This window comes from Solanum stenotomum, chromosome 11 (genome assembly GCF_019186545.1).
Source record: "Solanum stenotomum isolate F172 chromosome 11, ASM1918654v1, whole genome shotgun sequence".
In the NCBI taxonomy this organism is placed as follows: domain Eukaryota; kingdom Viridiplantae; phylum Streptophyta; class Magnoliopsida; order Solanales; family Solanaceae; genus Solanum; species Solanum stenotomum.
The window spans coordinates 4,909,692-4,981,780 of NC_064292.1; the positions used below are offsets into that span (position 1 = coordinate 4,909,692).

Sequence of the window (72,089 nt, forward strand, 5' to 3'; positions counted from 1 at the left end):
TATATACACCAAACTTCTTAAATCCTACTTATGAAATTATATGTCTAAGAATGACAATAAGATCTAGAGTACGAGGATACAAAAATGAAGTAGATGTTTACCTATGAATTTTGTATTTTTTTTAAAAAAATTTTATGAAGTTGAAGTTGAAGATAGAATTATGTTAGTTATACTTTTTGCAAAGGAAGGAGGAGAACACGTTATTTGAAAATAATGAAGATGGAATTGAAAAATAAAATTCGGAATTTAATCCAATTCCAAATTAAATTTGAAAACTTTATAACCAAACATTAATTTTGAATTTAAGTGAAAAATTATTATTCTTTAAGATAGAAATATATATATATATATATATATATATATCAAAATTGTTCATAAGCACATGGATTGGGTCTTGCCCTAGTATGGACTTATTTTTCTTGGCCATTGGGCCTTATGACCCTTACACTAATCCCTTCTTCTTTTCATTTTTCATTTTTCATTTTTCATTTTTTACATGTTAAATGTTAAAAAATCATGGGGTGTCCTATTTGGACAGAGTATTTGGTATTTAATATGAATTTAGCTTTTTTAAAATTTGAAGTTCATGCAATTTTGTTGTTATCTTGATTCTTCTCTCCTAAATTCTTCGTGATTCAAAAACTGAGACAACATATTTCTCGAACTTAAAATGATGTGAACCTCGTTCTAATGTATCTAAGAATCGAGTGTTGAGTACCTTCACCGACTGCAAAATGCTTTCTCCAATAATGCTATGAATGTCCTAAGAAAAGTTATGTAAATTTATAGTGGTAGGAAATATATGTCGTTCAAGTGTAAATGAATTCTCTTGCTTAATTCTGATTAATACATGTAAGTCATCAAGTTTATAACATATAATAAGGTTGCTTGCGATTAGTCAAGCTTTGTCATTTGAATACATAACGACTTTTGATTGGTTCTTGTTTTGATTAGGTGTTGCCACATCATTTGCACACATGTCACTCAACACCATATTTATTTCTTCCATGTTTCATTTTTCTAATTTTTTCACCTTATGATGTTTGTGGCACTTAACTGAGCAAAAAGTTAAGGATTAGGTAATCATAATTCATAATCTTTGACTAATATGCCAAGTGATAATTGTAATTATTTAACACACTCATCATCATTAAGATAATACTTATGATTGAGTTTAAGTTAGCAACAACATTGATCATATTTGTTTTTAGTTGAATATTCTTCACTTTTTACAACCCCCCCCCCCCTCTCCTCCCCGCCCACCACCACATCTACCTTTTTTTTTTACAAATAATTTTTTAAAAGTTATGCAAAGTCCAATCATCATAAATCATGCCTAGTGTCCAATTGTTATTGTTCCTTTTTTAACTCTTTTGCATATAGCCTTGCGGCACACCAAAACTTATGCAGAATTTTCAAGTATATATTTGAGTACCCCATGACCATTTTAGTCAAATTATCATCACAAATAGATTTGATCGAGTTATATTTGCATGAGTTAAATTTAATTACTGTATAATAACTAATCTCTTCCCGATTAATTCCGTCCCCTACATACACAAATAATGCATATAGTTCTTCCTTTGTCTCAATTTATGTAATAGTTTTCGAATTTCGAGAGCTAAATAAATAATTCTTTGGGCGTGCTTTTCAAACATGTAAATAATTTTGTCCAAATTTTCGATCAAATTAAAAAAAATAAAATTTCATAAACAAAAAATGTCAAATAAATTGAGACTAAGTATATATATATAAGTCTAGCCTAGTGCTGGTCCTCTTAGAAACAAATCTAAATCTAAATCCACACAATCAAACAATATCTAGAATCTAGATTATGTTATATATATTATAGAAACATCGTCAACAAGCATATACAAAATAGGGCGACCTTAATCAGAAATTTCGAGTTTGAATTGAGAATGAAAATAGTTATATTTAGAGTATCGCCTTTTAAAAATGAATCCTGCAATACGTGAATTCAAATTTAATCAAGTCTTGATACGAATACAAAATCTCAAGTAAAAAATCAATAAAAAATAAAAAAGAATATTGAACTATATAGTATACGAAAATTGTTATGGTGTTTGAGACACAACCAAGAAGAGTTGTATGAGGGCACCATTTTCTTTTGACAAGTGTCTTTGTGGGTCCCTTTACTTGTTATGACACTTTCTGTCACACACTTTCATTTTCTCAAAGCTTTTTTTTTTCTACCAACGTTTTTATAGCTCTTATTTTTGTAGTCCTACTTCTCATTACAAAAAAAAATATAGTCATACTACTATTGTCGGCACGTGCTTTCACATATTCATTTGATTATTTTTTTTTCAATAATTCTCGTAACTCACAAGAAAAAAAATTGATCTATAAAAAGTTTCATTTCACATTTTAAGACACCAAATATAAAAAAAATCTTGAACGAGAAACATAAAATTAATATTGAAAATAATTATTGGATAAATGCCACAAAAGTAGAGAATTTAACAAATATGGAAAAAAAATAACTAAGTGCTTAATATCATTAATATATTATTATTATTCTTATTATTAATATTAAGCATTCAAATACATTAAGTGGTTATAGAATAAACAAAAAACATATTTGATAATTAAGAATTATAAAAATTGAAATCCCAAAAACTAAATTAATGACTACTCTCTTCGTCCCCTTTTAGTTGTCATGGTTTTCTTTTTTAATTCAAAAGATAAAATTTTTTACTAATATTTTACGATATATTTTTTATCATATTCATAGCGAAAATTTGCAATTTATAGTACTTTTCGTATAGCTTTTGAATATTTAAAATTTTAATTTAAAATATCAAATTAATATAATTTAATTTAACTTTGATATAAAAATAAAAAATATATATTAAGTACTGTAGTTGAGTTCCAAAGTTTCTTTATAATATTAAAACAAAATAAGGCTAAGAGTTAGCAAGCTGAGAAAAATGCAAGTAAGAAAGAAAAGATTAAAATTGGAAGAGTAAAAGTAACGAAATAAAATAATTAATAAGTATAATATGGCAGCCAAAAGTGCCTCACACAACTGACAATATGTGTGCCTCAAACAGAATAAAATTTATGGTACACAAACAAAAGGATCAAAGATTATACATGTTTGTATTATTGGTTTGAGTCAGAGTTCCATAAGGACAAAAAAAAAAAAAAGGAGCCTTTGTTTTCCATTAATTTTGAGGTTTTGTGCAAATCTATCATGATTTCAATATTACATCATATAAGCATCTACTTTATCACTAAATAAATTAGCTCCAATTCTGATAAACTAACTAATTTTTTTTTGCTACAAATACAAATAAAACAATTGAATTTAATTCTCTACTTGACTTTGATCGATTCAAAAGGAAAAAAAGGCGTGAAACTTAAATTACTCACTCAAAATGGGTTTTAAAAATTTATGTAGAACAATATAACTCGAATAAACCCTTCTGAATTCAAAATAAAATAAAGAGTCTATGGTTAGTGTAGACAATGTACCATCATATCAGAATCATAGACGAATTTAAAATTTAAATTATGAGATAAATCTTTTAAATTGTTAATATTTAACTAATTGCATTTTTAAAGTTTTGAATTCGTAATTTTAATTGTTACGGAAAATTAAATACGTGTTCACTATTTATTTATATTATATGTCAAAAATACTACATTCTGTTAAACTTATAATATGAAAAGAATCTTGGTTTCCTTTATTTTCTTGTCTTGCCAATTTGAAACATTAGTGCTTGTCTTTCTAGTCACTAGTCACTGATCTTTCTTATATATTTTTGCTCTTTTGTCTTATTTATCGTAAAGCTACTAATCTTGAAAGTATTCTTTGAAGCAAAAATTTCGATAAATCAATGAAATTGGGATTGGACTCACGCACATGAAAAATGGACTGACTAACAAAACTAGTGATTTTCCATTTGTTCACTATTTATTTATATTATATGTCGAAAATACTAAATTCTGTTAAACTTATAATATGAAAAGAATCTTGGTTTCATTTATTTTCTTGTCTTGCCAATTTGAAACATGAGTGCTTGCCTTTCTAGTCACTAGTCACTAATCTTACTTATATATTCTTGCTCTTTTGTTTATTTATCGTAAAGCTACTAATCTTGAAAGTATTCTTTAAAGCAAAAATTTCGATAAATCAACGAAATTGGGATTGGACTTGCGCACATGAAAAATGGACTGACTAACAAAACTAGTGATTTTNCCCCCCCCCCCCCCCCCCTCCGATATAGCTTTGTTGGTTTTGAGCTTATGAGTTCTAGATTCAAGAAAATGCAACCTACTAATTACTTGATAAATATTTATACGGATTTAAAATATAAATACAAAATTTGAGTCAAAACTATTGAATTCTGTTGAATCCGTAGACAAATAATAGAAATGGAGAAGTACTAACACAATTTGCATAAATAAAAGAGAATTGACACTATCCCTATTCCATGATCAATGTCAATTGAAAATCCTCAAACAGAGAAATAATATTGTTTGAGCACTTGTTTCTGCAGTCTAAATTACTATATATTATAAACTGCTGATTTTAATTTCTCCTCCTAAACTTTGATCTTCTTTTAACATTTATGTTAAACTAGCTTGATGGCATCTTCCATTTGGTGGAGGAATATACTCTTCTATCTCCTCTTTTTCCCAATTAAGTTTTGATGCAACATTTTCTTCACTAGGAAAGTAGTCCTGCAAAATAATACGAGCTCGTTTGGATTAGCTGATTAAAAGTCATTGATAAAGATAAAGTATTGAAACTGCTTTTATAAGTAAGAAGTTACGTGTTTTGATAAAAGTACTTAAACTGATTTTTGAGTAATAAGTATCACGGGTGAGAAAATGTGTTGATAAATGATAACCACTTTTTTTGTTGAAATGACCAAAATGTCCTTATAGTGATATAACTATAAAAAAGTTTGGTTAAACTGAAAGTGCTTGTAAGGTTATAAGCATTTCGAGCACACTTACAAACACGTAGATACGTTAAAAAGTGTTTATAAGCTAATTTACCTCAAGTTTATTCATAAGTTCCTTAGCAGTAGGCGCGGATACAAAGATTTGGCGCGCGTTAGGGCAGATGAAACCTTCCTCCACTGCTTTGTCTATGAAGGCTAAAAGGGAATTATAGTAACCATCAACATTCAATAGTCCTACTGGTTTGTCATGAATTCCAAGTTGAGACCAAGCAATGACTTCAAGAAGCTCTTCTAGAGTTCCATATCCACCTATGAACATTATGACACGTTGAATCGTGTGATCATCTAATCTAACAATTTTAAGTTGTTTATATATTCAAAAAATGGATAAATAGTTATGTTTTTTAACCTACAAATAAAACAAGAAATTTTACTTTTTATCTATTTGAGTTTTTAGTTAAGAAACCACAAGTGGATAAATCTAGTAGTTTTGGTTCAAATTGTGTATACGTGTTAAAATATTTACTAAAATATGTATAAATTTAGAAACCAGATAAGGAGTCTTGGAGCAATGGTAAAGTTGTTTGTACCTGACAAATACATCACATGTTTGAGACGTGGAAGCAACTACTAATGTTTACATTAGGATAGGTTGTCTACAGAACCTGTATGAACGTTAGATACTTTGTGCACCAGACTGTGCTTCTTTTTAAAGTACAAACTCAATAACCAATTACTAAAACTTGAGGTAGTTGTTCGAGAATTTAGAACCCATAAAGTTCAAATTCTTGTCCTTCTCGACTCTCGGCTCCTTAACATATACATAGTAGATTTCTTTTTGAAACTCTAGTATTAGAGCAGAACAACAACATACTCAGTATAATCCGACAAGTAGGGTCCGTAGAGATGGCCAAGAATCTTGGAAAGGATAATGAAAACAAACCAGGTAAAGCTATAAAAGCATCAGAATGTTTGGCCATCTCTGCTTTCCTCTGGTGCATATCTGCAACTGCTTTTACCTCTCCTACTGTTTCACCAGTTATCTGCAAATGGACACACCACATACCAAGTCAATCCAAAAGGATTGGTGAGGGTCTTTTTGTATAATTGTGGTGTCTAATCAACTTATTATGCATATCACAATTAATTTTACGAGATATCTGTTAGTTCCCACTAAAGCAAGGCATAGTCATTACCAAATGGTAACTTTATAATTTTTATAATCATGAGTGTCTAAGCGGACTTTTATTTAATTATTCTACGAGTGGTACTATTTTTTTATTTCATTTGTTTTGTATCTTGATATTCCATTGTTATATTTTTCCTGCACTCCTGCTTCGATAACATTCCTTTTGAGCTATCGAAAACAACATCTCTATCTCACGAGGGAAAGGTCTGCGTATATCCTGTTGTTCCCAGGCTCAACTTGTGAGATTACACTAGATATGTTGTAATGTGTTTGAGCTAACTTGAGTTATATATCTCAACTAATTTCATGAGACATCTATTACCTCCCACTGACACAGATACCGATAGTTTTGTCCACCAAAACTTGAACAATATGAAAACAATCACCTAATAATTCTCAACTTTACTTATTGGCAACAAGGCTAATATCTTTAGGTGTTTTTAAGAAATTGTATATATGTGACAAGAATAGGACAAAATTGGAAGAATATGAATGTGAAGTACATGACAAAGGGAAGGAGAACAAAAAAAGAGATTATCATATAAATTCTAGAGTAGCCTCCTCACTCAAGTCTCATCATGTGAGAGCAAGGCAATAAGTGTAACTGTCTATCATTATAGTGTTTAATTTGAATATCCATTTGATTAGAAGACTTAATAAATGGACCATGATTAGCTAAATCAACAAATTAGGTGGGGGATTAGTGGAGGACTCAACATTTCATGTGATTTTGGTCATGCTGTGTAGAACTAGTGAAATTTCAATGATCATTTTGTTTGCTTCTTGTGACTTTTAAGTACAATTTAAGTATTTCGTGTTAAAGTAGGGTTCTAGAAAGGCTTGCACTCAAAAGGACGTTGTACTATCATGATGCAAACATCACTGGCTAAGTACACAATTCGAACATGTGACCTATAGGTTACCCCAAGACTCCTTTTCATATACAAGAACATAGTAAAGAGAAGCATGGTGCACAAAACATCCTATGTTCACACAGGATTAGAAGAAGGGTCACACCTACCCTGACACAAACATTTGTGATTGATCCCACGACTCACACCCTTTATAACCTATAAGTCACACAGAAACAACTTTATGTTGCACCCCTTCATGTACAAGAACATAGTAAAAGACAGTCTAGTGCACAAAATATCCTGCGTTCACAGAAGATCAATAGAAGTGACACACCTAATAAAGTGTGAAATAGACAACCTACCTCACAACTCGAACCCATACCCTATAGGTTCCAAGATTCTCCTTCTTTTTTTATGTCTAAAGTTGCAAAGAGGACCCATCTACTTACAATAAGGGGGACCAGGAGAAATGAAAAGGAAAGGAAGGGGACAAGGAAAAGGATGGATTTTAAAGAAGAAAAGATGGAAAACAAATTAAACACAAACAACCAAACTAAATACTAATAAAAAATATGTTTTTTTCACTTTAGGGTATGTCCCATACCGACAAGTGCAAGAACCATGTCCAAAGATAATAAAGATGAGGTTGAAATTCCACTAATAGACTACCACAAGATCAACAAAGAATAAGAACCAAAAAAATATTCTAAATATCTTATGTTTCTCCTTTCCTCTCCACACCTACGTTGTTCGAAATCTTTAAAAATATCATCAAAGAAATAAAGAAGACTTTTGAATCATATAGTCTTAAATTAAAGATATATAGAGTGTATCAAAATATACTTTAATCTAGTAGTTTCAAACATGCCACGAGAAAAGTTAAAATTAAAGAGTCGCAAAAAAAAAAGAAAAAATATTCTTCTTAAAACAGACTAAAAAGGAGAAACGGAGAAAGTATATTTTTGAGAATCTGACATGAATGCAACAATATTTTAAAGAATCCGAACAGAAAAAAAAAAAAAAAAAACTTCAAAATGCTACTAGTAATGTTAAAAGGAAAAAAAAAGCATACCTCTCTAGGCATGAGTGTCCTTGGAATCACTCTGAATACAAGAACATGATAAAAATTTAAGTCAGGGGTGTGTGTGATCATAGCAAATAATTTATCTTATTTTTCATATTACAAGTTTGACTTTTTATAAAATATTACTATACGTATTAATGATCTTTTAAGTGATCTGATAATGTAGACGTAGAAACTCACCCAAGGACATGACGACCACCACTGTAAACTGCTTGAGAGACCAATCCCATCAAGCCAATACTTCCTCCTCCATAAACTAAGTCTATATTTCTTGATACCTTGTGTACAATCAAGAATAGTAATGTCATAAAACTGAAGTAGACGATGATATAATAACAATATATTTAATGTAATCCTTCGACTTTTATCCTACCTCGTAAAGATAGACGACTTGTTTATGATATACCATCAACTTTAAACAAATAGTGGACAATCATAGTTCTTTAGAAACTTAACCAAGAAACTAGGGGTGGGGTAGAGTGGGGTAGAGTGAAAAGAATATTATAAAATTGGCCCCTTATGTTTGTAAAACAACTTAATGACACATTTGTTACAAAACATCAATTAGAAAAGTTTCAAGAATGTTCTTTCAAAGTATAGAGCCTTGAGACATAAATTTATAACATGGTGAACCAAAACTCAAATTACTTATTTTTTTATAACCATGGTGATCGAACAAATTTATATATAATTTCACCCGATAGGATGAATCAAGATTTACGAGTCACAACACTTTTTTTAATAGTCATGGTGTTTAGACCTATGTTGTTTAGACTTTTTAAAAATGTCAATATGTTCGTGTTGAATTATCCAAAAGTAATATTTTTTGGAGAATCCAACTCCAACACGGACACAATATTAAAAGTGAAGGGTCTGCACAACTTATATTCAGACCAATCTACACATAATTTCACGGGGTACCAATTGCTTCCTACCAGCATAAGTATCAAATAACTCTGTCCACCAAAACTAAGATAAATGCGAAGAAATCATCTAATGTTATGTCCTAGGTTCTCCTAGTTATAATTATAGGAAACAAAATCATTTGTGCAACAATTAGTCTATTCTTGTAAAGTATTGAAAGCAGATTTTTTTTAAAAAAAAAAACAGAGAATTTTTACTCACAAGTTCTTTCCCAAGCTCAACTGCAGCCTCTTTATAGCCACTCTTCTTGCCAGGACTACTCCCACAAAACACACAAATTTTCTTAAACTTTGATTGCTTCATTTCTTTCTCCAACTTCTCCATCTCCATTTTTCTAATGTGTGTTGAGTAGTTGCTTAACTTCTACAATTTGCTTGTGTATATATTGATGTTATTGATAGTGGCCTTTTTGTAGTAAACCTCCCAACACTACACCCCACACACTTGGAGGTGGGGATAAGGGGGGGTGGGGTAGGACCCAAGGTTGTAGTATGCAAATATCCATTAAGACAAATACATTTCATACGCTCAGAACTGGACATCTGAAGCATGAACAATATACTATGATGATCGAATAAAAATCGAAATGAATCATGCTCTAGTATCATGTAAAAGAATCAATCTCCAGATTGTTCAAGCCATATAAAAAAATTATACATCGCTTCTTCAACTTTTTAGTAAAAGGTTTCTTGAAATTCTTTTTTATTAATTGTCACGTGCTTATACAAATTTCATTCCATATTGAATGTTGAATAAATCAAGCTTGACACGCTTATATCCACATCCACTCACATTGCTATCAGGTATCATATTCCTCCTCTACCCTTCTTAAGTGCATTACTCAATTTGCCCCTTCACTTGTTGTTTGTTGTTCAGCCGAGGATCTATCAAAAACAATTTTTCTATCCAGTAAAATCTGCATACACCACTAAAAGGTTGTTTGGTACATGGGATGGGATAAGCATATATCCCATTATTTTGTCTCACCTTTTGATACCAGGCTGCATGCACTTTGACCGGATACCAGTCATTTCTCCCCAGCAATATCACTACATCAAAAAAGATCATTAACGGTAATTAAAATTAATTGTTATTAAATATGTATTTTTAGTGGCAATTAACACTCTTTGTATATGTCCCTAAAATCTTTAGCGACATTGGTTCTAATGACACTTAACAAATGCCGGTAAAGACTTTAGCACTCTTTATTAATGTCAATATTTATTGCTGCTAAAAGTTATTTTTATTGTAGTGCATGTACTAGGTACGTAATTCTGAACATTAAGGCTAGAACAAATGGGAAGAAATCAGCTAGTGTTTTGTCTTAATTAGGTTCGACGTNAATTAAAATTAATTGTTATTAAATATGTATTTTTAGTGGCAATTAACACTCTTTGTATATGTCCCTAAAATCTTTAGCGACATTGGTTCTAATGACACTTAACAAATGCCGGTAAAGACTTTAGCACTCTTTATTAATGTCAATATTTATTGCCGCTAAAAGTTATTTTTATTGTAGTGCATGTATTAGGTACGTAATTCTGAACATTAAGGCTAGAACAGATGGGAAGAAATCAGCTAGTGTTTTATCTTAATTAGGTTCGACGTTCTGTACTATGGGATAGTAATTCCACCATTTTAGTATAAATGGTGTGATAAAATGATCGTGGGATCAACTAATAGCTCAAACTAAAACATGGATGTATAAAGTTAATCTCAAATTATATTTCGAACGTATCAAACGACTCTTACTTATGGGATTACACCAAAAATAATGGTGTTGTTGTTGTTGATTCTCTCTTTCGTGCAAATACAAGTGAACATCCGTACGGAGTGGGAGTAAGGAACACTACATGTGGGGTTTCACAAGGGTGCATTTCAATTTGGAAAAAAGTCCAAGACGGAATCAGAATATTAACTTTATGCTAACATGAATATAATTAGAATAATGATTTCGTAAGTAAAATTTGAGAGAGTAGAATGTACATAAATTTTAATACATTTTAGGAAAATCTGATAAGGATATAATATATACAAATTTAAATATTATTTTCGGAGATAGAAACGTTATTTTTGTTACTTATGAAACATGAAATGGTAAAATAAGTTAAGATGAAATTATCGAAGAAAAGAGTATTGGCAACAAAAATAGTAACAAAAATTATAAAATATTGATAACAGAAATAATAAAGATAATCAAACTAAAAGAAATAATAGTAGTGATAAAATTAAAGATAAGGATAATGATAAGATAATAATATATAGTACTAAAATATCACGTTCTCCCATAGAGAAAAGAGGGAAATGTTCAGTTATCTTATATCTATTACTCCCTCCGTCTCTCATTTTATATGTCATCCTTTTTTATAAATAATTGGACCATAATATTTGTTATTTTATAAAATTTATGCATGAATTACCATATTTTGCCTATTATACCTTTGATAGAATAGTTAATTAATCTTGTCATTTATTAATAAAGTTGACTTAAGAAAACATTAAATAAGGGTAGAAGGGTATAGTTACATCATTTTTTAATGCAAGTGTAAAGTAAAAATGTGACATATAAAATGGGACGGAGGGAGTAATTTTCTATGCTTTCCTATGTAAGATCATGTTTCTTAAATTTTTTGTTTTTAATTTCTCGCCCTTCTTTACTTGAGGTATCTGTGTTCCTTCTCTTCACATGTATCAAAATTATTTCATTTTCGCTTCACGCATCTTATCTATCATGAAGGTCACTAACATATTATCCTGTATATTTTCATTTCTAATCTTATCTCCTAACTAGTATATGCTCCACACATTCATCTAAATATGAAGTTTATGTTTAAGTTATTGAATTTAGATGAATTATATTTTACTATACTACATTAGAGAGGGTAAAAATTTCGTTTTAATATCATATGAACGACTATATCAAATATTTATGTGATTATAATTTATTTTTTAAAGGATAAAATATTAAGTGTATAGTCTACACTAATTATTTCTAAATTTTGAAGTGTGTTTATTTTCCTTTTTAGCGAACTAAAAAGAAAACTTTTCTTAAATTTTTTACAACAAAAGTAACGATTTTAAAATGTTGAAATAATTATGGAAAATGATAATATACTTAAGTAATTTAATTTCTAAATGTTAAGTGTCGACGCACTTGACAAATTTGGCATTTTGTTGAATGAGAATATTAAAGTATTGATAAAGTCGTATATATGTATAGGTTATAAATTTGAATTATATGATTTGATAATGATATTTGTATTTGAGTAGATTGTCTATATTACTATATTGAAAAAAAAAGTTTAGCAATAATAAAAAAGTTATTTTCGTGTCATGACCTACAGGTCACAAATCTGAATTTTAAAATTTATCATTGATTCTTGCACCAAGATGGACCGTTGGGATGCCTACACCACATAACCTTAAAATATTTTTTCGAATTCTACGTGAACATGAAATGTTTAATACTCAAATTCTTTTTCTTAAAGTTTCAAATACCGAGTGGCCAAATTAAGTCTTTAACTTACCCATCCCATAAATAACCAAAAAGTATGATTGATAAAACATTGGAGGAATATAAGTGATCACATGGGAAATTGAATATTATTAGGATATAATCAATTTGTTTAAGCTACATAGCATATTTGCTACACTAAAATGACCCTACAACTTAAGTTTATCCCCTTAACAAATGCATAAATGAGTCAACCTCCATTGAATCATGTGCTCATAGAAGCAAATGGTATAACAAATTATCTTGCAAAGTATGTAGCAAGTAATCGAAAGGATGTAGTGCAGCGGATATCACTGTTTTCTTTTTTAACTAGGGTACTTTTGAGTTCTAAATATAAAAAAAATAATCATTGATAAGAAGCATATCTCCTGAATGAGCCGAATGCAATACCAATCAAAATTAATTAAACTTTAATACAAATATCAAACATTAAATAAGAAAAAAAACATGTAGGAATAAGTAATGAATATTATAGAGAACTTAATGTTTAATTTATTCTATTTCCTATAGTTGAGGGCATTCTTTTAGCCCCTTTCTTATTAATATATATCTTTGTTATATATATATATATATATATATATATATATATATATATATATATGTTGTGTTTATTTGATTATTAATATGGACCTACTCTTTGTGAGGATCATGATTTGATATAGTGATTGGGCATTGTCTTCTCCTTATCAAGCAAGTGAAGCACACTAATTAATAATGGCATCATCACTACTCTATATATCCCATGCTTTAAATTTTATCTACAATTTTGTAATAATTGAAATAGGATTAATTGATGACTATGAAAGTGGCAATCCTAACCAATTCCACTAAAAAAAAAAAAAAACTAGTTGTACAAATTAAGGCCGCCACTAATTTGGCTTCTTTCACTTACCAACTAGGTTGATGTTGGAATCGAAACAATGAAGCGTTATACAAAAGTTAATAATACAAATTTTGAAAGATGATGATTTTTAATATGATTTATGTTTTAAAAATATAAAATTATGAAGAGAATAATTTTTTCCTAAACAGAAACAGGTTCATAATTTGAAGTGTATTACAAATGTAAAAACGGAATCGAAATCCTCATTGAGGAGGGTTGATAAAGCTTAAGCAAGACTCATTTCTATCTATGGACTAAGAGACTACTTTGTTATTAAGTTACAACTAATATTTCTTGTATATTTAATAGATTTTGCAATATACATAGGATCCACAAAATATTTTCGAGTTTCCAAAAACCCACACTCTATACCCTAAATTTGTCCTTGTGGACAGATAAACAAAACTCTTTTAATGACTAAAAATACTATTATGTTATTACACGAAGGAAATATCTTCAATTTATAAAATTTTAAATCCTTTTATTTTTAAAAAGGATTAATTTTCTTTTAAAAGTAAAACACAAATATGATAAAAAAACAATTAGGGTAAACTCTTCCTGTTGGTGACCAAAAGACTAGCACATGATTTGGCCCTTTAAAAGTGTTGTACCCTATCTTATCCTCTAAAAATGCATTGGTTTTAAAGGTCTCGATATAAAGAATTCGACTAATATAATTATCTACTGTACACTCGTATATGTGATAGAATATATAATAAATTATTTGGTTTTTAAAATTCACTAATCCAATTAATAAGATATTTTGTTTCAAAATTTTTATTTTAACTCTAAAAACTCAAATATGAGACCTCTCGTTAAATTGCTAGAGTATAATGAATTCTTTACAAATATATGTATTAGTGTACGTATGACAAAGAGTTGATAAGATAAAAGATGACCACACCACACCATGAAGATATAGACAGTAGCTTTTTAATTAAAAACAACACGTTTTATATGCTTTTGAAAAAATGTATTTTCACTACACAATGATTGCAATTCTGAGCACCATTTCTGGTCAAACCAAACATTTAAATAAGGTGTTTGAATTTTAAAAGTGTTGTATTTAATTGTAAATATTAGTTTAAGATATATATATATATAGAAGTTTTTTTAACGGAAGCAAATTTGCAGTAATTACGATTAAGATCACTAACCATCGAAAAATCTTCAATCTCATGAACAACTTTAAAATTCTTCTCATTGATGCAAAGAATTAACCCTAACCCTAGCTATTTTCTCAGAATTTAGAATATGTTTAAGAATTTCAAGAAATTAAGAAATTGATTTGGGAATTTACACAAAAAAAGGATTAAAATTTGATGCATGTTCTACTCCGACACGTGTCCTTTAGGATAAAGAATGTAATTATTTTTTAAAAAACTATAATATGATATGGAAAATGTCATTATAAAAAATGCATTGTATCAATTAAACATTTTATATTTATTTATATGTAAGTGTATAGTTGATTGGCCATTGAAGCAAATCATTTCTTAGTGGGGGAATTAATAGCATGAGTCATGACATTCTATTATTATTTTTGGAAAAATACTAACCATACTTTTTTTAATTACTTATATTATTTTTTTAGAGTTTTAATTCTAGTGATGATATGATTATGTTTGTATTTTGATGATTATGTAAGTTCCAAGATATATTTAGAGCTAATTCAGAGTTAAATGAGGAAGGAAACCACATGAAATGAGTTCGCATTCGACACTTAGTCATATAATTGAGAAGTTTCAAATCATGACGTACAGTAAAAATTGCGTTGTGCCGAATAGGACCACCATGCCATCAAGGGTGTCCGCCCAAATCGTTTATTTTTTCAATTCTAGTAGGATTTGGATTTTAAGCCCCTATTGTAATGTACTCTATAAATAAATTCTAAACACGATTTTTTAAATAACTTTTGACCTCGTAATAAGAACTGGCTATGAACCATCTTATGGAGGTCAAAGTTTATTGAGTTCTATTTCTTGTTTAGATAATTATGATAGTTGAATATAGTTAACAATTAATCCCAAGTATTTATGGGTTCGACACTTTAATTGTATCACTTTATTAGTTGTATGACCGCGTATACTTGTGTATACATTTTGAAATCAATAAAAGTTTAAATTGTTAGATATGAAACACCTTTAATTTCCTTTTTATTATATTTTTTATATAACATATGATCGATGCACTAACTTTAAGATTGTACAATACCCATACTTTACCCTTTATTGACAACTAAAAGTTTTGAAGAATTAAGGAATCAATAGAGGTTGCTTCACAAGATTAACTTAAAATATTCCATTTGTTGATTGTTACCTTTTTTTAAAAAAAATCTTATTCTTTTAGACTTAGTTGATAAAGAAATAAGATAAAAATTGTACCTTAGTTGATAGAGAAATAATATATAAAGTTGAAATTGGAAAACCAATATGTTTCAAGAGTCTATATATGTGGTTCTTGATTTAGACTCTGGATTTTTAAAGATAAACATCAAAATCCTTTTGATAGTTTTTCTTTGACAGGTAGAAATGGAATGTCTATTGTAATCTGATTTGAATTACTGGTCGTTGGAAATCCTCACAATACGAATGATGAAATCCTAGCTAGTTGTTCTATTATATATCATGGAAAGTCATGAACGGACTCATGGATCTTTTAATAACCCTTTATTATGAGTGGACCCAGATAATATTTTCCGACACTTATCTAATAAAAAATAATGTGCATATTTAACCATTCATTTTTTTAAATGCCTAGGACCACTTTGGAAATTTTCTAACAAGGTATTTTGTTTTAGCTTCTCTCTTTGTCATTGTTGCCTTCTTAAATTGGGAACTTTAATTTACACTTGTGGTGTCTAATGGGAAAAGGAAAATATCACTTTCATTGCTTCAAATTTATTGGTGGTATGTAAACATTCTAGTACAAATCCAGAAAGGTTGTGGTGAAATAAATTAAAAAATTAGCTTTAATCATAATCTCGGTTATGAGCCTCAGAAATAAAAATAAAATAAGGGAGCACTTTCCTTTTTAATGAGCCTAACATATAGAGGCAAATTCAGTATTTGAAGTTTATGTAAAATAATAATTGGTTTTCAGTTAATAAATTTCTTGATAAAAATATTGAGTTTGGTAAAAGTTATTTAATTTCCGTAAATTCATACACTATGCTCTGAATCTACCTGCTTAATCGGCATGAATATGTATTATCTTAGACATGAAAATGTTAATATCGAACGTCGAATGAAAAATCAATAAAATAAATGCATGTACATATGTCATATGTCTGTCATATGTCAACATTACAACAACCTAACAAGTAAGAGAATTTCAGAGGGAATTCTTCCTTAGAAAAATCAACAATTAATATATAAAAAAAAAGTCAAATGTTCAATTTAAGACAATTCATGAGTACTTTTCCATAGTGGGCGGCAAGATTAATATATTATGATATTGATAGGAAATTAGAGGAGGATGGAGAGTATAAAATATAAACAGATAAGTATTTACATAAAAAAAAATTCAACATCTATTATATATACGTAAAAAGACGTGAAAGGATCTTTTACGATATCGTGGTTCTTCCCTCTGAGTATGTATGACTAGATGTGTTGGGTTTCATATTTGATTAATTAAAATTCTTAGGAAATAATCTTTTAGGTAAATAAATTATTATTTTAAAAAAAAAGATAAAGAATACAAGTTCTAAAAATGACATTTCATATTGATAGTGAATCAATAATTTGTACTCTAGACTTTATTCCATAGGACATGCACCATTATATCAAATCAAATAACGTAACTAAAGTTATAATTTTGTATTCCAAATTAACATAGTTAATAAATACGTGATGATTAAACCTAGTTAAAACAAAAATGACATAATTAGCACAAGTCATAGTCCAAATTAACTACAAAAGCGATAGAAACCAAAAAGCATAGAAAATACTGGAAAGTTAAGAATAAGAAGGAAATAAAATAGTCTCGTCGATCCGTCTCAAATTAGTTATCATAATTAGTAAATTTTGACCAACGTTTTTAAATATAAAGTTTTGTCAAATTGACGTGAGAAAAGTTACAAATTGCTGTATTTTTTATATAGTTCTTAATATTTAATTTTTAAATTTTAATTGTAAAATATTGAATTGATCAAATTCAATTTTACCATCAAAAACTATTCAAATTTATTTTCGAAAAGCATATGGTAAATAAGAAAATATGAAGGTTGAGGATTAGTGTAAAAGGTTAGCATATAATAACATGTTGTCTTTTCATTATTCGTGTGTGGTAGTATTATTTCTTTAGTCTCCTACTTTCTTAGACTTCGATTTTATTTTTACATGTTGGTTTTTTTTTCTTTGATTTTCATATTGATTGTTGCAACTACTGGTATTTTTTTTATTGGTTTTCTTTTTCTACTTGTTTGATACATTTTATTTGAGTCAAATATCTATTAAAAAAAACCTCTTTTAACATTATAGATTGTGTTGGTGTAATATACCACAAATATAATAAATTATAGTTGAAAATAAAATGACAAAAATGAATAAAAAAGTATTCAGTCTAAGGCGCAGATATCTCACTCTCTTTAAGCCCTTTAGGATACAACAGCCTAACAACGTCGTACAACTCAAGCAACTCGGGATTAGTTGAAGAGTTCAAAGCTCCACATAAGAACACCTTCCTTCAATATATAAATACTCTCTTTTGTATAGCGAATATAGTAGAAGACTTAAAATATTTTTCTTTGTCTCAACTCTCTCTTTCACTACACTAATCTCAATATAAACATAATATATATTACTCCTCATTTTTTTCACTTTATATTTTCTTGTATGTCTCTTCTTGTATTCAATCGTAATACTAGGGTAAGTGAATGACTTATAAGTTAATTACATGAGTTACAAGAATAAAGAGGAAGAATAATGGGTGAAATTAGTGGTAGATCATGACAGTAGTGGTTACAAGAGTTATACCACAATAATGACCACATTCTTGTCAATTTATACCCACTAAAATATGCACTTAATATTTTATTTTAATAATAAAATGCATATACACTAACAGATTGGAGTAAAACTGCACACATTTTACCATTATTAAAATGTAGAATTTTACTGAATATATTGTTATAAACCCATCAACCAATATGGAACGAAAGAAATAAATATAAAGACAGGTCAACTTTTTGAAAATTGTGTCATGAGTTCCATCCAATATTAAATGCAAACATAAGGACTATTTATTTATTATTTACTCCCTCCGTTTCACAAAGAATGATCTAGTTTAACTTGATACGGAGTTTAAGAAAATAAAGAAGACTTTTGAATCTTGTGGTCATACATTAAAGTTATGTCAAATGTACAAAATTGTCATCCACGTGAAAAATTGAATAAAAATGTTACCAAAAAAAAGATCATTCTTTTGAAACAGACTAAAAAGGAAATGATGTCATTCTTTTTGCAACAGAGGGAGTATTAGTTATGATTAAAGTAAACAAACCGACTTTATTTTTGTCCACACATTGAGGATGATTTATGTTATATTGTTTTCTTGATAAGTTTAAAGTGGTGTATTTTATGGGGTTCAAAATTAACATAAAAAAGACTTGTGTAGGCAAAAGGTGAACAAATTAAAGTGATCTCTTTTTTTAGATAAAAAAAGGAAAGGATAGATAACCACGCAAATACAACAATTTTTTATATGTTATTTTCACCAAAAAAGATGATTTGACAATGTTGATGTATATATGTCTTCTTAATTAATTCATTAAATTATTAGTTAAATCTTCGACTTAATTTCTAATTTATGAGAAACACTTTTTTCTTGAAATATTAATTATTTACTTTTTCTAAAAAAGAATCACTATTAATAACATTATTATGTAGGGTTTAAAGATAGCAATCTAGGCGGATTGCAACTCAAACTCATTTTTATTCAACTTATTTTTTATCTATTCAAATTTAACTCAACTCGTTCATTTGCTGCTACCATTTTTCTCCTTCTTTTGTCTAATTTGAATTTTTACATAATAGAGCATCCCAACAAAGAACTTCACGATAAAAATAATTATAACCTTTACTTTTTTACAAACTTAGTCAATTTAATCACCCTATAATCAGTATACAATTTTATATATTTACTTCTTATACTAAGTATTCTCTTATTATATAAGAGGGAGTTTATGATGGGACATTGTAATGTCCAATCATAAACTCCCTATATAATATATAATATATAATATAATAAATCATTTTTTCTACTATATAATATATATTTATTTTTCTACTATAAGGGAGTTTATATAATATATAATAATATAATATAATAAATCATTTACAAATGACTTAAAATATTTCATATTTAAAGGATATATAATAAAATAGGTTCACTCTCAAAATTCTATCCGGGTCACATATATTGGGACAGAAAAAATAATATATATCATTTCAAAATTACCAAAAAAGTATTATAAATAATAATAATTAACAACTTAAAATATCTGAAAGACATTTTAAAAGGGTTAATTTTGTAAGTTTATCCATATCACATAAATTAGGACAAAGTGACCAGCAATGTAAGTTATTTGAAAGTTACATAAAAATATTATAAATCACAATAATTAATAAATTAGAACTTTTTTTTAAAAAAAAATGCAAAATTTGGATGACTCTTCAAATTTCATTTGTGTCACATAAATTGAGACAACAAAAATAACATATATTGCGTCCATTTTAATTTATTTGTCTTAATTTTTTTTTATATTTAAAAATTACGTAAAAATACTATAAATCATGATAATTTACAACATAAAATATTTCAAAAATAAATACATATAAAAAAATTCGATTAATTCTTGAAATTAATCTATCGTTAAAAATTATGTATAAAATACAATAAATCGTGATTTTGACCACTTAAAATATTTATTTAAAAAACAGGAAAAAAAAATTGACTGATTCTTAAAATTAATCTATCAATGTCACATAAAATGAGACAAAAGTAGTAATATGTATTGTTTAATGTGAAATTATTGAAAACTACGTAAAATGTATTATAAATGTTAACAATTAACAACATTTGATTGAATTTTGAAATTTTATCAATGCTACATACATTGAGACAAGTGGAGTAATATATATTAAGTATTTAAAAATTACGTACAACCATATTGCTTTTTGTAGGCTTCGAATTATCGTGGTCATTTTTTAAGCTGATACAAGTTTTGTACTTTTCTTTTAATATTATAAATCACAATAATTAATAATTTAAAATATTTTAAAAAATATATTAAAAATTTAGTTGGTTTCGGCAATTTTATTTATACTATATAAAATGGGACAAAGGAAGCAACATATATCATTTACAAATGACTTTAAAAACATTAAAAATTACAATAATTACCAATTTAAAATATTTAAAAGCTATATAATAAAATAGGTTTACTCTCAGAATTCTTTCAGGCTCACATATATTAGGACAGAAAAAATAACACATATCATTTTAAAATTACCAAAAAAGTATTATAAATAATAATAATTAACAACTTAAAATATTTGAAAGACATTTTCAAAGGGTTAATTTTATAATTTTATCCATATCACATAAATTAGGACAAAGTTACCAGTAATGTTGGTTATTTGAAAGTTACATCAAAATATTATAAATCACAATAATTAATAACTTAAAACATTTTTTTTTAAAAAAATTAAAATTTGGATGACTCTCCAAATTTTATTTGTGTGACATAAATTGAGACAACAAAAATAACATATATTGGGTCCATTTTAATTTATTTGTCTTATTTTTTTTTGGGGTTTTTTATATTTAAAAAATGCGTAAAAATATTATAAATCATGATAATTGACAACATAAAATATGTTTTGAAAAAAAATACAAAAAATTCCACTCATTCTTTAAGTGAATCTATCGTAAAAATACTATAAATCATGATAATTGACAACATAAAATATTTCAAAAATTTTGTATATGGATAGTCTTATTGTGCCTTGAATAGCGTCAAATAAAGTACAAGTTTGTGATAAAAAAACTTATTCCTTTATCCACGCAAACAATCGCTTCAAAATTTTCGTTATTAGCCCCAAAACATACCATTTATATTATTGGGCCCGTGCCCGTGCATAGCACGGGCAACATTACCTAGCATATATATATATATATATATCGATGATGGTTACAAATAACTGGATTGAAGAACTTGGGCCCAATACTGCTAAGACCTAAAAAGTGAAGCCCAACACTAACGATCCAAGAGTGATAGTAATAAAAAAAAAAATATTTACATAAATCTCGTAGTATTAAGAATTAATTACATTATTTTCCTATTCTTTTTTAAATTACAAAAATCCCTTAAAATTTATGGACTTCCGGATACATCACTAGATTTTCGGATACATCATTGGATTTTTGTATGCATCAGCAGACATCATGATACATAGACGAGAAATATATCCAAGAGGGGAAGGATGTATCAGAGAGGGGATAAGACATTCGAATACATGGGGGGGAGGGGGGAGATGTACCCAAGAGGGGAGGAATGTATCAGAGAGAAGATAGGATAGGGATATATTAGAGAGAGGAGAGATGTATTCGAGAGGGATGGAATGCATCAGCGAGAGAGAAGTGATGTATTCGAGAGGGAATTTTGAAAATTTTCTAAATGGTAGTAAATTTTAGAGATTATGATAAAATAAGATGTGTATTTGGGTGATTTTTCCTTTAACTTGTAAATGAGTTATATTGAGCCATCGAGTTAACAAATGAACGGTCCATCAACTCATTCAAACTTGAACAAATTGAATGAGTTATATTTCCATGGACTAATTTTATCGCCCCTCCACATGCATCTTATCAAGAAAGCACTTGCAATATTAAGGACCCAAACAAAATGCTACAAATCGATATTATTGATATGATTATAATAAAATAAAAAATGACCACTATATTATTACTCTCAATAATAATACAATGAAATAATTAAATTCATGAAGATTCATAAAGAATAAATATTATTATTTTCGTTCATCATACGTCTTGTAAACTTGTTTGGTGCGTTCACACAAACACATACATGGTCAAGACAAGTTGGTAACAACTTTGGACCACAAAAGCTAATACAATCTGAGGCTTGAGTACATGGTTTATCTGCTGCTTGCACCAATAAATCTGCGGAAAAAATAATAATTTTGTGACTTTACTGTTGTAACAGATAAATTTTAGCGACTATATATAAGAAAATAAAAGAAGATGAATTAGAGTAAGAATTCATACCTGATGAAATAAGAATTAAAGCAAAAACAAAAAGCATCTTTGAGAATTGTCTCTCCATTTTTATTTTTATTTTTGATATTTGATAATAATAATAATAATAATAATAATAATAATAATAATAATAAGTACTCTACTTAGTTAATATTATCAAGAATATATATAGTGGCATAAAATTGGATGTGGATTAATAAAATCTATGAAGTCAACTAGTGATTTTGGTAAGAAAATGGATGTAAAAGGAAATAAATTATTTTCACAATGTTTTATGGAATATAAACTATTAGTTTGGTAAAGAAATTGATGTAAAAGGGAAATTATTAATTTTTCAATGATTTATGGAATATGATTATATGAACTAATGATTTGGTAAGTAAATGGATGTAAAAGGAAAAATATTAATTTTTCAATGGTTTATGGAATATGATTATATGAGCCATTGATTTGATAAGAAAATGTATGTAAAAGGAAAAATATTAATTTTTCAATGATTTAGGGTTTATGATTAAATGAACTATTGATTTGGTAAGAAAATGGATATAAAAGGAAAAAGATTATTTTTTTAGTGTTTCATGGAATATGGTTTCATTTATTTTTATTAGACGACCATGTTTGATTTTAAAATGCATATAGGTCCTTATTAGGTAACATGATAATTCACTAGGGTAAGATTTTTGAAATTTAAATTTGTTGGGCAGATTATTGACCAGTCTATTTATTAACTTAACTTATTACAATCATTAAAAATATTTTAAATTGACTCATGAATTTTTTTTTAATTTTTTTTTTAAAATTTGATATGTTATATATAATTATAATAAAGAAAAAATAATATTATTAGGTACTAAAATATTTTAAAAGAAAAAATTGAGTTAGATTGGTTCTTGACCTGTTTTATTACCTATTATCTGACCTATTTTACCCCAAAAAAAATTTAGAATGAATTAGTTCTTGACCCATATTTATCATGATCCATTATAATCCATTCAAATTTAATTTAACCGACTCAGGTATCACTTCTAACCACTACTCAAAGGGGAAGGCGTAAAAATCACAACCTATTATAATAGAATTTTAATTCCTAACTCCACTAAAAAAAAATGAGCAGAAAAAAATTTCACCATACTTGTAATTTAACATTTAACTCTTAAATCTTAATAGAAAAACTACATAATTCGACATATATACTTCACTATTATATATACTATTATTACTTATATTTTTAAAATATTATGTATCAGCTATTAATTAAAAGTTTCCTACCCCTATATTGAGGAAGATACACTTATATACATGTATTTTAGCTACCAGATACAGTAAAATAGAGAGAGAGGTGAGCGAAATGTGGAGGGACGTGAGCGAGATGGGGAGGGAGACAAGTGAGATTCGTTATGTATCCAGATATATGTGAATCACACTAGATACATGTATTCGTATGTATCATGTGACTTGTGTCACTACAAAAAAACCTCAAATTGCCAACAGATTTTACTAACAACTTAAGTTGGTTAGTATTCTACTAACAAATAACCAACATATTTCTAACTAAATTATATTTTAAAACTTAACAACGAAATTCTAATAGATTACCAACCAAAATCTTACTAACTAAGTATTTTAGTTGGTAAATACGACGGAAAAAAATGGCGCCAAATTTAGCAACATTCTATCAATGGATTACCAACTGAAATATTACTAACGCACACCTTTTGTTGGTAATATTACCAACGAAGTATATATCGGTTGGTAAATATGACAAAAAATTGTTTATATAATTTATTAACATATTACCAATGAATTACTAACCAAACATTTACCAACGACAAGATTGTGTTGCTAAATTACCAACCAAATATAAATGTGTTGGTAAATTAGTAACGAAATGTAATTTGTTGGTAAACTTGCCAACCAATATCCACTTAGTTGAAAATTTTGCCGACGAATAAAGATTGTAGTTAGTAAATTACTAACATCATTAAAATAGTTGGTAATATACCAACCGATCATTAATCCATTGATAAAATTTATCAACATATTAATTATTAGTTGGTAATATTACATATGAATGTTTAGTTGAATAGTAACTATTACCAACTGTGAAAATATTTATTGGTAAATTATTAATTACTAACTTATATTTGAATAGTTGGTAAATTTATCAATTGAAGTTAAACTTTTTGGCAAATTAGTGTCTAGTGTTGAGGCTTTCATATTCAGTTTGTGTCGTTAGGCGTTTTAACTTTTAAATTTTAGCCAAAACTTGACTTTGGTCGATATTTTTGGTAAACATGCTTAGATTAGAACTCTGTCAGTGTCATTAGCTTCGAAAAGTCATTTTTTTTTATCTAACAGGAAGGTTGGTTCAAGCTTTGAGGCATCCGTTTTTTTGTTTGTTCCGTTAGGTGTTTTAAATCTTATGTTTTGGTCAAAATTTGACTTTGGTCAATATTTTTGTGAATGTGCTCAGATGAGAATTCCGTCAACGTAATTAACTCCAAAGGTCATTTTTTATCTAATAGAATGGTTGGTTCGGGTTTTGAAGCTTTCACTTTTAGTGTGTGCCGTTAGGTGTTTTAAATTATAAATTTTGGCCAAAATTTAACTTCGGTCAATATATTTGATAAACGTGCTCAGATGAGAATTTCATCAGTGCAGTTAGATGCGGAAGGTCATTTTTTATGTAATAAGATAGAAGGTTTGGGTTTTGAGGGTTCCATTTTTAGTTTGTGTCGTTAGGCATTTTAACTTTTAAGTTTTGACCAAAATTTCACTTTGGTCAATATTTTTGGTAATCATGCTCGAATTGAAATTTTATCACCGCGGTTAGCCATATAAGTTCAGTTTTGGTCTCATAGGATGGTTGGTTTGGGTTTTGAGACTTTTATTTTCAGTTTGTGTCGTTAAGCGTTTTAACTTTAAACTTTTGGCTAAAATTTGAACTAGGTCAATTTTTTTGGGAAACATGCTCAAATTTGAATTTCGTCAGCGCGGTAAGCTCTGGAAGGTCATTTTTTTGTCTTATAGGATGGTTGGTTTGGATTTTGAGGTTTCATATTCAGTTTGTACCGTTAGGCGTTTTAACTGTTAAATTTTGGCCAAAATTTGACTGTGCTTAAATTTTTTGTAAACATGATCTGATGAGAATTTCATCAGCGTGATTAGCTTCGAAAGGTCATTTTTATATCCAATAGGATGGTTGGTTGATCAGGTTTTGAGGCTTCCATTTTTAGTTTGTGCTGTTAGGCGTTTTAACTTTTAAGTTTTGACCAAAATTTAGATTTGGTCAATATTTTTGGTAAACGTGCTCAAATTATTTTTTTGATATAATGATATGTGTCATATTGCCATTAATTTAACTTGTTATCATAGATTTTGCATTGTTTCATTCAAATATGATTTATAAAATTGATATTAATATTTTTGGATTTATATTCGTGCTCTTAGATTTTTAAATGAAATAAATTAATAAATATTTTACTATTGGATAATCATTCAGTTAATAATATTTTGAACATATTGTCAATCAATTACTAACCTAACATTGAACTTGAATGATATATCATCAACAAACTAATAATCAATTAGTAAATTTATTAGAAAAACAAATAATCATACTAACGTATTTAAAATTTATTACCAATAGGGGTTGTGGTGGAGTGGTAAGTACTCCTTCATCCTTAACCAAGAGGTCTCGGGTTCGATTCCCCTTGGGTACGGAGTCGCCTTGATTGATATATTACCAACAAACTAACAATCAATTAGTAAATTTATTAGAAAAACAAATAATTATAATAATGTATTTAAAATTTATTACCAACAAGGGTTGTGGTGGAGTGGTAAGTACTCCTTCATCCTTAACCAAGAGGTCTCAGGTTTGATTCCCCTTGGGTACGGAGTCGCCTTTGTTAGGGAGCGCTTTACTCCCCAGTAAAAAAGTATTTAAAATTTATTGGTAAATTACCAACATAAATTTTCGGTTACTAAAATTGCCAACCTTACCAATGTATCTGGAAAAGTTTACTATCATACATTTGTTACTATAATTACCAACGGAATCGAATAATGAAGAAAAAAATTTACTAACTCCTTTTCAATTCATTAGTAAAGGTACTAACGATATACTAACCAAAAATTAGCTGGTGAATTTACCAACGGAAATTTTAGGGCCATGTTTCAAAATTTTGTAACAACATCTTTGGGTGTTTACCAACTGATTTTTCGTTGGTATGTTTACCAACAAATTAAAATCGGTTGGTAATATTTACCGACGAGCCTTTTAGCAACGGATTAATATCAGTTGGCATTTGGTTGGTAACTCAATTTGCCAACCAATTTGATTAATTTACCAACGAATTTTTTTGTTAGTAATTAGGGTTCCTTTTGTAGTGTGTGATTCACTTGTATCTGGGATGATAAATAAATAGGAGGGTGACGAGCAAAATGGGAGAGAGGCGAGGGAGGCAAGCGAGATTTGTTATGTATTGCATATACATGTGATACCACTTAGATACAATGTATCTAGAACCAGTGGCGGAGACAGAATTTTCAATAAGGGGTTCAAAATCTGTAGAAATAGACACACAAAGTAGCCGAAAGAGGTTCGACATCTACTATATATACATAAGAAATTATTTTAATTATATATAAATAAATATCGAAGGGCGTTCAGTATAAGGTGGCTCTGCCCCTCTCTAGAACGAATTACACCTAATTTATGACTCATGTATCTGGAATACTTTTCAAGTCAACCATACCTTGAAAAAACAAAATAATTTTATCAATCAAATAACAATTAAAAGTACTTTAGTATACGCAAATGGATTCAAAATCCTATTGCACGTAAACTATGAACAAGACTGTTATAAAATGATTTGAATATATAAAAAAATACAGTTATTATCAAGAAAGCACTTGCATTAATAACGACTTACTTGTTGATATGTATTATTAATGCAATAATATAATAATACTTTCAATAAATAATTAAATTCTTAAAGCAGCTTGGTAAAGAGCATGATAAATATTGTCATTCATCACACGTCTTGCAAACTTGTTCCGCACGTGCACGCAAATAAATTGATTATGACACAATCTGAATCATTGTTACAATGTTCTATCCCTGTTGTTTGCAACATTGAATCTGCAAAAAAAATAAAAAATTATCTGGATACATTAGCAGAAATTCAGATACATAGGTAAAGGATGTATCCGAGAGTGAGGGACGTATCCGAGAAGTGGGGGATGTATCCGAGAGGGGATACGACATCTAATACATCACTGGACTTTTGGATACATCAACAGACATCCGGATACATAGGTGAGGGATGTATCAGAGAGAGAAGGGATTATCCGAGAGGGGATAAGGATGTATCAGCGAGGATAGTGATGTATCTGAGAAGGGATTTTTGAAATTTTAGATATAATAGTAAAATAAAATGTGTATTTATGTAATTTTTTCATGAATTATTTATGAATAAAATGCAAGAGTTATGACATGTAGTAATCGTAAAAAATGATTACAACTCTATAAGTTCATTTTCGAAAAAATAAAATAAAATTTTACCACGTAAAATATGATTACAACTCATTCAATTTTGAATGTAGTAATCGTAAAAAAAAAAAGATTTAATCGATGAGTATTTGAAAAAGAGAAAAATATGAAAGAAAAATAAGAATTCATACCAGTCGAAATAAGAGATAAAGCAAATAGAAAAATCATCATTTTTGAGAATTGTTTATCCATTTTTTTTCTAGATAATGCTAATTATAACACTGCAATTTAAAAATATATTTTAATCTAACTATCAAGAAAAATATATAGTGAAAATATAGTGACAAAAAATTGAATGTAAATTGATACAAATCTATGAAGTGGATTATTAATTTCCTAATAAAATAAAAGGAATGTAAAAGGGGAAATAATAATAATTATTCATTAATTTTGGAATATGATTTTCATTAGTTAATTACATGGTCAAACAATGTTTGAATGTCAAATGGTACAAATCTATAAAGTGAACTATCAGTGTAGACAATAAAGTTTAATTGATAAAAAGGAAAAAACTCATAATTTTTTTTTTATTTATGTGAAAAATCTCATAAATACAATTATTATAAATCTCCAATTTATTATTTTGTCTTAAGAATATCTCCAACCTATTGAAAATGGTTCGAAAATGGTCTTATTCCGTCTTTTGATCTAAACTACCTTAACCTTTTGTTTTTGGTTTAAGAATACCCCACTTCTATCTTGTAGTCTAAAAATATCACCAAACTTTATTATTTATTTATATTTATATATCTTATATTTATAATTTTTATATCGATTAAACTTTTACCATATAAAAATTCACAATTTTGTTATTTGAACAAAATAAAAAATTTGTTCTTTTTTCCTTTAAATTGTCTATGCTCGACATTTTTTATTGAAGTTAATCCTCTAAAAAACATTACTAGACCGGTTGTCATGTTTTCTCTCAAACCTCAAGCCGAGGATTCAAATCTTTCTTAGAACAACTTATCCTTAAACATATGTATATTTTTTCTCTTGAGTTCAACAAATATTTCTAGATCTTATAACATTGTCAGATCTCAACACAACTCAGATTCAATTAATTCACTAAATTTATTATTATTTTTATTTTCTTACATGAAAAATCAAGAAGGTCGCGTAATTTTCAAAAGTTGGCCCCTAAATACAAAAATATCTTTAAAAAATGATGGGAATATACATAATGCTCCCCTAACATATTCTTTTCAGAAAAAAATTTCGGGCACCACAAGGTATCAAATTCATGGGCTAATACATGTGAAAACTAAGAAAGTCGCGTAATTCCTAAAAGTTCGCTCATAAATGCAACAACATGTATTATAAAATGGTGGAACTATACGTAATGCTCCCGCTCCCCAACTCATTATGGAGGTCCTCGCAAAGTTTTTTCAGAAAAATCTTTCGGGCAAATCCATGTTCTAATACACACGAAAAAATAAGAAAGTCACGTAATTCCTAAAAGTTGGCCCCTAAATACAAAATATGCTTTAAAAATGGCAAGACTATAAGTAATGCTCCCCCAACTCATAATGGAGGTCCTCATAAAGCGTTTTTTTTCAGAAAAACCTTTCGGGCGCAATAAAGCACCAAATTCATGATCTAATACACACGAAAATCATGATAGTCACGTAATTTCTAAAACTTGGCCCAAAAAATGCAAAAAAAATGCCTAAAAAATGGTGAGACTATACGTAATGCTCCCCAACTCATTACGGAGATCCTCATAAAGTTTTTTCAGAAAAATCTTCCGGGTGCAACAAGGCGCCAAATCTATGGGCTAATACACACGAAAAATCAAGTAGGTCGCGTAATTCCTAAAAGTTGGTCCCCAAATGCCAAAATATGCCTTAAAAATGGTGTGACTATATATAATGCTCCTCTAACTCATTATGGAGGTCCTCATAAAGTTTTTTCAGAAAAACCTTTCGTGTGCCACAAGACGCCAAAACCATGAGCTAATACACACAAAAAATAAAGAAAGTCGTGTAATTCCAAAAAGTTGGCCCCTAAATACAAAATTATGCTTTAAAAATTGTGGGACTACATGTAATGCTCCCCCAACTCATTACGGAGGTCCTCATAAAATTCTTTCAAAAAAATCTTCCAGGCGCCATAAAGTGACAAAATTATGGGCTAATACACAAGAAAAATAAAAAAAGTTTCGTAATTCATAAAAGTTGACCCCTAAATACAAAAATATGCCTTAAAAATTGGTGGGACTATACGTAATGCTCCCCCAACTCATTACGGAGGTCCTCATAAAATTTTTTCAAAAAACCTTCTGAGCGCCACAAGGCGCCAAATCCACGGGCTAATACACACGAAAAACAAGAAAATCACGTAATTCTTAAAGTTTACCCCTAAATGCAAAAATATGCCTTATAAAATGGTAGGACTATACGTAATGCTCTCCCAACTCATTAAGGAGGTTCTCATAAAGTTTTGTCAGAAAAACCTTCAAGATGCCAATATCCATGGACTAATACACACGAAAAACTAAGAAGGTCGCGTAATTCCTAAAAGTTGGCCCTAAATGCGAAAATATGTCTTTAAAATGGTGGGACTAGATGTAATGCTCCCCCAACTCATTACAGAGGTCCTCATAAAAAAAAATACTGCAAAAACCTGTCAAATTCATTGGCTAATACACATGAAAAAACCAAGAAAATCACGTAATTCCTAAAAGTTGACCCCTAAATGCAAAAATATGCTTTAAAAATGGTGGGACTATACGTAATNCCCCCCCCCCCCCCCCCCAATTTATTACAGAGGTCCTCAGCAAGTTTTTTCAGAAAAAACCTTTTGAGTGCCACAAGGCGCCAAATATATGGGCTAATACACACAAAAAAACAAAAAATTGCATAATTTCTAAAAGTTTGTCCCTAAATACAAAAATATGCTTATAAAATGGTGGGCCTATAAGTAATGCTCCACCAACTCATTACAAAGTTTGTCATAAAGTTTTTTCAGTAAAAACCTTTCGGGTGCCACAAGGCGCCAAATCCATGAGCTAATACACATGAAAAATCAAGAAAATCGTGTAATTTCTAAAAGTTGGCCTCTAAATGCAATAATATGCTTTAAAAATGGTGGGACTATAAGTAATGTTCCCCCAACTCATTACGGAGGTCCTCATAATTTTTTTCAGAAAAACCTTCTGAGAGTCACAAGGCGTCAAATTTATAGGTTAATACACATGAAAACCAACAAAGTCGCATAATTCCTAAATATTAGGTCCTAAATGCAAAAATATATCTTAAAATAGTGAAACTATATATAATGATCCCCAACTCGTTACGAAGGTCCTCATAAAAAAATTTCAAAAAAATCTTTTGTATGCCACAAGGCGCCATCACTTCAAGGACGTATCATTAGCTTTATCATAGGCATACATAATAATATATTATAATAAATGACATTAGCATATAGAAATTTATTTACCTATAAATGATTAAATCACTAATTCTTACAAGTATAAAATTTATATTCACATGTGAACAAATAAAGGATAGTTTAGTTAAATTATCTTTTTTTAATTAGAATGGTCCGATGGGATAATGTTATTTTCATCGAAAAATGACTTGACATCATTGATGTATATGTATTGTTTGTTTAATTCATTAATAATTTAAAATAAGTTATCAATCAAATAAAACAGACATATATGTATATACTTTAAAATAAAAAAATAATCTTTCTTTTAGCATTTTTTGTCTTTAACAATTAGGTAAATATTAAATATTGTTGTGGGGCGTTATAACGGTCAATTACGAATCGAACCGAAATCGATAATTCGAATCGAATAAAAATTATTAGTTTATCACTGATGAGTGATTGGTTAGCAGTATTGATAACAATTTTGATTATTTTTTTGTTATCGGATTATCAATTCTTAACAGTTTGAGTTTTTTTCTTAACAGGTCGACCAATAACCCGATAGTAAATTAAAAAATTATATTTAAACCATTTTGAATATAAAGTCCTTGACTTAGAGTTTAGTTTCCTACTTTTATTTTTGGCTGTCTCAAACTCTTTATTCTACAATGTAAAAGTGTTTGCTTTTGAGAAAAGATACAATTTGTGAACTCATGTTCATTGGGTTTGTCGCCTTGTTTCTAAGTGATTTTCAATGTTTTTTTTTGTCAAATCTTAACGGTTAAATCGATAACCGAACCGATTACGATTAATAACCGATAAGCCAATATCTTAATGATTCTTTAAAGGTTTAGCATCTCTACAAACTGATAACCAATAAGCCAAATTGATAAATTTCAAAATTGAATCGAACCGACCGATACGCAGATTAGTAAGAAAATAAAAAATATACTGAAATAAATTAGACAATTATAAAGATATATTATTGTATAGAGAAATTTTAATAATAAAAATGCTTATAAAAAAACCACTTGCATTAATAAGGACCCAAGCAAACTATTACATATCGATATTATTGAGATACATTAATAATAAAATTAAAACAACCACTATATTATTACTCTCAATAATATCATGAATAATTAAATTCATCATACGTTTTGCAAATTTGTCTTCCTCGCGATAACATTCACAATAATGTTGAATACATCTCCATTTTTTTTCTTAATAATTCTAATTGTAATATTGCAATTTAAGAATATTTTTAAAATGTAACTACCAAGAATATATATATAGTGACATAGAATTGAATGTAAATTGCTACAAATTTATGGAGTGAATTATTGATTTGCTAAGAAAATAAAAGGAATGCAAAAGGGCAAAAAATAATAAGTATTCATTATTTTATGGAAAACGATTTTCATTAGTTTTGTTACATGGTCAAGCAATATTTTGGATGTAGATTGGTACAAATCTATGAAGTAAATTATTGGTGTAGACAGTGAAATTTTATTTATAATTTGGAAAAGGCTCATAAATATCGATCTTTTTTTTTGGCTCAAGAATATCTCTAGTCTATTGGAAATAACTTAATCGTTGTTTTTGGTTCAAATATACCCCCTTGACTCCTTCTACCTTTTAGTCTAAAAATATCATAAGCCTTTGTAATTTATTTATATTTATATATCTAATATTTATGATTTTAATATCGATTATACTTTTACCATATAAAAATCTGTAATTATATGATTTAAACTAAATAATTTTTTGGTTCTTTTTTTCCTTTAAATTGTTTATGCTCAAAAGTTTGAGTTAAATATAATCTCGTAAAGAATATTACTAGATCGGTTGTCAAATCTTTTCTCGGACTTCAAGCCAAGGATTTGAATCTTTATAAGAACAACATATCTTTAAATTTAATATATATTTTCTCTTGAATTTAACTAATATTTTTTTAGCTCTTATAATATTATCATATCTCAACACAACTCATATTCTAATTAATTCACCAAAATATGTGCTTTGGAGTTGTATGATCTATTTTCTTAGTTCACTTATTCTTTTATTTTATATGAATACTAAGTCCAATAAAATTTAAATAACTTCACTCATTTTTAAGCCACAGTTCTTTTTTTTACACTTTTTTTTTCCCTCTGGCCTGTTACTATAATTTACACTGCAGCAATAAGAGTTTTTCTACTTTCACTGAAGTTTAAACTTTAAACAAATATTATGAAAATCCCAATGTACATAGTATAACACCTCTCACATTTGTATACTTGTGTATATTCATATGATATATTTGCTCTTTTTAAGTTACTCTTCATCAACTGAGAAATCAGGCTCTGCAGGCTTCTGTAGTGAGCTAACTGCATTGGAATCCGAACTCGAATGTTTGTGAAGACCTCTTCTACTTGTTGTCAATCTTGCTGCATAGGCTACAAAGCCTGATCCAGGTGCAGATGCATTCTTATCCAATTGTACGTTTACTGACTCAGTTTCATCCATAAGATTCTCCAGAGCTCTAAGCTCGGCTGCACCCTTTCGTTTTTTATGTCTACGCCATGCTGCTTGGATGAAACATGCAGCCCAAGTTCGCCACTGGTGTGAGTAGAATCTGAATTTGTGCCTTAGTTGTTTGCTATGTAGCCTCCGGAATTGTGCTGCAACAAACTTTAAGTCCTCTGCTACTAGCGCGAATGACTCTACTTCTGATACTGCTTTTACTGTCCTAGTGGAGGATGGTAGAATCACACCTGGACGTGGATCGAGTGCCCATGTTAACAGTTCCTCACCACAGAAGTCGCCTGGACCAATGCGACAAGAATTGAAGAAACCAGTACGACCACCATTTGTTGTGTAAGAATCAAGATTCCCTCGAATTATGAAGAGCATTTCGTTGACAGGATCACCCTCGCGCACAAGACAAGTGCCTTGTGTGCATAATGCAGGTTTGAGCCTCTCACATATTGCATCCAACATCCTTTCATCCATTTGATCAAACAGAGGAACCTATCAAGTTTCAACGATGGTTAGTCAGATAGGTATTGTACTAACATTAACATAAACAGACACTCAAACTTGGCCTCAGCTGGCAAAGTAAGTCCTCCAACTTTGAGAGTGCACATCTAGACAGATACCTCAACTCAGTCTCAACTGACAACTAAACACTCCAACTCTCCCCGCTGTGTCTCGTGGACACTAGACATTGACATGATACATAAATTTTAGGAGGTGTGTACAAGATCATTTAGTAAGTTGGTGTGTTCAACTGACACATTGGAGACAAGTTGAGGTGTCTAGATATGCTTACTTACCGGATGACTCCAAGTTTGAGTGTCTGTTATGTATTATGCCGAAATGCCTTGTTTTTTTTCTTTCTCACACTACTTTCTAGTGTATTAGCATGAATCACGTTTGGTTTCCTCGACTATATTCTAGTATTGCTTCGAGTACTCCAAGAACAAATTCATTCAACTTCCATGCATACCAATACTATACTATAAGATGAAACAACTATAAGACTCACCCTTCGAACTAGATCATAGCACAAATGGCGTTTGATATCTCTACGGAGATCTAAAGGAAGTCCTTTCAGAAGAGCTTCCTCGTCAACTCCTCTTGTAGCCACCCATTTGTATTGATCATACTTCCGTACAGACTGTCTTAGTTCTTGAGGTAACTGCCTATGATGCATCCATTGTTCTGTATCAGTTCTCCTGATTCTCCATTCCTCTAATCTGACAGTTGTTGATTGGAGATACGTCTGCCAATAAAGTGCGTGAGTATATATGTATATCCAACAAACAAACTTAAGTCATGTTACAACCTAAAGGCTTTGAAGAATATCTCAAATGTGACAATATTTTCACGTAGGGTTGTGGACGACAAGACGAAAATGCAGTAAGGGTACACGAGTGGACTTACTTGCATATTTCCAATCAGCAACGCAAACAGAACTAGGCCAAGAGTTGCTATTATGATGGCAAAACCTATCTCTCCAATGTAAGTGCTTGTTGCGAGATTTTGCCCAAGAGAACTGTGTATCAGACAATATAAAAATGAAGTCAAGATTCAACAACAACATATCCAGTGTAATCGCACAAGTGGGGTCAGGGGACGGTAGGATAAGCAAACCTTACCTCTACCTTTGCGAGACAGAGAGGCTGTTTCCCTAAACACTTATAGAAGAATTTCATATTCTGTTTCACTTCCCTAAACATTTTAAAGTGCCTTACCTTAGGTTCTTCAAGCCCCACCATAGGCAGTAGAAGTATTTGTTGAAAAACGAAGCAGTTGTAACATTAGCTGTCACGGCATCACTGTAAATGCCAAAAGGGTAATCACTAGTAGTAGGATCACATTGCTTTGTAATATTGCTGGTCTGGAACCAGGCACTTCTTTGTGGTTCCTTGACCCTTCGACAATCAAAATATCCAAAATCACACGATCGCTCCTCAAAACTGCAAGCGTGTCTCCAACAAGCTTCTTGCCTCTCAATTGATAGAAGGTACCAGCAAGCTCCTCCTACCTATATTTGCAAATAAGAAAATATCATTGATTTGTATACGAAAAAATACCATTGGTACTTGTAATTGAAAGTGGCTTATGAGAACAAGCTTGGATAAAAACTGTATAAATTTTGTAGAACGAACTAGGACTGAAATTCAGTCCAAAACATCTCAAATAGTCCCAAATTTTCGATTTGAACCCTCTCTCGACATTCCAATTCTTTTGAGATATCATTTACTCGAAATAAAGTTTGTTTACAGCAAAATCGATTTTTAGAACTTGAACTTTGAGCTTCTTTAATGTCTGACAATAGAGTTAACACTCATTTTTAGTTTATTTTTCTTCCTCAAGATCTGCTTGCTCTTTTCCGAGCAAATTACTCAATTGTATAATTTCAATGCTATGTTATATGCAACCAAAGTAAATTCTTAAAAACTGCTATTTGAATCCACTTACATGGCTGGCTAACATGTAAAGCATCAAATTGTAAGCAGCTCCAGCCCATGCCGTTTCAGTGACAACGCCAGTAGTCTTTACTATTTGTGATGACAGCGGAAATATGAGATAGAATCTCGGGAGGTACTGAAAAATGATAATGAATCTAAGGACATTCTTCGTATTTGCCATTGTTGAGCCACTTAAATTTGGAATAATGCCCCAAATTAATACCTGAAACGTAGGGACAGCAATATTCGTTAACAATATCAATTTTAGTTCCACTAAGGAATGCAGTTAACCGAATTTTACAGTTGACAAACCTGTGGTAAAGGCAGGGCAGCAATCAGATCAATCCAGAAACCTTTTTTGTAGTATCTTTGAGCTATTTTTGAAGAATCTATAACAAGCTCTCCTCTCCCAAATACTCGAGAAGATGGAGCAACATAGGCAGTTCTAAACCGAATATATATCTGAATCATATAAAAGACATCAGCTATTGATCTAATAACTGTAAGGGCAATTTCAAGATTAGTTCCTATATCTATGCAGACTTCATCTTGGACCACCGGCAAGTAAAAGAATAGAGGGTCCACGAATAAACCAATTAAACAAGCAACTAAGAGAATCTTGTTCCATCTACGAACTGTAGGTCCACGAGGATCAAGTATCTTTTTCTTCACTCTTTCATAATCTTCTGAGAAAACCCGCGATAATACTTTAGCCTTCAAGGATTTCCCAGTCCTGTTAGGTTCCATTTCACTCATTCTACTAGCTGGCTCAGGTAATCGTGATCCATCAATCTTGTACTTAACTTTAATCACATTATCTCCATTCATCGCTGCATATTTTGTTGATTCAAGATCATCTTGGAATCTGAAATTAAAAAATAACCTTATAACATAATCGATGATGATCAACAACAACAACAAACCCAATATAATCCCACAAGTGGTGTCTGGGGAGGGTAGATTGCACACAAATCTTACAAAACAACAACAAGACAATCGAAATATCAATAAACAATGAAAACAAGGCAATAGCAACAAACAGAACAACAACAAGATAATCAGATATCAAGGTGAAACAACAAGCAGTAATAGATAATACTAAACTCTGAGAATCGATGACAAATTGATAATTTCATACATAATTTAAACAAATTCTCTGATACAAAAAGATGAGCATAATAGCTAGCAAATGAAAGATCAAACAGAACAAGAACTCATACTAGATATCATAATGGAATATGTCAAAAATGGACTAACCTTACGGATCTTGAATTACCATAAGCCATGACCACTAACTTAAAAACCCGTCCCAATAATAGGACTTCAGTCAATTAACCGCATACACGCGAAGCAACACAGCTCGTACTCAAGAGTTTGAGCACACTATACTCAAAGATGATAATCTCCCAAGAGCTTAAATTATAGGCTTTTGATCTGTGGAACATAACAAAAAGAGAAGGTCTGTGACTATCACGGACAAATAACAAGAAAATGATACAAGATGAATTATAAGCCAAACAAGACAAAGAGAACTAGCTGCTCTTTTTTCTCTTTCAGTAGAAATCATGTGAAGAACTGAAAAAAGTTGAATACATATACACATTACACATAAAGTAGCAAAGACTCTACAATTAATACTCCTAACTTTTACAAGTCTAAAATATAGACTAAAAATTCAAGTCAAACTTGTGACCAAGTCTTCAAATCTCATTGTCTGGTTATATAGTCTAGCAAAAATTCCACATCTTTCAGAGAAAAAAAAATACATCTTTGATTTCTCAGTCCATTGGTTGAAGAATCAGTCAACACCTCGAACCAACCTTAAATACATTAAATTTGTATTATAACAAACAATAACCAAAGAATGCATCAACCCTTTAGAGCATATACTATAACAAAACAAAAAAATTAGTCATACATTCTATAGTGAACAGACAAATTCATATAGAACACAGCAAGAAAGTAAAACAAAAAGCAATACATTAAAATCTACACTCAGTGAGAAATATTGATAGAAAACAAATTCTACTACTAGACAAAAGAGCCTCCAACCATGAAATTATGAGTTCGAGTCACTAACGAAGAAAAAAGGTTGGAACTCCTACTAAGTGGTAAAAATAATAAAAATACTAGTACTACCCTTTGATAAAGCAACTAACAATCAATCTTTGAGGAACAAAATCAAAACTTTTAGTATTTTCTTTTCAAGAACCTTTTTTTTTTTTTTTGGTTTGCTGATTTCTGTTTGTTTTTTTATAAATTTCAGAGAAAAATCAGAAACCCAATACACTAAGTAAAACCCAAAAAGGGAAAAACACCAAGTTTTTTTTTTTTTAATAAATAACCATAATCTTTGATTGAACAAAATACATACAGCATCAATACAAAAAAGCTTTAAAAAAAAATCAAACCTTTTATTTTCTTTTCAAGAATCTTCTTTTTGCTAAATTTCAGAGAAAAATAAAAAAACCAACAGACTAAGTAATGCCCAGAAAAGGAAAGACACAAACTTTTTTATAAAATAGACAATATTTGTTTCTCCCCTTTGCTATTTGCAGCAACCCCAGTTGCAGAAATTTGGGAGAGAAGGATTTTCAGTTACAAAAAATGGGAATTTATATATATATATAAAATAAAATCTGAATTTCTTTATTTTATTCTATTTTTAGTGAGTATAGTACAGTATCAGTATGAAAAAGACAAGATTGTAATTGTGTAAAATGAATATGTTTTTTGGTTTTCTATTCAGTGTCCGGAGTCTATATTGAAGCTCCAACTAAAATTGAATCGTGCATTGTAGAGTCCATTCGAGATGAAATTAATAACAGGCAAGAAAAAAGTTCACAACTGGCTTAACTGTGTTTTGGATTTTCTAAAAATCCAAGGAGTTGACTAAATGGATAGTGTCACGTGGCAGTGTAAACATATGCTGCTATTTAATTTTATTTTATTTTACAACCGACTTATATTAATGCATAAATAGTCCAATTTTAATTTTTAATTTGAAATCAACATTTGTTTATGAATTATGCACAAAATTACAATTTCAAATTCTTCAAAAAAAAAAAAATGGATTTTATCAATTATCGTATTGTATTGTTAGTTTAAATACAATGTTTGTTTTGATTGTTTCTTAAATTCTATTATATCGTATCATTTAAATCAATCGTTAGGTAACAACGAAAAGACCTATTTTTTGTAATGACTAATTTAGTGTGATTGCGTCGTTATCTTAATATTTTCTTTTCATTTTGTTTTTATTTGTTATTTAATAATCATATTTCATCTTTTATCATAGTTTTTCATAGTAGTTCTACACCGTACCTTACTTTTCTTGTAGGTTTATCATTAAAATTATGGATGTGTCACGTTATGTAACAACGAAGGACGATACAATTTATCCAAATAATGTATTAATTAAAATGATACAATACGATACACTACAATGCAATATTATACATCATGAAACAATATGTAACAATCATCCAAACAAAGTACAAAAGAATAACTAGTTATTGTTATTGTTGACTAGTGAATTATTGTAAGATAATGTGCATTTGAAAGTTTGTAGGAATAACATGTAATCGAAAATATTTTTTTATAAAAAGGACTGGATAATGCATTTAGTAATGCGGCGTTTTAGGATATTATGATATATTTGTTTATGAACTATGAGTTACTTATTTGGAAATTATATAAAAATTGAAGAAGTTTTAATTGTTTTCACAAATTGTGGCGCTTTTATGTTTATGATAAACAAAATTATAACTTAGGAAATTAAAATTTCAATATTCATCACTCTCTAAAATTTTAAAAGAATATTTCCTATGGACTAATTTATTAAGTAATTGTTTTCTTTTTTCTTAAAATATTTTTCTCCTAATATGTTTTGACCTTTCATAAAATTGTACGGACATTTGGGGCTTGTACTTAGTGGAAATCTAGTCTCTTGGGAAATACATTATGTTCCTTAATTAGCAACAAATGGAATCTAAACCCCCACTATTTTTGGTTAATCAATTAAATTTTAATCTTTTTAAAGCCCAAATTGGATTAAGAAAGAAAGATTTAAAATTGTTTACCTAAGAGTGAAGTTAGATTGGTGGATCGTCATCATGATTTGAGATTAAATTGATTTAAAATTTAAATTTTATTTGAACATGTAATTTAACGAATACTATTTTTAAATATTTGAAATGTATATATTTTTTGATAATTTATGTATGTAAAATAATGTTTAATGTCACGATCCAAGTTATTATCCCCATTAATCTAATAGATTCTACATATTTTCACGAGCCCCCCTCTGTTATGGCCATCAAGTTTATAATATGTTATGTTTTAAAGTATATCTACAAAATTCTCCAAATTGTTATTAAATGAATAATCCAACATGCAAAAATCTTTAATTGAAGAAATGTTAAAGAAAAGAAGAGAGAAGGAATTGATTCACTTTAAAAGAAGATAATATTCTTCACTACTTTTTCTACTTTAGCATCATTCATTAACCACATTGTGTTATTAGAAAGAAAGGAAAAAATCGTGCAAATTTCAACTTTAAATGAGTACCAATAAGTCAATAGCATTAGTATATAAATTAGTGTTTATATTCACCACCTTTATGCTTGAAAAATTGACTAATTAGTGCTAACAACAATAGTTGCATTATTCATGTTGTCCATCAATTGCATGAATAGTAATACTTCTAGAAGAATGAGAACTCCACTTCTGATATAATTTATTTTATGGTACGAACTCGATAAAATTCAGTAATATTAATTATATATATTTTTTTAATTTTTATTTAATATATAAAAATTATCAAATTTAGAACTCTATAAATTCAATAAACTAAAATTCTGAATTCATAAAATTAAAATTGTGAATCTCCATCGTTTACACGCTGTCCAAAGACTTTTTAAATTTTAAGCAGAAACTAAAAGATGAATATAATTAATTTATTTTTTATAAAAAGGAAAAATAATCCAACTGGATAGTTTGACAATAGGGGTTAAAGGGAGTTCAATCATTGTCCTAAATTTATTTTGTCTTAGTTCACAACTGTCAAAGGGATGTTTAGGTAAGATTGAAGTTTGTTAAATGTTTAGCTAAGAATGAGTAGAATTGAATTATAACTATGACTTTTGGAAGATTCACATGTGACTATTCGATTGAATTCAATATTTTTTATTCTAATAATATATTAATATTTTAAATAAATGTATTAATTATTAAATTTAGAATGCAATTATAAACGTTTCAAATTATCATTCTAAAATTCAGAATTATAAAGCTGAAATACTAGATTCGCCCCGAGGGGTGACAACCTTTCCATCCATACCTAATTAAACACTTATCAGTTATTATAGCATATATTTCCAAGAGACCACACTTAAAAGAAGAAATTTTTGATTTTATGTGTGTATATAATACACATNTACTTATTAAACTTATTTTAGCTTGATTTAGTACTTTTAAATTATGATCATTTGCATTATGACTTGTTAATTTGCAATATTTGTTTTACGCGATTTCATTATTATTATTTTTTTGTTGGGTATTTTAGTGTCATCTCATATCATATTTTGTGTTATTTTCTTAAAAAACACCTTAGATAGTTGTATTTTGGTAGGACTAGAGAAATATTTAAAGTACAAGTAAATTATATGTTTGTATGAATACTTTACCGAAAAAACCCGAAAAAATCCGAAAAAACCCGAGGTTGAAAAACCTGAGTTTTATTGGTTTGGTTTGATTTATAGATTTAAAAATCCGACACAAATGGTTTGGTTTGATATTTGAAAACTCAAACCAATCCGATCATGTACACTCCTAACTTGAGCTGAGAAGATTGATCGGAAACAATCTCTCCGTTTTTATGAGGTAAAGATAACCTATAACTGCTAAGGTTGTGTACTTATCTATTTGTTAGTAGTGGTATAAAGTTGTACTTTATTATATCAAGTAGGCTTTTGATTATGTAATTTGAAGTTCAAATTTAAATTGAAAAATAGATTTTTAGATATAATATGTCTATTATTTCTTATTACGTAAGAAATTAACCACCTATTAATTATGTATGGTTATCTTAACTTCCAATTCAATGCACAAACACTACTTATAAATGAAATATATGCTTATTTAAAGCACTATAATTAATGCTTCTTTTATTTTTTACAAATAAATAAAATATAGCTTCAATGAAGTGCTTATATAATTCATTGAAGAAACAAGAATGTACATGTTATAGCCTTGAATAAAAGAGATGGCCAACAATCAATTCATGGTCTAATTGAAGAAACAAGAATGTACATGTTATAGCCTTGATTAAAAGAGATGGCCAACAATCAATTCATAGGAGACCATGACTAGTCATCTTAGCTAGATCAAGGTCCACATCTTTGTCAATTGGTTTTGTAATTTTTTAACAAATTTATTTGTAATTATTGGGCGGTTCGAGTCAGAGTCAGGATCGAATATGACACCTACTTGGTGGGATTAGTTGAAAAATGAAGTTGTATCTTTACTATTTTAAATTATATCTTTTGATATAAACGTAAGTGTTTGATCCTAATAAGTGGTATCAGAACCAAAATCATGCGACCCATGAGTTCAATTTTCAAGAGCAACATATTGCATAAAGCAAGTGTTGGGAGATGAATTGTTAGGTAACACCAATATATTATCCATGGGAAGGCCTAAGAGGGGCCTGGGATGGCGTGATTCAGAGTCATGATTGAATATAATGTCTTTTTTTTTTTGTGAATTTAGTTAAGAAATAAAGTTACACTTTTGTTATTAGCTATAATTTTTGACATGCTCAATTATAAACACTTGAACCTAACAAACGACATCAGAACCAGAACGTGCGTTATGTTTGGTATTCCACTCCATTTTATTTTTTTCTTAAATTCCGTACGGATTCAAACTATGTACTATATAAATTGAAACAGAAGGAGTATATAATTGCATGACGGTGGGGGGTTTATTTGTAAATTCACATTGAGGTTAGAACTGCCGGCAAAGAAACTAATGTAAGGTGTTGGGTTGGGCCCCCGACATTGACAGCGAGATCTCGCGGCCCAAAGCCCATCTATATTATATGGCCCACATGAAAATGCATATGTTGGAAGTGGGCCCATTTGACGTTAGCTTAAAGAAAAAAAAACTTATAATAAACAATTTCATAAAATAATAATAATAATAATAATAAAAGAATTCTAACCTTGTTTTTTCTTTAGTGGAAAAGATGAAAAATTGTACTTATGGTACTATTTTGTTGTACTTTAAAAATGTTAGCTTGTTTTTTTTTGCGCCGAGGGTTATTAACCATTGGAAAGAGATGATTTATCTCTGGGATAATAGTAAAATCTGCATATACTCTATCTTTCCTCAATTCTAACATTGTTTTTTTCTCAAGTGGAAATCTGTTGTTTCTCGTACTTTGATTATCTATTGTTTTGTCATAGTTACCGTTTAGAACTAGACAACTTTGAAATGTTTTTTCTTTAGTTGAGGGTCTGTCGGAAACAACCCTCTCTACCTCTAAGATAGGGAATAAAGTCTGTATATATTTTATCATCCACAAACTCCATTTTGTGAGGCTACACCGAATGTATTATTGTTGTTGGGAAAGACCAAAAATTAAGAAATTTTGAATTCAGACCTTGTTTTTTTCTCAAGTGGAAAAGAACTAAAAATATGTTACTATATGTTGTTTCTCGTACTTTGACTATCTATTATTTTCTTGTAGTTACTACTAGAATGATTTGTTATACTTTCACTTTGATTTATTCTTTTTGTGTAGACGACTTTGAACTATTTTTCCTTTAGTTGAAACAACTTCTCTACCTTCTACGATAGGGATAAGGTTTGCGTATATTCTATCATCCACAAACCTCACTTTGTGAGACTACACTGAATGTATTATTATTGTTGGAAAAGACGAAAAAATAAAAAATTTTGAATTCAAACCTTGTTTTCTTCTCAAGTGGGAAAGACGAAAAATGAATAAATTTTATTTTGTGGCTTTTTGAGTTTAGACATTAGATATAAGCTGGCAGGACGGTTGTTGTGTGGGTCCCGCCTGCCTGCCAAACATTTCAACCCGCACCATCCCGCCCCACATAGCAAAATTTTCTATTTTCTTTCTTAAAATGTACCATATGATAGTGTATCATATTTAGACCGCTTAGAGAAATCTAGGAAATGACTAGTAAAATACAACTAAAAAGAGCAAAGCTCAATGCATAAAGCATTACGCCTTAGCAGAATTCGAGAAAGGGTCACACCCCAGGAGGTGTGATGTATACAGGCTAACCTAGAGATCATTTACAAAAGAAAGACGACTATTGTAAACCTGTTTACATCAATTGAAAAAAAAATGCCTTTTGCGCGAAAAAAATGTATGTTGTTTTACCTGTAGCATGACTCTGTCAACACTTGTTCATGTGTACTGTTGGCATATGAAATTTCTCAAATCGCGGTTCAGTTAGATCCACTGCTTCATCATCATGTGCACTCCAACATTTGGAATTTGAACTCTGGAGGAGCAGATTTTCGACATATGCAGCTGGAATAACGTCTTCTTTTGGATCACTAGATACTCTACAATGAATGAATGCACAATTTGGCAACAAGCAGTGAGCTGCGCGATTCTCAGATGTGATTTGCTTGATCTCCTCGGCTTCAACAAAGCCCGAACTTTCTCCATTACTCTTGTTGTCATAACTGAATGAGTCCTATATAATGTGTAGACAGGTTTCTCAGCATGATGAATGTTTAGATTACAACAAAAACTGTACTCGAGGGCCAGTGGCATACTGTTTGAAACTCGGAACATAGTGGACCTTATCTTTATCTAAGGCAGGGTTCGAACCTATGCAGCATTCGTAACATTTCATAGATGATAAATATATAGGATTCCTAACATTTCAGCTAGATGAAGTTTCTTCTAAATCGGAACGTATATGTACATTGGCATATAAGAACCTAGTCTCTATGTTGTATAGGCATACAGAATAGTTGGTAATGTTTATCCGTTTTGTGAAGTCGATAGATCAATTAAACAACTATGCAAACATAAAATGGCAGCATGTCAATAGAAAACCAAAATAAGTTTAGTTCATGTATACCTTGAAGTCATCTCTCGAAAAGTGTTTCCGATTAGATGTTTCAGGTGCAATAGTTGACAAAATTTGAACAACTTCACTCATAGTTGGCCGAGAATCTGGGTCCAGTAGAAGACACTCTTTAGCCAAGTAAGCCATTACCTGCAATTCTTCCTCTTCAAAATCCCCGTTCAGATTTGGATCAGGCAATTCTGAGACCACACGTCTACTGTCTAGTAGACGAGGGGTGGCCTGTATTTAGATGAAAATTAGTAATCGCCATTATCTTTTTTCGTGAGAGAGGACGGAGGTTTTGCAAAGGAGTCTGATAACATTAATTCAATGTTCAAATAAGTAGAAATGCTATTGAAATGGAGAAAGGAGGAAAAGCATTTTATTAACTTTCCGTACCCATATCACGAGGCTTTCTTCTGCTTTGTTGGCTGACTTATGGATTGGTTGTCGTCCGGTTATCAGTTCAAGGAGCACAACTCCAAAGCTAAAAACATCCGACTTCAGAGAAGCTCTTCCAATAATTGCATATTCAGGTGCAAAATAGCCAAATGTCCCCTGCATCCGAGCAGGAGAGCTGGAACAGCTAGGAATACCATCATTTTGGAGGTGCTTCGCCATGCCAAGATCAGTAATCTGAACACATTATATTCAGGTAGTCAGACAAAGTGGGATATAGTAATAACGGAAAATGAGACTATTTACAACTTGTAGGTATTAAAACTCTGGCAATCATAAAAAGACGGTAATTTTCAAACTTACCTTAGCTCTATAGTTATCATCCAATAGGACGTTAGTAGACTTAACATCTCGGTGTAAGATTCTTGGTGCAGCTGCTTCATGAAGATACTCCAAGCCACGTGCAGCTCCAAAAGCAACTGCGACCCGTGTGCTCCAATCCAGATGTCTCCCGGAAGCCCCATCCAGACAATCTCTCAGATTGCCATTTTCCATGAATTCGAAAACAAGCAGCCTCTCTGCATGTTTACCATGATGCTCGGAGCAGTAGCCAAGCAACGGAACCACATGACGATGATGAAGTCTTGAAATGAGTTCTATCTAGAAAATTTTAAGAACATATTTAAATAACCTTCTCATCATGTGTAAAGGCTCCCAACCATGTTTAACACATAAGGTGAATGATCCTTGTAGGTATTATTACCTCTGTCAAGAAAGCAGAGTCAGCGTCCCGCCCTGCCTGAGTTTTAATTCGCTTAATTGCCAGAGCTTTTCCATCTTTGAAATAACCACGGTATACGCAGCTGCTTCCTCCCACCCCAATCAAATTGGAATCAGAGAACTTATTGGTTGCACTCTCTAAGTCAGCATATGAAAATTGAATAATCGTTCCGTAAAACACTTCTGGTTTTCTTTTGAAAAAAATAGATGCTTTGGGAACACAACCTACAGGATAAAAAGTTCAAAGAGAAACGAACACAATTCGAGACATCAGGAAGCTCATACTACATAGCGAAATCACTCTTAAGGATCGGAAGAGCAAGTCCATCCTAAGCAGAAAGTGATACAATATAACATCTGTTGTTTCATTTCAAAGATGTTACCTGCAATACAGTTGGAGGAACCTATGTATCCTTCATGTTCTCCAGTTGTAGTTCCTTGGCTTAGTATTAAGTTGGTAGCACTGTTGCAACTTGTATATTTGTCGGACGAAAATAGAGATCGTTGAATAGAATATTTATCCTTTCTATAGGCATAGCACAACATTGATGCAACAAAACCAAGAGTTATGACCGTTGCACATAATAAGAGAATGATCAAAATAACTTTGCTGGATATCTTCTTCTTTGCTGATTGTGTTTCAAGTTGAGTTCCTATCAGAATGAAACACATAATTAATCAACTGTCTGAACCTGTTAGTATTCGCAATCCAGAAAAAAGAATTGAGCAAAAACTAGTGTGTAGAGAGCATAGAAGAAAAGCAGATAACCGCAACAAACAGTTGATGCAATGAATCACTCATTTGATTGACGTGTTTCGAAGATCAGACATGAAGAAAAATACCATAACGGCAATCACATGCTGTAAAACAGCTGCTGTGATTATGATCAGTAGCCACTCTAGGAAATCCATCAGGTGCACATATACATATCCATTTGTTCTTGCTTGATTCCTCTGCAAAAATGCATAGAACGAAATTAGTGCGGAGTGAACTTTTCTACATTGTATGATCCTTCATATGACAAGATCAACATGTAACAAGGAAAGAGTCATCTCAAGTTTTCTAAAGAAACAATTGCCAGTTCATGAAAAAGACATCACGTGAAACTTTTACTTGCTTCGAATAAGTATTCACAGTCCAAACACTACAGCAACCGTGACACAGTACTGCAGCAAAAAGCTTTCTAAAACAAGGTAAAGAAAATCATACCAATAGTGCAATCACAGGATGATGAACAGTTTTCTGGAACGGAAAAACTTGGGTTGGCAAGACAGCTGCAGGTCCAATTACTTGTTACTGATGCATTATGCACTTCTTCATCTGATAAAGACAGATGCAGACAGTGTTTCAATTTACTGCATGTACATTTAAAAGGGAATTTACACGGAAGGAAGCATCCGTAATTCTCTCAACAACAATACTCACCGCCAACAATTTGCTGTATCCACACCAAGCTAATGATGAAAGCAATTGCTGCTTCCTTTCGACCCCTCATTTCTTCTTGTCAAATCACTGAATTGAATTTAAAATGAAGATTAATTTAGAAATTTTCAATGTTAGTTGTGCATGTTCTTTGAGGTTCAAACCATCAAGTTTTCATATGTTTGAAAGCATTTTCAACTAAGTAACTCGAACGAATTCACTCATTCAGTATAAATCCTTGAAAACATTGTAAAAGCTTTTGGTAACAACACAAATATTTCAAAATAATGAGTAAAGAGATATCTTACCAAAGAGTAGTTCATTCACGAAATTTTCATCTCAAGAACCATTCTGCAAGAAGGCAATCCCAAATTATTACATTGTATAACAACGAAAATGATCATAACATCATCCATAAATCATTATTCTGGTACAAAGAGAAAAGACGAGGAAACTAGAAGATATCATATTATCCACAAATTGCCTTTCAGTACAAGAGAAAAGACAAAGATCAGAACAGCCTGGAAAACAGTTTTCAGATTCTTGTCCTCTCAGTTTGATGGAAAGGTTATTCTATTGGTCTAACATGATAATTAAACTCGAAAGCTGGAATTATAATAAACATAAACAATCGAACAGTAAGAGTGTGAATGATAATTTGTAATCTACGATAGTTAGGACTTAATAGACAGTAGGCCAACAAATGTAAGTAGGTTTGAACTTCTCTAGATGTACATTTAAACAATTTCTGTAGCACAAATAGCTGAATGATAACTAGGTAGTTAGTAAGTCTCCTGAGAGAAAGTGATGCTCAACTAACAGCTCTAAATGCAGTGTTTCGGAGAATCAAAATGACAGAGTGACAGTGTCCGTAACATTTGGAAGGAAAGAAACAATTCCACACGCACAAGCATAGACAATCTCAATCAAGCATCAGCAACATGTATATATATATGATATCCTACCACATTTCTTGAATAGTACAACCGCGCCATGTGCTCCTCTCGTATCAACTAAGTCTAATTTTTGTGATCAAAAGCGGAAATTGTTAAACTTTGAGATCAAGAAAATCTTATCCTCCCTACTTAACTATGCTTATTCACCATACAAGGTAGACCTATCAAAGATTAAGAACAAAAAGGCCAAAAATAGTCATCTTGACAACACACACCTAAGACAAAGACATTTCATTTTCCAACTCCATCCATCAAAAAAAGAAAAAAATACTCACTTTTAAAGATTTAAAAGGTCTGTTAGATAGAAAAATATTCAATTACAAAGCTGAAACCAAACTCCATGAAAGCAACCCAATTTTCAAATCAGAAAAAGACTTGTCAACAACAATCAAAGCAATAACAAATACATTGTCAAAATACAGTAACAAACTAATAATTAGAAGCCACCGCACGGAGACAGAATTTTCACTAAATTAAGGAGTTCAAAATATGAAAAAGTAAACACACAATGAAATCAAATGAGGTTCAACATCTACCATATATATATACATAAAAAAAAAACTTTTTTAACCATAGTACAATTTTCGACTCGGTGACATAACACATCAAGAAACCAAATGGGGTTCATCATCTACTATTTATAAACATAAAAAACAACGTTTTTAACCATATATAAACAGTACAATTTTCAACTCAATGACAAAACACAACAAGAAACCAAATGGGGTTGATCCTCTACCATATATATACATAAAAAAAAAAAAAAAAACTTTTTTAACCATAGTACAATTTTCGACTATAAAACACATCAAGAAACCAAATAGGGTTCATTTTCTACTAAATATATACATAAAAAAACAACCTTTTTAACCATAATACAATTTTCGACTACAAAACACATCAAGAAACCAAATGGGGTTCATTATCTACTACTCCATATACATAAAAAAAAAAACAACTTTTTTAATCATATATAAACAATACAATTTTCGAGCCACACATCAAGAAACCAAATGGTATTAATCATCTACCGTATACAATACATAAAAAATAATTTTTTTAACCATATATAAATAATATAATTTTCCGTAACCCCGTCATACATTTTGACCAATATGGTATGGTAGAAACAGTAAAGTGTTTACCAACGGTTAGAAAAGACTTTGCTTCCAAGACATTTTTGATAGAATCTGAAAAAGCTGTTGTGGCCTGGTGGCCTGCAACATCAACTACAAGTAGCTAAGCAGAGTTTGTTTTTTCTTGTATTACTACTCCATTTGTGGACTTTCTTGAAAGTGATGTTTTTTTAAAAATAAAAAATAAAATTAATTAAAAAGACGTGCATATATGATATGATATAATAATTATTTTTTTTAATTTAAAAGGAGACCCACAAAATTAGTGTCGGCTGTCGAGTAAAGATTAATAAAGTAGAAATTAACAAAAAGGGAACATTAAAATATTTGATGCTTTTCTTGTCTAATTTACCAATATTTTGATTCTTAGAAGAGGGAAAAATTACAAAATTTCAAAAAATATTCCCTGTTTTTTTTTTGGTATTTTGTGCTGATTTGGTTTTCAATTTGTTCATATAATAACTTTATCATTTACTTAATCAAATAAAATTAAGAAGAAATGAACATATTTTTGCTCTTTTAACAACAATTATAACATATACAGTGTAATTTTATGAGATTTATCATTTACTTAATCAAATAAAATTAAGGAGAAATAAGAATATTTATGGTCTTCACCAACAATAACAACATAACGAGTGTAATTCCACGAGATTTATGCTCTACTTAATTAAATAAAATAAAGAAAGAAATAAACATATTTATGTTCTATAACAACAACAATATATTCAGTTTAATTCTACTTTAACAATAATAACATACTCAATACAACCTCATGATATTTATGCTCTTTAACAAACAATAATAATAACAATATACTCAGTGTAATTTCATCACACGAGATTTTATGTTCTTTAATAACAACACACCCAATAACCCCAAAAGATTTGCTCGTTAATGACAATAACAATATACCCGATTTAATTCTACGAAATTTACGCTCTTTAATATAAACGTGAATATTGGCTCCAACAGTAAATGAAAGAATTGAATATTTTCAACAACAACAAAAAAAAACAATTATTTTTACTCTGAATTTTCATACAAAACAGTTCACGTAATATGTCAAATTAGCATTTAATTTGAGTAATTTTGTGCTGCTATTATTTTCAATAGGTCCACAAATGAAGAATCCAATTACTTTATTTTCAAACACTAATTGAAAACGAAATGTACCATTAATTTAATATATCCATCATTATTAAATCTAAACACCAATAATAATACAAAATAATCGTCATTATTATTTCTTAATTTTATTCTTCTGTGCCGACACTGGAAATTAATTAAAATCACAATAAAATTAAAATTCGTCGACGGCGTACCTATAAAACTCTCCGGCGACGTCGACGGTGACTTTGAGCTGTTATTTGTTTATCTCTTCGTATTTCTCCGTTGTCGATGAAAATCGGAGAAGATGCCGGAAATGCCACGTGTACAAGTAAAAAAAAACTACGACGGAAATTTCCCCAATAATTCACCGGAGAAGCTGCAGGGAAAAAATAAAAGTTCCGATGCCGAGTAGAAGAAAATTGGCAATGCACTGAGCATTAGCAGAGTAGTAGTAAAAAGCTTGCAGAGTTCAACGACTGAGCTGCACAGATTTCGAGGAAGCCACGTGTATATACTTGTGGGCCCAGGGAGGCTCCCATGTGGAAATTTGGACTTCCCAATGCCAAATAAAAAATTTTGAATTTTAGCAGTTGCCACGTGGCATATAGTTGACTAAGAGAAAGAAAATAATCTTTGATTTAATGATTGAACTTAGTTAAATAGGTATATAAAATAAAATTGATTTGCATAATTGTACGATAACAATTAATTGAGGAAATATGTATCTAGTTTTATTCTTTATCTTTATAAAAATATAAAAAAAATTGATAGACTATCAGTTTAAGTAAAGCATATAAAATAATAGATACTTAAAATAAAAAATAATTGACAACAACAAATAGTAGCTAATGAACCCGAAAAGAAAAACATGTTTCACTATTTACTCACATTCTATCATAATTTTTCGATTATCATATTTTTCTATTAAGGGTCATGTCTTTGCTAAGCTTCATGCAAGATTTTCATTTCTTGTTTAATCATTGATCTCCATGACTAATTCGATTTACCTCTATCTCATTTTATCGAAGATTGCTTTGTTTTTACAATAGTTTTTCTACCATTTTTTATTTTTTCTAATATTTTTACACATCTATCTTGGCTAAAATAGCATTTTGTGGATATGTGTATTCTTGACCTATCAACACTCTTGTTCAAACGACACTAATGTTTTTCATGGGACAATACAACAACAACAACATACCTAGTGAAATCCCACTAGGTGGGGTCTGGAGAGGGTGGAGTGTACGCAGACCCTGCCACTACCTCGTAGAGGTAGAGAGGCTGTTTCTGAGAGACCCTGTCATGGGACAATGTAAATTATATTTAATTTCTACTAATTCTAAAAAAAATAAAATTGTAAGTTAACAGGTGCACATACACCCCTAAATATGTACATGGCTCCGCCTCTAATAATAGGTCTAGTCACTACTTTATAAAGCTTTCCTTTAATCCATTATGATACATTCTTATCGCATAATATTGAATTAAATCAACCGCCTCATTTCCATGTTGTGTCTTGTACATGTAATATATTATATTTTTAAATTTTAAATTTACATTTTAATAAAATTTACTTATAAATATCTTTTAAGGGACCTGATAAAATATATATTAATAGTGTATAAATATAACTCTCAAAAGTAGTGATAAATAAAAATGAGAATGAATCGAGTAATTTAGATAAATACGTGATATTTTATTTGATAATTCTTATATAAATACGTAATGTCATTAATTAGCACATATTTAAATCACTGACATTTGTAATATTGTTATTAATATGGTGCCATTGAAATCCCATATCATTAATACGCTATTGGAATCATGTCATCATTAAAAATGAATATAATGACAGTAAAATTTGATAGTAGGTACATTTATTTAAATCAATAAATATATAACATGTCTTTATATATATATTGTTAGATTTAAGGAGAGGTAACGATAGATTGAGAAAAAAAATTGAGAGAAGTGATTAGAATGTTATATGATTACAAATAAGAGAGTGTGAATATTGATGATTAGGGTACATTTTTATGATTATTCAGAGATTGTAGATAGTAGAGCGTTTTTATGATTATAGATAAGAGAGTGAATATTTATGATTAGAGTAGATGTGTAGTTGATAGTAGTGTGAAATCATGATTATCAAAAGTTTCAATTTATATAGCACATGTGCATAATTGAAGGGGAGCTTTGGCGGTGGATGTCATGAGATCGGAAGATCACGAGTTCGAATGATAAAAATAGTCTCTTGCAGAAATGTAGAGTAAGACAGTGTGTAAAAGACCTTTATAATCCTATCCTTTCTCAAATCCCGCATCTAATAATAGTGCATAATTAATATGTACACTAATTATGCAATAATTATACACTTTATAATTAGATTGGCCTTTGGTACTCCCCTTTTTAAAACAATTAAATTTTCCTATAAGTGTTTGATTTCCACTTCTTCAATTGTAACGTACCACCTTCTAGTAGGTACAATGGCAACGTCTTGTAGGCAATTTGTTTTGACGCAAACATCAATAGTTGATTTCACAATTCGAACAATTTTGACCTTTGTGTCACAAGAAAACAACTTTATCATTGCCTTAAGACTCTCCTTCGAATTTTAAACTTTATGATAGTAAATAAAAGCATTATCGAGTTGAAATTGATGATCTAACCTTCTTTCTTCATCCTTTACTTGATTCTTCTTACCCAATTATCTAAAATATGAACATATCGCCTTTATTTCATTCATGCACCTATTCTCAACGGAAGAATGAATAATTTGTTTCCTTGCGGATCATAACCATACACTCGGTCCAAGATGGCCACTAAGGAATTCAATATGTACATATTTTTTATATTGTTGAGTTAACTCTAAAAAGTAACTTTTCATAGCAAGCCTGATACGATAACTTTTTTTTTAAAAAAAATAACATGCTTTAACCATCTAAGAGCAAAGAAGAATAAATTGATGCACTAAATTTGAGCTTCGCATAGAATAGTGAAGAGTTTTTTTTTCATATATAAATTCAAGAAACACCCCCCTTGTATACCCACAATTACAATGGACTATACCCCAAACCTCACCCAAAGAGAACACAGGATTAATCCTTTATACACCCATAATAGTCAATAACAACATACCCAGTATAATCCCACGAGTGGAGTCTGGGGAGGATAGAGTGTACGGAGACCTTACCTCTACCTTGGAAGGTAGAGAGACTATTTCCGATAGAGCCTCAGCTCTAGGTCACTCAATTCCTCTTGAAGCCAATTTACTAGCTATTTGTCTTTTGTTTTACACTCAATTCTTGCCAAAATCTTCTTTATTAATGTACATTTTACTAGAAATATCCCCCCCCCCCCCCCTTTAGCCCATGATTTCCCAAAACCCGAAAATCGAAACAGGAGATCAGTCTTGACATAACCAATTCTTGGAAGTTGAAGGAAGAAAATGTGTGTTGAGGATCACCTAGGCTGTTGTCGTGCAGGAAATGATCGTAGTGGCCTTAGAGGTGGTCGAGGAGCTGGACTACCGAGGTACATTGTCTGTGATCGGCTAACCATGTCAATCATGGATGGTGTCTGGTAAGCCTGAATGAGGCTTGTACTATCAGTAGAATCACCGTGAGCTGTTGCTCTCTGCCATGAATGTGAACTTAGTCCTGACAAAACGTAAGCTCTACCAGATGTTTCATAAACACGACGATTTGCCATCCTCTCTTGCATTTCCTTCAGCTCAGCATCTAGTGCAAGACACAGCCTGTCTCCAGCTTTAGCAGACACTGTTTCTGACAATTTTTTCCGACAACGCTCAAGAACAGATACTGCAGCTGCTAAATCACCATTTTCAGCTGCAGATCTTGCTTCAGCCATAGCTTCTGCTGATTGAAGCCGGTTACGCTGCTTGTCAACTTCCATTGACACAATAAGTTGTCCAATTGTGTCGGGCCTCTCAATTTTGACATCATCAATATGATCCAAGGTTACTAAATCCAAGTTGTCCGATTGTGTCGGGTCTTTATATGTACACTTAACTTTTATAAGGGTCATCATATCGTTGCTCGATCTATCAGCAGGAATATCTAACATGACCAAGAAATCTCTTTCTTCATCTGCATATAAGTCTCCAACTTCAATATTGCCACTTTTGTTATCAGATGCTAAACTAGCATTGTAACTTCCAGCTTTTATTGAATTGAGACGCAAAACAGGGTGAACGCATTCAACTTCCACACGCAATTCCTGAACCACCACGCTTAAAAGGCCACCTATGCACTGAGCAAAAGCATCTTGAATAACATTCTCAGCTTCTATGAAGGAAAATGTTCCACCTGAAGTTTCAGAGATTGAGTGCATTGAGACTGCATCGTGGTCAGCACCAAAACCAAATGCGTGGACTGGAATATGGAGACCTGAAGAAGCTGCATTACGCTGCATGCAAGCAGGAAGTAATGACCGATAATTTGTCTGCGTAGCAGCTACATTAGGACTGTTAATGGTATATGTGTCTTGTCCATCAGACAACAGTATTATGCTGCTAACTGGATTTTTCCACTTGCGATCAGTCATGATCTTGGCACTCTTCTTTAGGGCCTCGGCAATGTTTGTCCCACCATTAGAACTGAGTGAATTCACGGCCTGTAGTGCTTCTTGCTTGCCAGTATCGCTCATCCTACGCAGAGGAAAGAGACGCCGAGCAGTAGAAGAGAAGGCAATGACAGAAAGCCTGTCAGCAGGGCCTAAATTTTGAATCACAAACCCCATTGCTCTCTTTAGCAAAGCAAGTTTGGTACCAGCCATGCTGCCACTAACATCAAGAACAGTCACAAGATCAACCGGAGCTCGGGAATTCTGACCTGTAACTGGCATCCCACTCTGGTTTAGAAGGCCAACAGCATGAGGGGCTTTGAGATGCACCAAAACAGCAAAATTGTTGTGAGATGCTGATTTTGTAACTGCAGAGATCTCCGGCCATGTTTTAACTTCTATAGCCCCCATAGAATGATGATTAGTCGCATCAGTTGACGAGTTTTTCTGGCTTCCCATGGGTCGGTGATCAACAACTTCATCATCATCAAACACACTTGGTTCCACAGTTTGAAAAAGATTAGAAATATTGCGATTGGTATCCAATCGTGCAGGAGGGACCTGTCTTACAACTGTCATCCAGGCATCATGTTGAGGCCAATGTACTTGTCCATTCCGAGACCTTGGCTGTGATATATCTGTAAGAGGACTCTGAAAGGGTATTTCTTTCCATTTTGCTCTGCAAACTGGACAAATTTGGTTTCCATGCTTTACATTTGAAGTGATACAGTTGAAATGGAACGAATGTGAGCATTCTGCTGTAAAGATTGCATGACCTTGGCCTGGTTTCATCGACATCAAACATATCGCACAAGTACTCTGCATTGCATATAAGTAAAGTATTAAAAACCGTGAATATTCTGAAGAATAAGCTAACGTGAACTTATCTCGAAAACTTCAAGAGAACGGATGTCTGAAATCCCCTTCGAAAAGCACACATTCATTCAATTCAATCATTAATCCAAAGTGTAGCTTTCACATTCAAGTTTTATAAGTCCAAGTTTTTTTCAACTGAGGTAATCACTCATTTCTTTATAGCAACACCAACAACACTCCCCATGTAATCCCAAAAGTGGGATCTGGGGAAGGTAGAGTGTACGCAGACCTTGATAACAAGGGATTAAATTACAAAAAGTTGACATCTTTGGATTTACCAAAGACAGGTTAATTCAATTTATTTGTAATTCTCAGTAGTCCAACATCATTTTAAGTTCTAGATTATGTTTTGAACATACAGAGCCCCAGGAACCCATGAAGGCTAAACCATAAGTTAAATTCTTCTCATATTTTGAAAACTTGGTGGATAGAGTTACTCGACGATTGTGTTGGTGTTCGTATTGGTAGGAGGTAGCAGGTACCTATGAAACTAGTCAAAGTGAGCGCAAGCTGCCATGGACACAACAGTTAAACGCGCACACAAAAAAAAAGGTAGTGTTCAGCTCACCTACCAACTCCCCACCATATACAGTCAAACCTCATAATAACAGTAATTTGTTATAATATCATTTCACTATAACGGACTGATTTTCTCCAAAACCGATTTTTCAATTTATATTTTACTTCTCTATAACAACATTCTACCTATAATAGCAATGACATTCATTATAGCGGTACACACTCCCCTATAATAGTCATACTCAAATATTATGTAATAAGGATTTGTACAAAATATATTATGCATAAAAATAAAATATTAACGTCAGTATACAAACACTGTCACTATAACGAGGTTTGGCTGTATCAGAAAAAAAATCTCATTTGTTTATGACAACTAAAGGAAAAATAGTTGGATGAAAACTTAGTAGGTCTATCTACAGTAATATTTGCCATCATACAGCAAAGATTACTGTCATTATATAAAGTGTGGCCCTCTTATGTCTGCATGTCAACTACATTATCAAGACAGCCACATAAAAAGATGAAATTGATGATGTCTAGGCAATTAAGTACTACTTTCACAACTAATGGCTATTTAAGAATAATAATATTACATGTGCAAGACTGGTCTACCATTACAATAAAGTCAAATGTTTTGAGTAGTCAAATATCAAAGCAAAGTGGTGCACATATACTTAAAAAAAACTTTTGAAAAGTAGATGCAAACCTAAGAAACTCTGAATAATGAAGCAATTTTCAAGACAGCTAAATGCAGTGTTCTTAAAATAATCAAGAACCCCACGTTATCAAAAGATGTAGAAATCATTGTTTCAGCCATTAATTAAGATAAAAAAATCCAATCTTTTTTTGTTTTTTTCAACTCTGAAATTGCTTTCTTGGAAGTACTTCAACTAATTCCACAAAAACACTTGTCATCTCATACAAGTAATAGGTATAAAGTAACTCGGTTCACCAAGGTTAGAACAGACGGAAAGAGATCACCTAGCGTTTTTCGTCTTTTTATTTTGTTTTTCAACTCACGTCGGACTAATTCCACAAAATATATGTCACATAACACCAACAACAGATATCAAGTAACTTTGTTCAATAAGGCTGAGAAAAAATGTTCTCTAAAATTGTTTTCTGTTCCTACTAATTCCACAAAATGCATGTCACCTCACGAGCTCACACCAACAATAAGTATTAAGTAATTCTGTCCACCGAAGCTAGACCACTAGAAAGAAATCACCTAGTGTTTTGGGTGTGGCGGGATTTGGATGCTTTCTTGAAAGTACTTAATGGCAAGAAAGCTCTCAAATCAACTGTTGAACAGGCTTTTGTTTTCTTGGACTAATGTCATGAAAAGGGGTGATTGAAAATGGCCAAATGAGTTAAAGTCATATGTGTAAAAAATAGTGCATTTGCTGACCAAGCAAAGCACTTTCCCCCTCCAAGAAAATTACTCTCTGATGTTTCCTTTTAACAATGAAAACACCAGTGGACCACTAATATGGGTCCTCCCCTTTCACAGATATCTATCTACTTTTTATCCCCACCCAACATTGAGAATCTCAAAAATTTCATTACAATACAAAGAGCCATCACCATCTAACACTAACACTACTACTTTCTTTCTATGTAGCAATAAGAACCACTTGAAAGGTAGGGAAAATAGTGTCCTTCACTCCACACACTGCACTAGTCAGAATTTTCATTAAGAGGTTTAAAATACGAAGAAGTCAAAGGGATTATATATACATGAAAAACAATTTCCCTTGACCCTATCTGGCTCCGTCTTTACCTCCACACTTATCATATTAAGCGTGGAGCTAGAAGGGACATAACATCTATATATATATATATATATATATGAAAAATAATTTTCCCTTGACCCTATTTGGCTCCGTCTTTGCCTCCACACTTATCGTATCAGGGGTGGAGCTAGAAGGGCGAAAAGGGTCCTCCACAATCCGAACCCCTTCACTAGAAAAATTACACTATATATACAAGGTCAAATCTTTTGGAATATTTTTACGTTATACGTTGAACCTCTATATTGAAAATTCTAATTCCGCCGCTACATATTATGAACCTACCTTCAATTAATAGAAAAAACAAAAGAAAACCAAAACTACTTAAATGATCTCATTAAAGACAAATAAGAAACTTAAGAGTTGAAACTTAGCTAGGAAGATAGAAAAAAGATAGCATCTTTACTCTAATTCCAGTTCACACTTGGTTATTTTTGTCAACTTTTAATACTCAAAAATATCATCAAAATACTTTTAACACTCAAACAAAATAATCTAAAAAGATAAAAGTTTTCTACATTAAACATCTTTTTACCAACCAAACACAATCATTTTTTTACTATTGAGTATATACTAATGGAGTTTAATTAAACAAAGTGAAAAACATCAAAATTTAAACAAGAAATCACCAACCCATTTTAATTTTCAGTAAGATTAATCCAAATAAATTAATAAAAATTCAATCTTTTTTTTTTGCTTACCTTAGAAGATTTGGAGTTATGATGTTTAGGCATACGAAGACCAGAGGATGAAGGGGTGGGTGTGGTGGGCATATCAACATGACAGTCGGAATTTCTATTTGGGGTTGTCGGAGACAATGAAACAGCATCGAAAAATCTCCCTCCGGTCACCGTCGACGCTGACGCCGTCGCCGGTGAATCTTCAAGTGTTTTTGGAATATAAAGACATGTATTTAAACCCAATGCAAGCTTTGCTTTTCTCCATTTACTCCCCATTTTGAATCTTAGTTGAAATTCATAAAGAACTGAACTTTGATTTTAATGGGGTTGATGAAAAAATCAAGATTTTGTTATTTTGGTGGCTTCTTTTTTTTTTTCACAATTTGGACAAAAACTGTTTTTATATGTAAACATTGTTTACGTATACGCATTATTATGCCCCCCACCCACCCCACCCCACCTTGATTTTTACACATGCCTTGAAGTATTCTCCATTTTGACCTTTAAGCCCCTCCATTCGTTTGATTGGAAACAAATTATCTTGGAATTAAGTATCTTGAAATAAGTCATTATGGAATAAGTTATTTCACCATGCATATGAGATTACTTATTCCATCGTTAAGACATAAATGGTGGGATAAATAATTTCAGAACAACCTAATACCTCCAACCAAACGCAGGATAATTCGAGATTATTATATCTTATACCTCATACCAAACGATTCCTTAATGTGTAGGTTTGAGTTTGAGTTTAAGCTAGATCAAAGATTTAGCAGTCGTTTGGTGTGAGATATGTGATATTATAATCTCAGGGATAAAATGCAGGATTATTTTGAAGGTATTAGACAGTCCTGAGATTATTTATTCTACCATTTAGACATTAGTGATGAGAGGGTGAAAGAATTTGTCGCAGAATAACTTATTCTGCGGGATAATTAATCTAGGAATAATTAGTTTCCGACCAAGCGACTCCTTAAAGTTTATGAGTTTTTATAAGAGTGAAGGGTTAAAAATACACTTAATCTATTTAGAGTTTATTGAGTCTCATACCTAAATTATTAGGTGTAAGGGTTTCTTATTACCTGAACTATAAACACACATGAACTATCAATTGTTTGAGTTTCATACCTGAAATTTCAGGTAGGAAAAGTGAACAATCAATAATTGTAGTGTGTTTCGATAAATATTTAATGATACTAAAAACCATACACCAAATAATTCATGTATGAAACTTTAAAAATTGAAATAGTTTAGATGTATTTTTTTATTGGTATTTCTTCTTATAATAATCTTAAATTAATATGTAATTAGCCCACTATCCTATATTTTCATGTTTATTTGGAAAAAATAAGAATTAGTTATGTGTTACTATAATTGGTATATAAATTGATAATAAAATAATTATTTAGAATGTTTATTACTAGTACTTGGTCGATATAAAGTGACATAGAGTCAATTTTCGAGGATAAAAATATGGGAAATTCACAAAAGTAGAAGCATAATTGCAATTGTTTGAAATATATAAGCTCTTATATGAATTTTGACCTCTATCATAATTGATATTTTTGACCTCTATTTACTCAAGAATTTTATTTTGGCTTTGAATGCACTTAACCATGATGATGAATTAGAGAGAATATAGTTGATGACAAAATAAAGTTGTGGCGTGATGATTCAATATCTCTTTATTTTTAATCAGAAATTTTGGATTTAGATGTTGAAAATATAGAATTGAACTGTATCTATATGTATCGTCTTTATAATCTTACAATATCAGAATTTAAATTTAGTTGAATCTTAACGTAAATAAAAGATAAAAAGGGTAAAATTGGAAGAAAAAAAAGAAGTTGATGAGACCTTGGGATTGGTGGTTAAGGGAGTGGGTCAAAGTTATGTATTGACCTTTCCCTTTGTTAAGATGTTTTTTGGACTTTGTAGTAGTAGTAATAGTCATTGATTTTACAAACTCCACTACTTTACGTCTCTCTCAAATATTTTGTATTTTTCTATTTTCGATTTCAATTTATGGGAACGTATTTGATTATGTAACGTGTTATAAGAAAGAAAATTTCTTAAATTTGTGATTTAAAGTAATTCATAGAAATTTGGAATGAACATTTAAGGCTGACATTTGAAATGTAAACAATTTAATATGAAGATTCAACATTAGAAAATAAGAATTGACTTGAGTCTTACCTTAATATCATGCAAATACATAAGTTTTCAATCTAGTTTCACTCCCAAAGTTAGCTATTGAGGAAATTATTACGTAATACTCCCTCTGTCTCTAATTATTTGTTCATTTTTTTTTAGTTGTCCCTAATTACTTGTTCATTTTGACAAATCAAGAAAATACAATTTTTTTACCTATTATATCCTCAATTAATTACTTTGAAAAGAGGTAGAACTTCTTGAAAATCTCTAGTTTTTAACTCATCCACTTCATAATTAATAGGGGTAAAATGGTAAAGTCACTATGCCAATTATTGTTTTCTTAATAGGTGTGTCAATTCAAAAGTGGACAAATAATTAGGGATGGAGGGAGTACCAAATAAAAAACTACTCATCCTTTTTTCATTCGATGTGAAACTCTTTAACTATTTAATATTTGTTATACAATTACTATGTATTTTTCTTATACATTAATAACAATTAGAATGAACTATTACAAAATATTAAAATTCCAAAGACTTCTAAGCAACTTTGAATATCGAGGTTATTGGTCAAAATTAAAATTGGTTTTTTAATGGTTGGCTACACTTTAAAAAAAAAGAAAAATCATATTAGTGACTCACACATCAAATAGAAGTCAAATAGTAGGATTAGTAATAATGGCAAATATTAATTATAAAGTGAGTTGAAATAATAATTCATTTTTATCTTTGATTTGGCAACTCCCATAATCCACCAATGATATTTATTTTTTAGAATTGTCAAATCTTTTAGTAAGCAAATACGGCTATTTATTAATTATGTAAATGAAAATGACAGTTTTTTTTTGCAGTTAATGTTGATTTTGATTTGAATATAATAATGGTAGAAAGAGACAATATTGTGTAATGTCAAGAAGATAGTTCTTTTTAAAAATTTCAATTAGACGATTTTTTATTTAGGAAATTACGTATTTTGATCAAATTTATTTAATTTGACTAAGAAAAATTCAATATTTTCAACTTTTGCAATTCAAAGAAATTCAAAAAGGAAACTAAAACAATAGACTGCCAGAGTACGTGTAGGAATCGAGAAATTACGTCGTAAATATAAAATTAAAATTACTTTATATATATAATAAATATTACATTTTAAAAAAAAATCGTATATTAAAGTTTTAAATATTTTATATCTCCTTAATAAAAATTTCGATTCGATCACTTCGGATAGCTTTGGTTTCATCTTCAATATTTGGTGCACCAAATTAAAGATGTAAAAGGTAAAAATTAAACCAAAAAGTTAATGTTGGTTGAGACTTTAATTATGAGATTGCAACAATAGAGATTAAACAACTTGTAATAGGGGAAAAAACATATTTTGAAGCAATAGGTATTATTGGTTTTATTCAAACCATATATATAAAAATTAGGTGGGATTTCACATTAGTTGGTCTATAAAAAATTTCCAACCCTATCTAGATATTGTGAGGTATTGTGACTTTTTTTCTTACTTAATATTTAGTGACATGGCTATAATTATAAATACGATATTTTTTTATGGTAGAGTTATAATTGAAGTTATGAATTTGACAGAACTTGATGAATTTTATTTATATAAAAAAATAACTTAATATATATAAATTATTTATCTTGATTCAAAACAGATAAATTTAAAATTTTGATTCCAATTATGAGGATATATTTAGCTAGCTAGATCATGTCCCCTTCATCTATATATGGTTAAATGCAATATAAGAAATAAAATACATTTTCAAACCATAGCTTATGTTGGAATAATCTTTTTTACTCATGCAATTCAAAGTCTAAATTTATATTTAAGTCGTTAGAATTTTTGAGCCATTGACAATTCTATTATGTTGATTATATTATGAAAGATATGATCATATATAATCCTAGTTGTGAGACACGTATTATTGGATTACAAAATTTGATATTAGTTCTAAAGTTTTGACTATTATGTATTTACATTTTATAAGATTCACTAAAGGCAAAAACACTTCTTACCTTTTTTTTATATCACTAAGATGCAAACTCGAAACTTTTGAGTAAAAACGAAAAACTCATCACAATCCTAACGTAGGAAGGAAGAAATTAATATCGACTTCCACTATCTTATGGAAGTAGTTGTGAGATTCAAAGGCTATGAGATACACAATCCTAATTGTGAGACACGTAAAATTGAAGTATAATTAAGTTTAATATTAATTTTGGAGCTTCGACTAATCAGAATTTCCATTGTATAACACTTGTTATAGGTAGAATCACTCCTTTTCATTTTCTATCATCAAAATTGATATTCGAAACCTCTGATTAATAATAAAAAAATTGGTGAAGAATGCATAGTTACTTCCACTATCTTTGTTTGGTCTATTTAGCAATGGCTTGTAATGAATTAGAAGCACTAAGAAAATTGACTTAATTTAGTTAAAAGGAATTATTTTAAAGTCATTTTCATAAATATCTCAGCCAAAATAAATAAATAAATAAATAAAAATAATGTCTTTCTAGATCTCAACAATATACTATACTATATGTGCTAAGCAATATGCCAATTCTTAGTTTGACCTCTAATTGTGTATGACAGCTGTCCATACATCATTTGATGAAAACTATTATGAGTAAATCCATGACTTTCATCCCATCAATTTTATGTGGTTCTTAATAACGTGAGTCGAATATGAAATTTCTGATTAATAATAAAATAATAATATATTTTTTGAGATCTAATTTGATCTTTATAGAGTTTTTGAGATATTTTCTTGTAATATCTTATTATAGCATTTACCATCGCTTCTAATTTAGGTGGGTAGTTAGTACTATCAAAGTTATTTAATTTAAATTCAGGATAAAATAGATATATATTGTTTTGAGATTATTGTCTTATGTATTGTAATCTTAAATATGCGATTGAAGGACTCTTCTAAAATGAAAATGGATAGTCAAGAACGTTAAGGAGATAGAATGATCAGATTTAATATCGATCTTTAATGGATAAGGTGCTTTAAGGCTCGAAAAAATTTAGATTTTTTTAAATTTTATTATATAAAAATAACATCTTTTCAGCATTATAACTAAAAAATATTGTCTAACATTTCAGTACTATTCAAATTGTGAAACAAAAGGGACAAAAAGAATTAGTTACGAATTTCATTACTAATTTGTCGATATCGCTCATAGCTAATTAAATTATTTATAGGTTATAGCTAAATAGAATTGACAACGAATATTACTATTTAACTATAAAATTTATCTGTCACTAATTTATTTATTTTTTGGAAACTTGTTGATGCAATAAATAAAAAAGGGAATAACTCAAAATGCTTGAACACAAGAGGCTTGTGATATTATTAAATGCCAAAAATAATTTCTTGTTTAATTTGTAGGGGTCACAACATGCAATAGTATAGAGGTCAATATCTCATAACTGAGGGCACAGGTTATCTGCTTTTATTAGATCTTTTGCCGCTTGATAATCTATATCTATTTTAAAATTCAATTAATTCTGATTCGTATTAGGAAGTGTCATTTTAGAAATAACATGCTCTCTAAAAAAAATAACTCTATACTTGACATTCAAACTCAAAATTTCGCATTAAAATTCGATAGATGATCAGTACTGACCATGCCACTACAACGTTAGATATTTTCAATTTTCACCAACTTGTTATATCTATAAGATTATGATTTTGACTTTGTGGGGATCTATGGTTTCATCATCAAGGGACAATATTTTTTTGCTTACAATAAATATTCATGGATTAATTCATAGTACCAAGTTGGTCATAATGTGATAGGTACTAGATTTTTAATTAATGTCTCATCCAATGTTGGCGTCACTCACTCCTATTTTTATATTTTTGTATCCTTTCGATTCACGAAAAATATGATCGTAAAAAAAATCGATGAGTGATTACCTTATCAAGTAGGGCAACCGACCAAAGCTTAGACCCTTGTCTTATCTAGTAGGGGAATCGACCAAGACTCAAATCCTTATGAATCAATTGGCTAGACCTAGACCTGTTAAGTTAGATCTTAACAAAAAAAGTTCACAGTGCTTAAGCTCAGTGAGATGGGCTCGAAATATAGCTAATGAGTTGATAAGAAGGTTTTCCTAAGAAAAAAAGGGATAATTATTTTAATTTTGAATCGGGGAAAAATAGCTTCTTCGAGTTGTTGATGATAATATGATATATCATATTGGGTAAAAACTTATCATTAATTTGATGTAAACATTGATTATCTACGTAAATTCTTATATTAGTCAAATCACCAAAAAAATGTAGTATGATGACATGTATCATTTTACTCTTAACCATATGTCATAAATTAGAGCTTCTAAAATAGTCACTTTTAGTAGCAAACGGTTTACCTTCGATAATGAGATTTTAAAAATAGAAATCTAGATTAATCAAGTCTACAATGGAGTCACACAGATGAAATTGTTTTAATAACCGTCTCTAAATAAAGACATTTTGAAATAAAACTTGCAAAGACAAAATATTATGAGTTATAATAGTTAACAATTCAAAAAATTATTAATATATATATACATATATTTTATTATATAAATAATAGCTAAGACAAATAAATTAAAGCGAACAGATATCTAAATTAGGTAGGGACTCAACACCAAACTAATTCAAAAGTGAACTTGAAGATGTTAGTACTATTCAAAAGACAGGTAACAGCCTTTATAAGTGACCTAAAAAATTGAACTTTTTTTCTTATAAGTTTTCAAGTTCCAATGCAAATAGTAGTTTTTTATTTTTTATTTTTTCATTCAGGGTCCGATATTCACGTCACATAGGATCTCATTCGGAGAGAAGTGCTTTCTATCAAAGATTTTTTTTCATATCCTAAAATCGAATCTGAAACCTCTAATTAAGGAAAGAGCAGCTCCGTCCACTTCACCAGAATGCAAATAGTAGTTACTATTAATTATTATATGGTAGGAAAGAAATTGTGATGTCTTTAAAATTCAACTATGAAACTATGAGGAAGAGGAAAGACATTAATAATACACACAGGCTGTCATACATTTACACTAAAGTGGCCAAAATTATTGGTGAATGTTGAAAAACATTGGCTCCACTTCCCATTATTGAATGCAAAATTGGAAAAAAAATTTAAAAAATTATTGAATGAAAAATAGAAATTAATTAATCTACTACTTTTTTTTAATGGTTGTGATTATATCTTGATAATCACGATGATCGTGGTAAAATTTGAGACGCTATGATAAAAAAAAAGGTCATTTCATTTCGATAAAATACTCAACACCTAAGTTTCATAATATATTTTGATTCACTGTCCCATTTATAAGGAGAGAGATCGTTCTTCATGTCGCTTGACACTATAGAGTATAGTTTTATATAGAAAATGTTATCGTTCAAGGATAACAACAACACTTCATAATTTAAGTATAAAATTTATAAAACATGACCTGTTTTTTTTGGGAGTTTCATTTTTTTTTAAATATCATGGTTGCCTCATTATATATAAATGAATAAAAAATTAAAATTACTAGCAAAAAGTGAATAAAATAGTAACCAAAAAAAACAAAAATTTTCTTGAAAGTGCTCAATGGAAGTAGACAAAAAATGCTGATTGTGGGAACACAACTGCCACCACTGAAATTATTACATCACTAGTGACTATTTTTATACATTTTTTTTTTAATAAAAAAATAATCTTTGAACTTTTAAAAGTGTCATACAATATACCCTAATAATCATATCTAGGGTTTATCGGAAACTGATTCTCTACCTCCTAAAGTCATACACATTAACATAGTATCAATCCGAATCTCACTTGTAGAATTATACTAATATATTGTCAATTTGTATAATAATCATATCTTAGATTTATACAACGTTGAAGAAATAAGAACAAGTGGAATAGTCATACAAAATATAGTTGAAAAGTTAGAATTCTTCTAATAAAATTTAGTTGAAAAAATATGTTGGTCAAAAGCTACTTCATTTTTATTTTTTTCTGACAAAAAACTTACAAGTAGGTGAATCTTTTAGTATCTCAAATTCTAGTTATAGTAGCTAAAAAGTGGAGTACTTGCATAAGAAAAGCTAATTTGACCCAAGAACAAACAGATACTAAAATTTTAACTTTTTTTTTTTTTGGTTTTTACGTCATATTATAGTTCGACTAATTTGAATTCACACCACGTAGGATTCATTAGAAGAAAACGCTCCCTACCAATGATTTATATCGAAAGCTAACACTTTGATAGGAGCAGCAACCTCATTCGTTGGACCATATTGTTGGTGATAAATTCAAGCTACTTTAACCTTAGGAGTTGACACTTTTTATTTATTTGTAGGTATTTTAAATTGGAAGCAAATTCATATTTTGGACTTCTTCAAAAATCTTAGAAGGAACTTTATATCTTGAATTGCTGACATTTGAGAATAAATATTATAGGTGTAATGTTTGTTAAATTATATTGTATCGCAACGATAAAAAAAACTCATTTTATGTAACTAATTTAATATAATTGCATTACTAGCTTAGTATTTTCTTCTCATTCCTACTAGCTTAGTATTTTCTTCTCATTCCTTACAATTTCATAGTAACTCTACCGTATCCTACTTGTACGTTTATCATTCAAAATATGAATATGGCATTATATAGGGACGGAAAACGATACTATCTATCTAAACACCGCATTCATTAAAACAATATAATACATTATGAAACAATACATAACAACCATCCAAACGGAGTGTTAGGGTATTTTGTTAATACGGTGTTTCTCACAATTAATACTATTTTACATCACCTTCATTGGTTTCATCTTTTGTCTGCTCAGTGCTTTTGGTTCTTCGTTTAATCTTTGCCTCTTGATCAAAAATATTTTTGTGCATCTTCGGTCTGTTTTCGAGCTGAATTTGGGGTTCTTTGGAACTTATTTTTTGGGGCCTAAAGCCACTGCTTTAGTGTTGAGCCGCCCTTGCCTGCGAATGATAAAGGGAATCATTGTTGCTTGCCATGATAATGCACTCCGAAATGAAAACAAGAAACAAGAAAAAACGTCTTTTTTACTTCAACGAAGAGAGACTTCGAACCTGAATCTGATTTTTTAGACATGTAATGGAGGACTGGAGCTGCCTCAACCTGCAATAAAGTCTCCTCCTTCTGAGAATTGGATATATGACTATGACGTTATATTATGTTCGGCCAAACTTCTAAAATCAACTTAGTATTTTTCAAAAAAGTACTTTTGGTGAGAAACAGATTTGTGTTTGGCTAATCAATTTGAAAAACACTTTTGAGCAACAATTAGTGTTTGGTCAAACTTTTAGAAAGTGCTTTCAAAAAGCATATAAACATCAATGTGACTCTTTAGGATAAAAAGACATGAAGTCGGGTTCTGTTACTATAACAGCTATGGCTTCTTACGCGATAAAAGCACCCTAGTTTTTTTCTAGTGCCACAACATAGTAAGCCCTAACTCGTTCACTATTATAACAAGGGTGTTTTTATCGTGTAAGGAGTTGTAGCTGTAATAATAGTAGAACCCGACATGGTGTCTTCTGTCCTAAAGAATCGCGTGTATTTTTTCAAAAGCACTTTTGGAGAGAAGCTACTTTTTTCAGTTTCATCTTCAGCTTCTACTCAGTCATCTTTTCTTCTCCTAAAATCTTGGCCAAACACCTCAACTTTGAAAAGAGAAGGAACTTACTTTTAGCCTTGGAGAAGCTTTGGCCAGACAGGTTAGTAATTAGAGAAAGAGTGAAGCTGGCTAGTTATGAAAATAAATGATAAACACTGAATGTAGGTTCTGCCAATTAATTACCTTGCCATGGGGAGATACTAGCTTTTGCAGGGCTGAGATCTTGTCCGTTAGGCCTCTCCACAACTCCTTTGTTTTTCCTCACTGACACCTGCAACACAAGCATAAACAACATCCTTTATGAAACTAGACACTTAATCTGCGCTGCTGACCGAGCTAATCTTTACTGGAATACCTCTTATCATCACAAATAAAACAGGAAAGAGAAGAAAAACAAGAAGGGGTCGTTTGGTTGTTCGTCAGAATTATGCAGGAATTAGTTATTCCATCTTCTATCCTGTATAAAATTAAGTAGAGTCCCTAGTAACTTATACACGTATTAGTTATGTGAGATTTTGTTTTGATAAGCAAGATTCAAAAGAGTACATCATGAAAAATTTACATGACTGCAAAAGTGGGGATACTTTTCCTTCAGTTGTGATACATATACTTTTGTATAAGCTAATTGCGAAAAAAGATCTCTTAGTTTGTCTTTCATTAGCTCTTTACCAGTGAGATGTTCTTTCTCCTTGGGCAAGCTTACATCTCTGTTTCACATACTACCGATGAAAGGGTAGGAAAATGTCCGCAAAAGGGCATATATCCAATCATGGATCTAGAAGAGAAGTATCCAAGTATATGTTCAGTAACCAATAATTTAGCTGCACTATCAATCCATTAAAACAATACTCAATGGCAACATATCACCCGTTCCTCTGATGTAGCTGAATAATTCAAGGTATTACATAAGACTCAAAATGTAAGAAAAAAATGGTACCCTGGAAGAAATACTAATTGCTGCATCCAGGAGTAGTACCATAGTTAATGATATGCATTCTCTCATTTTTTGATACTTTAGCACAACATAGAGGTAGTTGGTCAAAAAAAAATTCAAGTGGTAATTGTTGTAAATGACCCCTATTATTTGCCCATAAATGAAGTCGTATATGGCCAAGGTTTTTTGTGTCCATCCCACAATGGATGAATTGAAACTAGTTTACTTAAAGAAGAGGTTGCCAACATTAACATAATATTAGAAGAATACAAAAGGTCTTGGAAACAATATATAGTTAATATTATGTCAGATAGTTGGACGAACAATAAACACAAATGTTTCATCAACTTTTGGTTACAATCTCTCGCAATGAGATTTGGCTATTAAAGCAAGATAATGGTACAAAAAGTAGACAAAAAAAATAGGAATAATCACTAGCAATGGTTCTATTTTATTAGTGTTAAAAAAAAGGATAATGATTATTGGCAACTCGGCCTCATATTTATTGGACTCCACATTGTATTGGACTCAAGCCAAAAGACACAAGCTGAAATTTCATCAATCTATACTTCCAAAAGAATAAGAAGATGCCAAGTTCATTTATGAACACCTTTGTTAGTTTAATGAGATTTTTCACAAATAATCAAGAGCTTCTTTGTCCTACTGTCACTCTTTGCCACATATAAGAGTAACACAAGATTTGGATCTATTTTTAACCAACTAGACTTCTACTTTGGGGTTTAACCCTATTTCATACGACCCTATAAATACTAATCATCGTGTGATTTTTCTAAGTTTGTATGATTGAAGATGGGAAAACCCTTGAGAGGTTGTAGAGAATCTAGTTCTACCTTAAGTCTCTGAGTTCTTCTAATTAAGGTATATTTAGTGGTAATTTTCTTCTTGTTCAGATTTAATGATTTAAGTTGTTTATTGGAATTCAAGACTCTGAAATATTGAAGCTCGAGCTATTGCTACAAATTCACAGGATAAAAAGCCAAATTATATAAAGTGAAAATCAGCTCCAGAAAGGTTCAGATCATGAGATAGTACACTTGCACAGTTCAAAACCAACTTCTCCGGAATTATAATGTAAATGAAATCAGCTTTGGCAGTGTCGAGGTACAATGAATTAAGCATGCCTAGCTACATTCAAAGATTCAGAAACATGGGATTATGAGAGACCTAAGCATTCATGCGTAATCTATCTAAACGATGATATTCCAATAAAAATACAGACAGATAATAGGAGCATATAAAGCTGTGTTACTCATGAACCCTAAAAATATAGAGCAGGTGGAGAAGAGATGCGTACCCAGATATTTCCCCAAAGCCTCCTCTCCCTAGGTTAAATTTGGTTAGACCTCTGTTAATGTCCTCTGACAGCTTTCTTTTCCATTCTGCATTTTTCAT

At 30.4% G+C, this 72,089-nt stretch overlaps 5 protein-coding genes across 7 annotated transcripts in view; all 5 read right to left on the reverse strand.

The window, feature by feature from the left end:
• Positions 1-4,351: 4,351 nt before the first annotated feature.
• Positions 4,352-9,365, reverse strand: LOC125843706 (cytokinin riboside 5'-monophosphate phosphoribohydrolase LOG1-like). Of its 2 annotated transcripts, none has more exons than XM_049522888.1 (6): positions 9,190-9,365; positions 8,245-8,342; positions 8,053-8,083; positions 5,881-5,980; positions 5,032-5,246; positions 4,352-4,710 (listed from the first exon to the last, which is right to left on the reverse strand). In XM_049522888.1, exons 1-6 carry the CDS (start codon positions 9,316-9,318, stop codon positions 4,597-4,599), a joined length of 687 nt encoding a protein of 228 aa, XP_049378845.1. In that variant the 5' UTR covers positions 9,319-9,365; the 3' UTR covers positions 4,352-4,596. The 2 variants fall into 2 exon arrangements, with proteins under 2 accessions (XP_049378845.1, XP_049378843.1); XM_049522886.1 differs by having other exon boundaries at positions 5,812-5,980.
• Positions 9,366-33,830: 24,465 nt separating this feature from the next.
• LOC125843668 (protein CNGC15b) lies at positions 33,831-39,132 on the reverse strand. Its single transcript, XM_049522836.1, has 8 exons — positions 38,972-39,132; positions 37,818-37,994; positions 36,873-37,425; positions 36,571-36,783; positions 35,841-36,133; positions 35,530-35,641; positions 35,132-35,368; positions 33,831-34,614 (listed from the first exon to the last, which is right to left on the reverse strand). The coding sequence occupies exons 2-8, from the start codon at positions 37,844-37,846 to the stop codon at positions 33,919-33,921; spliced, it is 2,133 nt and encodes a 710-aa protein (XP_049378793.1). The 5' UTR covers positions 37,847-37,994; positions 38,972-39,132; the 3' UTR covers positions 33,831-33,918.
• A 5,837-nt stretch (positions 39,133-44,969) lies between these two features.
• Positions 44,970-50,499, reverse strand: LOC125843673 (receptor-like serine/threonine-protein kinase NCRK). Of its 2 annotated transcripts, none has more exons than XM_049522844.1 (11): positions 50,386-50,499; positions 48,593-48,635; positions 48,288-48,374; positions 48,072-48,182; positions 47,705-47,815; positions 47,245-47,514; positions 46,845-47,086; positions 46,445-46,741; positions 46,082-46,318; positions 45,695-45,922; positions 44,970-45,301 (listed from the first exon to the last, which is right to left on the reverse strand). In XM_049522844.1, exons 3-11 carry the CDS (start codon positions 48,355-48,357, stop codon positions 44,996-44,998), a joined length of 1,872 nt encoding a protein of 623 aa, XP_049378801.1. In that variant the 5' UTR covers positions 48,358-48,374; positions 48,593-48,635; positions 50,386-50,499; the 3' UTR covers positions 44,970-44,995. The 2 variants fall into 2 exon arrangements, with proteins under 2 accessions (XP_049378801.1, XP_049378800.1); XM_049522843.1 differs by lacking the exon at positions 50,386-50,499 and adding an exon at positions 49,250-49,403.
• A 3,965-nt stretch (positions 50,500-54,464) lies between these two features.
• Positions 54,465-60,399, reverse strand: LOC125843666 (E3 ubiquitin-protein ligase WAV3-like). Its single transcript, XM_049522835.1, has 2 exons — positions 59,963-60,399; positions 54,465-56,892 (listed from the first exon to the last, which is right to left on the reverse strand). The coding sequence occupies exons 1-2, from the start codon at positions 60,215-60,217 to the stop codon at positions 54,952-54,954; spliced, it is 2,196 nt and encodes a 731-aa protein (XP_049378792.1). The 5' UTR covers positions 60,218-60,399; the 3' UTR covers positions 54,465-54,951.
• Positions 60,400-68,777: 8,378 nt separating this feature from the next.
• LOC125844556 (helicase protein MOM1-like) overlaps positions 68,778-72,089 on the reverse strand; it is an 8,700-nt gene continuing 5,388 nt past the window's right edge. The window contains exons 7-9 of the mRNA XM_049523865.1: positions 69,926-70,013; positions 69,195-69,243; positions 68,778-69,083 (exon numbers count right to left, since the gene is read on the reverse strand). Of these exons, the coding sequence (XP_049379822.1) occupies positions 69,239-69,243; positions 69,926-70,013 (93 nt within the window). The 3' untranslated portion in view covers positions 68,778-69,083; positions 69,195-69,238. The remainder of the gene's footprint in view (positions 69,084-69,194; positions 69,244-69,925; positions 70,014-72,089) is intronic.

Excerpts from the sequence above, each read along its gene's own strand:
- LOC125843666 (XM_049522835.1), bottom strand. The coding sequence starts at position 60,217 with ATGGGGAGTAAATGGAGAAAAGCAAAGCTTGCATTGGGTTTAAATACA. Across the intron at positions 56,893-59,962 it reads ATAACTCCAAATCTTCTAAG|AGTACTTGTGCGATATGTTT; the intron begins GTAAGCAAAAAA and ends TATGCAATGCAG.
- LOC125843706 (XM_049522886.1), bottom strand. The coding sequence starts at position 9,318 with ATGGAGATGGAGAAGTTGGAGAAAGAAATGAAGCAATCAAAGTTTAAG. Across the intron at positions 5,981-8,052 it reads GGACACTCATGCCTAGAGAG|ATAACTGGTGAAACAGTAGG; the intron begins GTATGCTTTTTT and ends GTCCATTTGCAG. Across the intron at positions 5,247-5,811 it reads TACTTGTCGGATTATACTGA|GTGGATATGGAACTCTAGAA; the intron begins GTATGTTGTTGT and ends TAATGTTCATAG.
- LOC125843673 (XM_049522844.1), bottom strand. The coding sequence starts at position 48,357 with ATGAGGGGTCGAAAGGAAGCAGCAATTGCTTTCATCATTAGCTTGGTG. Across the intron at positions 48,183-48,287 it reads GATACAGCAAATTGTTGGCG|ATGAAGAAGTGCATAATGCA; the intron begins GTGAGTATTGTT and ends TGTCTTTATCAG. Across the intron at positions 45,923-46,081 it reads AAGAAAGCCTCGTGATATGG|GCCACCCCTCGTCTACTAGA; the intron begins GTACGGAAAGTT and ends ATCTAAATACAG.
- LOC125843668 (XM_049522836.1), bottom strand. The coding sequence starts at position 37,846 with ATGGCTTATGGTAATTCAAGATCCGTAAG. Across the intron at positions 37,426-37,817 it reads GGTAATTCAAGATCCGTAAG|ATTCCAAGATGATCTTGAAT; the intron begins GTTAGTCCATTT and ends TTTTAATTTCAG. Across the intron at positions 34,615-35,131 it reads GCTATGATCTAGTTCGAAGG|GTTCCTCTGTTTGATCAAAT; the intron begins GTGAGTCTTATA and ends GAAACTTGATAG.